This window comes from Castor canadensis, chromosome 12 (assembly GCF_047511655.1).
Source record: "Castor canadensis chromosome 12, mCasCan1.hap1v2, whole genome shotgun sequence".
NCBI lineage: Eukaryota > Metazoa > Chordata > Mammalia > Rodentia > Castoridae > Castor > Castor canadensis.
The window spans coordinates 15,504,429-15,576,517 of record NC_133397.1 but is presented as its reverse complement, the minus strand read 5'-3'; the positions used below and the strand labels follow the sequence as shown (position 1 = coordinate 15,576,517).

Here is a 72,089-nt window from a genome sequence, read left to right as displayed (position 1 = left end):
ATGAAATACCTAAGGCAGACTAACTTTATAATGAAAAAATGTTTATTTAGATCACCACTTAGGAGCTTCAAAGTCCAACAACATTGGAGAGGCTTTGGTGAGAGCTGCACCCTGCTATGCTGAATCATCTCATGATGGACAGCAATGATGAGAGCCCATGAAAGAGGGAGAGATCACATGATCAAACAGGAAGCCAGAGAATGACTTGAGTTCACAGTCCTTTCCAAGCGTATGTCCTCAGTTGTCCTAAGGATCACCCACTAGGCTCCACCTTTTAAAGATTCTATACCACCTTCATATTGCCAAACTGAAGATCAAGCTTCCAACACATGAACCTTTTGGGAACACACTTAAACTTTATCTAAACCATAACCAACATGAAGACAATAGACATAAAATGTCCGCGTGGAAATAAACTATCTTTATACCAGTAAGTGAACAAGAAAGATGGGGAAGGCCTTTCTACTGTAAGATGGAGACCTTTTAATGGGGCTTATATTTTGGCATAGGTCAGAATAAAAAAGAAGGAACTATATTGAAAAAATATGGAGGAGATCATTTTAGGCAAGATAAACAAGTGATATGAGAATTACCTTGGTGGGTTAAAGAACAGAAAGAGAAGAATGCTGCAAGATGAGATCAAACTAGGGGAGGGTGAAGAAAGCAGGTCATAAAGACTTCGCTAGACATGGCAACATGACAGGATTTTATTCAAACAATCTGGGTTGAAGGGTTTTGAATAGGACATATAAAGTATGTCCAAACTACTGTTAATCAAAGTAATGTGTATTAGAGCCAGATACCATTTTATAACAATCATAATGACAAATGTTGAGAAGTTGGATGACACAAAAAAGAATGAATATAAATTGTTAACAGTACTTGGAAGAGTATTTTGGCAATATGTAGCAAAGTTAAAGACACATACCTGTAGCAACAGGGGTAGCCCTGGTACATGAAAACAGAAAGAACAATGTTTCCCAAATTAGGGGCATTGACCATTAATGAAACAGAAAAGTTGTAGATGAGGAATAATATTTTTATAAAATAGAACTGCAAACTATATATGACACAGCACAATAGCAAAATCAGAACATATTCAAAGTAGGTAAGTATTTTTTCATGGCATTTTCAGCCCAATCACACGAATGCATATCTTATAAACACAAAACACAATCGTTGCTATGTAAAATGCAGTTTTTACTGGAGTCACTTTCAAAGATGTGTGGAAGCCACTGCTATGGAGAAATTGCTACCCATGTGCACAAGAGACACAAAAGGCAGTAATGATTTTTGTTAGTATCTATAAATTTGGAATTAGCCTCAGTGTTCATCATCATGGGAAAGAATAAATAAAACTGTGCTATGACTATACTGTGGAATACCATATAGAATTTAAACTTAACTAGAGCTCAATGAGAAAATGTCAAAAACATAAACTTGAGAGCATGAAATAATTTATATAGTTAATAACATGCAAAACAACATAAACATATCTTGTTTAGAAATATATACATATAGCAAACTTGTAAATATATTCATGGGAATGACATTCGCTACAATGAAAATAGTGGCTGCCTTTGAGGACAGAGGGTAAAGGGATCATGGCAAGGATATTCAAGAGATTTTAGGTATTTTCATTGTTTATTTCAAAACTTAGATCATTGAGACATAAATATCCATGAAAGTATTCTCCATAATTTTCATATACTTAAAATATTTTATAACACAAATATTGTTCTGCGTGCCATGTGGATGGGGATGTGAATGCAGGAAGCCAAGGCAGCAGTCCAGAGGAGCCACAAAGAGCTCTAGGGCTAAGCAGAAGTATGTACAATAGGGAGAAGATGAGATATTAGCTATAATTTAGAGTAAAATGACTTGCTCATGAATTAAATGGGGGAGGGAGTGCTAAGAGAAATAAAAACATCAGAAGAGACTCCTTGCTTTAACTTTAAGTAACTATTAGGATGGTGTTATTGAGAGAGAGACAATTTAAGAAGTAGGTCTGGTGAGAAAAATTTTAAAATTCAGTTTTGTACTTGTTCACTTTGAATTATCTATTGAACATCTACATGGAGTTGTCATACAACAACTGGACAAATTAGTTGAGAAATGGTGACTAAAAAATATAGTTTGGGAAGTTACAAGTGCATAAAGAAGACACTGCTATTCACCAGGTATCAGCATTGGTGATACCCTGGGTTCTCTAGGCCAGTGCAGGAATGCATTTCATCTATTTCACACTTTTACCTTTGCCTGGAGCCAGAAGATTAAAAATTGCTTGTTATCTTCAGACTTTCATCTCAAAACATCCAAGCAGACTGTAAGAACTTATCCACTGATGAACATCCTACTTCCAAAGGGGTTCAGCAGTCGGTAGCAACATCATGCCGAACAGAAACTACTGGGCACTCAGTTCACTGACAAAAACATTTATGGAGCATGAGCATAGCACATCTTATTCATAAAACACTTTGCATGATAAGAATACAGGTCTCTCCCATGAAACCACTGCCTAAAGAATCCGAAATAAAATGGGAAAGAAAACATACACATCACAGCCATATTCGATTTCCATTAAATATTTTGGAGTGCCTAGTGTGTATCAGGCACCACCTACCAAACATGAGCATCCAACAGTGACCTTAAAGCTTATGCTGTTTAGAGTCATAAAACAAATGAAAGTAAAGTTACAACTCTAACAGCAAATGGAAAAGAAGTTAAACTAATGGATCTGATAATGAAGTACATTATCCTCTAGATCAAAAGTCAGCAAACATTTTTATGTGAGGTTCAGAGAGTAAATATCTTAGGCTTTACAGGCCATATAGTCGCTGCTGCAATTATACCATAGTACTGTGAACACAGCCACAAATAACACAGAAACAAAGAGTGTGGTTTTATACCAACAACATATTTTATGGACATAAAGATGAATTTCACATAATTTTCATGTCATGAAATAATACTTTTTTATTTGTCCCTAATATTTAGAATCTAAAAACTATTCCATAGCTCACAGATGAAAAAATAAGCAGGCATCTAAATCTGGCCCTTTGGTTATTGTTTATGTGACCTTGCTAAAGATTAATTTGAGAACCTCACTTTGGATGCAGGAGACACTGCAAAATTAAAATGTAAGACACTTTGTTCAAAAATTAAGAATATTTGGACAGCACAACAGTACATTAAGCTAAGTGGGGAGTTATTCTGAGCACAGGGTTTGGGTCTCATGGTCATGAAGTCAGCCAGTAACTCATTTGTATCTTAATTTCATTTCTAGCTTCCTGGACATAAGTTGATTGACACTGAAAGAATTGTAGTTCTGTACTTTTGGCACTGACTCCTTTTAATTCTGTACCTATAGAACCTGTCATAACATCTGGCACTTATAAATATTCAAATTAAAGTCAGTAGAATGAATGTAGAATGGTTAATTATTGCAGTTGAATGTTGTGTGTGTGTTGGTTCTTGAATCACATAGAAATAGTAGGTACGGTTAGCACAGGTAGGTAAATAGCCAGGTAAGTATGTTATCTGACTTTCCACTGAAAACTCACCTAGAAGCAGAGAGACATGCATTTCTGGAACTTGCTTTTGAAAATCTTATTGTTTTCTTGCAATATTAAGCACTGTCCACATCTCCAGCTTCATTGCTTCCTTCTTCTACCTAGTACTTCATTCTCCCAGCACAATAATCCACTTCATTTTCAAATATGTTAGGTTCTTTTAGCTTTGGACATTTTACTTGGTGTTTCTTCTTCCTGGAAAGACTTCCTCCATCTTCACCTAGATTACCTTTGATTTCTTTCAAAATTGTGTCATCCTATTTGGGAAGCCAGGTTCAACAGCCCTCATGTACACTATTACAGCCTCCTGTTCCTGCTATCAGAGCACTAATTAGCAAAGACTGTGACTTCCCCTTTACTTGACCCAGTAGACCTGAGCCAGTTCCTTGGAAGCAGGACCCTCTAGAACATTCATCTCTGTCCTCTAATTACACACAGTAGGTGTTCAGTAAATGTTTGATAAATCAATGACTCAATGAGTGGGGATTCCAAAGCAGCTTGAAAAATATGATCTGACCAGGCCTTTGGCAGGCTCATTCATGTCAAAGAACCAAGGAAAACAACTGTAGCTCTCCACTCAGAAGAATGGTACCATACAAAGCTCTCTGGCAAAGTGTGGTCAGCAGGAGTGAAACTGTGTGGATGCAGAAGGCAGCTGTGGCCACCCAGTGGTCACTATTACAGTTTCTAGCAGAGACTCTGCAGGTCTGCAAGGAAGCAGTATGCATTTGAATTCTTCCCTTTTCATCTTTGATTCATTCATTCAACAAATATTTAATAGATCCCCATGCACTTCTCTAGTGCAGAGGATACATCACTGACTAAACTACATCCCCATTATAATTAAGCACATTCTCTAGTGGCAGAACTAGACAATAAAAAATAAGCCACAAATAGGTCAAATGAAAATAAAGGCTATGAATTGAGGTACTTGGGGTTGAGAGCACATGAAGGTGGACAGGGAAGGCTGTTCTGATTAGTGATAGCTGAGCAGAGACCTGAAAAAGTGAGTGAGTCATGTGGACTGGGAGCAGGGACAACACAGAGCAGAAGGGAGGATGTCAAAACCCAGGGCAGAATAACAATAGTAAGGGGCTCTTGTGGAGATGGGACCCAAGGAATATGACAAATGAGGGTCTAAAATCTAGTCAGAGCAAGATCAGGGGGACCTTAATGGCCATGGTGAGATGTTGGATTTACTCTGAATTCATTCAATTCTATTATTTTTAGTTTTTTATAAAAAATTGTAATAAGTGTATGAATTTAGTCAACATCCCTGTCCAGACATGGTTTACTTGCTTCCTTATCCTCAGTGGTAGGAAACACACTATTTTCCCTGACACTCTTCTAGAGAAACTCTCAGGTAAGAACTCACAGATGAATTCTTTAAATACCTCCAGAAAACATCTATGACACAGCTCATTATCACAAAGATTTAGAGAAGCAGTTAATTTTTCATAGGCTTCAAAACTGATTTCCATGAAGTATAAATTCATATATTAATGGGGCTGTCCTAATTGTGACAAGCATTAAAAGAGCTTACTAGAAAAATCCTTCCAAACATTGTTATTATCTAAAACAGAAAAACACTCACATCGTGAATACAATTTTTTATGCAAGTGTTATTCTTGTTGTGGATCCAATCCCTGACTCTGCATGTTATAAGAACTAAAAGAGAGAAACAGTTCTGTGAATTTTACAGTACTACTCACCATGGAGGCACCATCGCTGGGCTCAAGATTCCAGGTCCATGATTTACTTGCATTCCATTTTCAGGCAATCTTTAATCTCCAGATGCATTATGTATAAAATGGGAACGCCAATATCATCTGTAGGATGATTAGAAGGAGATGGTAGTTGACCTATACATGTCTAAATAATATATGATTGCTTAAATGCTAAAGTTACTATTATTTATGAAAATTAAAATAATCTAGTCACTTAATTTCAAATTGAAAGTAATTCTATTTAGAATACTTCCCAATTTCTAAACCTACAAGCCAATATAGTCATGTACCTCTCTAGGAAACAGCTTCTCCAACAGTAAATAAATAGTTTTAGAATGAATGACACTGAAGCACTCTTAAGTCAACAAGTTTATTAAATTTAGCAGTCCATCAAGGCATCTCTGCCTGCTTTAGTTCACATGATTTGGGGGTGGTGAGAATTGGGGCTATGCCCATGTATTCCCATGTCCTATGTACCTCCTGATGAGGAGGATGACAAGGGAAAGGTTGACTTATGCCCTCTTGAGCAATCCAACACAGTTAGAAAATGAAGCACTTACAAAACCAAAGATCTCATGGTTTCTTTATTCCTATTGTTTTTCAAACAAATAGCTCAAAAGCAGATCCTGCTATAACAATACATTTTGAAAATTAAATTTAATGCATTTGCTCTTCCTTATAGAGTATCCTCTGTGGATCTTGGGACAAAGGCAGGAACAATGCTCTGCCACCCCAATAAGGTTTTCTGGACCTTTGCAAAAGATATCAGGAGCACCTTTAAAAGGCTCAAAACTCCCAACCTTACTTTGTCCCTAGAGTCTCAGAACTGATGCAGAATTGGAGCTCACTTTGAACGCATGAATACCAATTGTCCCCTTCAAAAGTCTGGAAAGTAATAAATGGTCCTAAAGAGTTGAGCATGAGTATGTTTGGCCTTGGAATTTTATTGAGGCATGTAACCTCTTAATTGTAGTCTAAAAACTCATCGACTGTCTTTTGTTGACTACCAACTGTGCATTTAACATTTTAAAAAAACACAGTTGCAGAGACTACAAAACAAGTAGAAATAAGCTCTGTACAGATTCAAGTGTTCACCAAGTACTTCCTCTATGCCATACACTAGAAGGTACAGCAGTCATTTTCATAGTTGGCTAAAGAAAAAATACTCGTAGTTATCTTGCTTTTTGGCTTACTTGCATTTTTCCTATCCTGACCACTGAAGTATTAGAACACAGGAAACCGATTAGCTTATGAATTCTCTATAGCTATTTTAAAAGTATACAGCAGTTTAGTGGTTGCAACAGAGATGATATATGGTCCACAAAGCCTAAATGGCCCTTTGCAGAAAGTTTTCCAAGATCAATTCCAGAACAATGCCTTGCATATAGTAGATATTTAATTACTTCATTAAATGTATGAATAAATTGCTTTACTTGATCTTCATAACAACCCAATTTCAAATAAATTTTAAGTGTGAGAGTTGGGATTTGAACCATGTTCAGTGGCCCCATAACTCATGCCAAGTCTATTACACTACATATCCTCCCTAAAATAACTTCCATGTGTTTAGTGTTTTGCCATTTATGATACATTGTATTCTGTTTTTATCTGACCTTAACAACAACCTTCTCCAAGAAGTATTGTCATTGTAAATCCGTATTTTAGATGCACAAACAGGCTAAGAAAGGGGCAGTTCTTCATCCAGCATCACTTGGCTGATAGAAGAAAGAGTCTGGCCAGGACCTAGGGATGCCTTTTGCCTTTACCATGCAGTAGAGACCTATTTATCTTCACTTATCTTGAAGGTGTGAGTTTATCTTAGATATCTTTAACTCCTCAATGCCTAACCTAGTGTGTGACTCATTGTGAGATCTCCATAAACAGTTCCTAAGTGAATGTAATTCATTTTACCACTTCACAGAAGATCACTAAATCATGCCAGATCTTGTGCAAGATTGAAATAAGGTCAGTCAGAGAATGAGGCTTATTTGCCCTTTTCAGAGCCTGGCTGAGCTGTACCTCACAGAATCCAACATGTAGGGGACAGTCTATTCTCCCAAACTCCAAGCTTATTGCATAAGAGAAAACAGATAACTAAGGAGGTTAGTTTCTAATTTAAGAAATACATAAACCTTATACAGTTCTCACTACTAATGTCAAGTGACTTCCCTTCAGGTTGTACGCATGGTATCTACTTCTTTCTTAAAATCCATGGGCTATATTGTTCTTAAAGTATGGCACATCTCCTCTAAGAAGCATGAGACACTGCAAACATTAAGATGAGATTAAGGGATGAAATGTTTGATATAATTTTCCTTTTTTTGAAAACTGCTACAGAGTTTGCAGGAAGCATGATTAATAACATAAAAATTGCTTCTATCTTTGGCTAACTAGCATCCGGTAATGAATCAACGCATCATAACTGAAGATAACATGCACTCTTCACATGCTCAAATTTCTTAAAAATGACATGATTGCAAGTGGAAATATTCCAAACTCTGAAATATTTACACAGCAATAAAAACAGTTAAGACACAACAGGCAAGTATGGACAGCATTGTACTGGACCTAAAGATGCATAGCTGTGAGAGCCACTTTGAAGGGGTCTGGTATATCTCCGAGGACAGGCATAGCCTCTTTGTGTGACTGATTCAGAGTCCTTTCCTTTACCTGAGATGGGGCAGTCAAATGCTATTTATTTTGCATTTGGGATTATATAATTAAGGCTAAAATGAGAAATAACTTCTCTGGATATTTGCCATGCATCAATTTCTCTCTCTCTCTCTCTTTCTCCAGACTTTTTTTTTTTTTACAGAATATGTAGTTATTTAAACTCAAAGACTTTATAGAGTTTAGCACATACTACAATATTTAGATACTCTAAAAAATTTGTCAAAATAGAAGAAACAACCAACCAAAATATTGGTCAATATCTATGTACATACTATTATATTTCACCAATGGATTTTTACAGGGACAACTGAGACTCTAGAAGCTGATTCCAAAATTCCATATTGAATTAATTTACAAAATTTGCACTGAGCCTACATCTCCTTCAGTGTATCCTTTCTTTCCTTTAGATGCCATTATAACTGAGCTAAGACAATCAAACTATCATTTTATAATAACAAATCCTGTTTGCACCAATATAAGCAAGCAGAAAGAGATTATTTGCAAACAGATAACAGAAGGCTGTTATTTGCATAAGATTTAGCACAGAATAGATTTCTTAGTATAAGAAGGTTGGATTAGTTGCCTTTTTGTCACTGTGACAAAATACCTTAGATAAACAACTTAAGGGAGGAAAGATTTATTTTGACTCATGGTTTCAGAGGTTTCAATTCATGGTTGATTGATGCTAGTACTCTTGGTTCTGTGGCAAGTCAGAAACATTAGGTGGAGAGGCATGATGGAAGAAAGTTGCTCACTTAATGATAACCAAAAAGCACAGAGAGATGGAGGAAGCAGAAAGGAACAAGGACAAGATACACCTTTCAAAGGTAAGCTCCCAGTGACCTACTTCCTCCAACTAAACCCCGCCTCCTAATTTCCACCACCTCCAATAATGCCATCAAAGTTTGAATCCACCAATGGTTAAATCAAAGCCCTAGTGACCCATCACATCTCAATAGTACCACCAGTTGGAGACCAACCCTTCAACAGAGCCTGCGGAGGACATTTCATATTCAAACCATAGCTTGGCATAATTGAATTCAAAGTAAGCTGATTATTTTTAATATCTCAGAATTTTATGATTTAAGAAAGTTTTAATAAGACAATTGCACTACTATATTTAATTATTCAAGTAGATGATTCAGAAAAATAGGACAGTGTTTCTCTTAATGATGTGTACCGTTACAAAAAAAACCTAATTCATTCAGCCAAGTTGGACAGTCTTAAAAATAGTAGTGGACACTCTTGCACATATCTATTGTTAATATTATTAAAGCCTTTTAAATAATTGTCTCTAGTTCTAGGTTTTTTCATAATATTGCTGTTACTTACCATTAATTTCTTTCATAGCTCCTAGAAAACCACAAAATATATTTACTCATATTTACAGACCTGAAAGTAATAGAAAAGAATAGAAATATGTCTTTCTGATGAAAATTGCCACTTCTTCTGTGGTCACATTCAGAAAAATTCCATCACTTTAAGGACCAGTTCACTATTAAGCACCATTTAGGCACCTCCTTAAATCAGTCTAAACCTAATTCAAAAGGTGGTGCATCTATTTTTCTGAAATGTATTGACTTTCACCGGGAATCCGGCATTTCGGATTCACTGGCATGAACTTACCCATGGATGAGTTAGCTGTGATGGATGAAGTTGTTCACATTGACTTTATGCTAATGCTATTACTACTGTAAGTTTGCATTTATCACAGGATGATCCTGTGGTAGGCACTCTACCGAGTACTTTGTATCTCATTTAATCATTCTAACAATTAAAAAGCTATGATTATTATCCTCATTTTACAGATATAGAAATTGAGACAGAGTTTAAATGTTAAGGCCATATAGCCCCAAAATATCTTAAACAAAGGTCTTCTGGTTTCCATAATCTAAGTTTTAGTTTAGGTTTTTCCCTGTTACTTTGCTCCAATAGTATTTCTTGTAGCAAAACTATTTAGGTGAAAACATAAATAAGGTACATATAAAATGTTTTCTTCATAATAACTAAGTTTAGTCCTGACCTCGAGGTTATTAATGTTTCACAGCAAAAATATTGAGCCTGAAATTAGGAGAAAGAAGCCCTAGCCTTAACTTTGCCACAATTTGCTAGGGATATCTTGGGATATCCCTCGTTGGGCTTCAATGCCTGAAAAATAACAAGATTTAAAATGTATTATCTCTAAAGCCATTTACCACTTTGAAATTCTATGAATTGTACATTGCTTAAGAAAGCTTTCTCTTCTGATGTACCTTAACTTTACTATAGTGACCATGAATTTTCAAATTAATGATATCTTGAGAAATGAGCTTTGTCTTAAAAATCAAGTCATGAATTAAAAATTTAGTGAACTAAACAATCTAATTACAAACATGAGAAGCACCAAGGCTGTGTCACAGATATTGTTCTCATTGATTTCACTAATGCTATATCACTTTTGGACTCTGTCCTTGTATTAACATATTACAGAAAAGGAAAGCATGCTCTGAGCAGTAAAATTTCTTGTCCAAGTTTATGTAGCTAATAAGAGACACATCAAGGGCTTGGACATGGATCTGCCTGACACAGTCCATAAAGTGTGTGCTAAAATACCCATTCCTATTGGATCAAGGTTTAGCTTTGTTAATACATTGTAGAACCTTCTGAGACACTAAGACAACTTATACTCTTCAAGCTAGCAGATTTCCCATCTTGTTGGGTTAGAATGCTTCTCTAAAGAGTAAGATCCCCCTCCAGGATCACAGACTGTCAGAAGCAGAAGGAGTTTTAGAGGTCATATCATCTAATATTTTGTCAAAAATTAACAGTGGGTGATTATTCTTTTGAAGTAATTTGGGATTCTCTTAACAGGACATATGTTTGAAATGTACACTAAGTAAGTCTCCCAGGGTATGAGTGAAAATAGAGAAGGGCATAAAACTCATTTTAAAACAAAGTGAACTCCATTAAAATAAAGGAAGATCCACAGAGCCTTAGAGACTGACGGGCAGACCAAAGAGACCTGTTTTCATTCCTTATACTGACACTTAATAGTTGTGACAAGGCTAGGCATTTACTTTAAGCTCAGTAAGCCTGAGTCTCTATATATATGATATAGGAAAACAGTATCTACTTCATAGAATTAAATGTGATAATCCATGTGATCTGTTTAGTAGTGCCTGAAATATCTAAAAGCAGGCTATTATTCTTGCTTCCTCATGAACTAATGGGAAGAATATGAAACTATAGCCATTACTTACTTTCGATCTTAAGATCACCAGTCTTTCTTTCACATCCCCCAATTTAGTGAAATTACATTTCACTAAAGACCAAATCAAAGTTCATTAATTAACATAAATCATGTAGTCAGTTATTCCAGGTCAGAGTGGTAGTTGCATTCGCTGCAAAACTTTTACCAGCAAATAGACTGATACCAACCTCCCATTATATCACTTAAGTACTCAACATGAACTCTGAGCTAACTAACTACGGGTACCATCACAGACATGGAGCAACTTACGCAACACCTAATCAAAAAATATTTGGCAAGAACTGGAAATGTGGAAAATGTGGAGGGAAGGAAAGAACATAGGTAAGAAGAGTGCTTGAGCCTCAAATGTGAATAAGATGGATTGTTAGTGATAGTGCTGTGCCAAAAAATGGTAGCATGGATGATTTGCCCTGGATGAGCTTGTCTAAAACAGTAATTCTTGTTTATATGCATTTTTTACAGTTCTTTCCTTGGAAAACATAAGGTTCTCAGCCTAGTACCTTGAGTTCTTCCAACAAACAATTATAGTAAATAGTTTTAACACTACAAGAAGGTTGGCATGGATAGGAGTAATCAAGGAGCCTCAAGGACATTAGATGGTACAGGAACCATAAATTCAGATAGATGGAGACACAAAAAGAAAGGGAAATCATTCCTGTAGTGCTGTTTCTTGTTTCAGAATACATTCACTTATTTCTACAGTCTTCCCCTCCAACCTCTTCTCTATCACCTCTTTTCATACCTCAAGTTCAAATCAAATGCAGGGCAAGGATCACATCTCTAGCCCTGCCTGCCTCACCATAGGAATTCAGTAGATGCTTGCCAAATGAATTATTAAAATCTGAGTAACCAGTGTGGTGAGGAAGTATCTAACTGCAATGCTACATTTTTCTGTTCCTTAAGCTCTGTCATCATCACCTTCTACAAGTTAATGTGTCTACGTTTCATGTTTCTTTTTCTGGGAATGTAAACCACTAATCAATGTATTCATGAATCATCTCCACTTGTTCAGGGTGAGTGGCTTTAGAAACAAGTTCTGTGCTGTTAATGGTCTTGGTGTATTATTAGTACAAATTAATCTGAAAGGGAAGGCATGATCCATCCAAAGTGTTTGCTAAACTAGCTTTATAAATTATGATATTCATATCATGCCACACATGAGATATTTATTAGGGCACAGGAAGGAAATTTATCCTAAAATCTAAAATGCTATAGGTAAGGTATACTGAAAATGTCACCGTATAGGAGTTATGGCATCAGAGTTGTGGTTATGTCTCAGCTTCAGCTTGCTGTTGTGAACACATTATCCACCCTTTGTGGACTTCCTTTCCCCTCTCTCAACTGAAAAGGTTGGAATGTGTAACTTCCAAAGCTTCTTCACAGTACTAAAATTAAGAGTCTGGTAATAGTTTCATATGGTACCAAGCTTATACCACATATATATAAAATGATCCTGAGTGTGACAGCATAGAATATGTCCTGTTAACAATGAAAAAAAAATTAACTTGTACATCTGGAAAAGGAGGTGTCTTGTGAAAAATTTTTACTAAGGAAGAACAAGGAGAAAACGAAAATACTTTGGATCAGAAGCAGTAAGTGATGAAGGAAAAGATTTTGATGATGTTCCAAAATGAAAGTTAAGCCAAGTTCTTCAATGAGAGTTTAGCAATAGTTATTCAAGATAAAAACCAAAGGATTTGAACAAGTTGTCCTAATTTTAATACCAAATAGAGGCTTAAACTGGAAATGAATACATTTACTCCCATGAGATGGGGAAATTGAAAACTATAATTTCAAGCAAGTGTTAATTACAGAAGTATTTAAGTTATTTATGACTGGGAAACTGGTGTGATTTCATGTAAACCAATCTTAAAAAATAAAACATGCTTGATTTCCTCATAAAAACCAATATAAATATTTCTGTAGTATTTTAGTAAAGGATTCATTAAATTATGTTCTTGAATTATCTTGATGAAAGTTTAGCAAACCTTCACATAGCACTGGATCCATGATAAGATGTTTTAGTTTCTAAATAAAAGTAATAGAAATTAATTATCTGATTTTGTCCCATTTTAGGTGAGAGTATTATCCCATAAATCACCAGAAGAGATGCCCTTAGAGCATGAAGCCTGCCCTGCCTTGTGTAATTCCTTAGATCACTGAACATTACTGTCCCTTCTGCCCACAGGCATACAGGGTGCAAGGTAAAAGTAGGTGCTAGCCTACTGTTATTGTTTACCATGTTAATCACAAGTTGTGTTCTTGAATCCCTTCCTGGTGTCTGACTCCACACTGCCCCTCCAACATCTGTCTACTACATCTGCTGCCCTTTTCCTCATTTTCAACCTTGTCTTACCACCTGAATTTATCACTTTCCTAGCATTCAATCTGGGTTTATCTCAATAGCACTGCCAATCCTGAATTAGCATCCATGAGGACTCCTCTTGGTCCCAAGTCTTCCTATTTCAGTGTGCTACACAGATGGAGCTATCATTCATTGTCATCAGCCCACTCAAGAACACAAGACCAGTACTTTCATTAATACTCTTATAGGTGGTGGTGTGGTGTGAATTTAGTTTATCCCCACCAAAATTTAATCCCCATTGTGAGATATCAGGAAGTGCGACCAGGAAGAAACCTTAAGAACTGGTTAGAGATTTGTCTTCATGAGTGGCTTATCAATGCAATGGGTTATCTCAAGAGCAGGTCTGCTGTAAAAGTCAGTTAGTCTAAGCCTCTGTCTCTCCTTGCCTCTAGCAACATCAGGCCCAGAGTTACCTTCTCTGTCACGAGGAAGGCCATCACTTCATGGAGCCTCTCAACTTTGGCCAACACCCTGAACAAAAGAAATGTACTTTCTTTAAACTTATTCACTCTGTGTTATTGTATTAGCAACAGAAAAAGTACTAAAACAAATAGAGTTTATTAGCTGGTCAAAGTCACATATCATAAAAAAAAGCCTCATACTTTTCTGATTATTTTAAGTGTTGACTGAGCCTATGAAAATAGTAGTATTTTCATTTGACATGATCATAAATTATTGCTTATTTTGTCAGTAAATAATTGTCAAGCACCTGCTGTATACAAACAAGTACCAGGTGTGAGGATCCAGCAGTGAAAAAAGAAGATATATTCCATATATGTATAAGACATGCAAAAGAAGATATCTTATAACTAGTAGGGATAAATTTTGCCAAGTAATTCTAAGCTAATGAAAGTTCTGAAGTGCTAATATAAATGCTATAGAAATGTAAAAAAAAAAAAAAAGATCTAGCTTATTCTGGGATGCCAAAAACATCTAGGTAAGGAGGAAGTCAAAAAAAGGGCCTAATAAATCATTGCATCTAAACTTTCGAGTTACAAAGGAAGCCATTTGGGGCTGGAAAGAGGAAGTATTAGGCTTTCCCCATGATGATAATTAACTAAATATACTTATCCCTCTGTCTTGCTATTTATGCTCTAAATGGAACTTTTCAAACGAAGTAACAGGTTAAGAAGTTTGCATTGTAAAGATGGTGCACTGTGGGCAAGCATTTAAAAATGTTAAGGCAAGTGATTCAATTCAATGAAAATATTTCAATCAAAATTAAATAGAACAGTATAAAGCAAAATAAATGTTATACATTGACTGAAGAAGTTTTTCTTTTATATTTTTTATTCAGTTCTTCTTCAAAGGTTCAAATGATACTTTCTGTTCTCCAAGAAGCCTTAGTCTGGCCACAGACAGCTTGTCAGAATGTCTACCACCTTGACTACTCCCGTGGCCATAGATTGCTATTGCTGTGCACTGCCATATTTTTATTTGCATACTGTTTTAAGTTTAGTCCAAGAGGAACTACACATCAAAGCTTTGTGCCTTCTGAGATTCTCACCTTTGGTGTACACATATTGTATAATGTCCTTCCCTGAGACTAGTAAAAACTTGCTGTATGCTGGATTCCAAAGGCAAAGAGGTTTTTGTAGATAAAACTAAGAGTAGATAAAACATTAACCAGGCAAACTTGGAAGCAAAATCAGATTCAAATTATATTGTTAGTCAAATTATACTGGATTAATATGTCAGTCATTTTCTTGTTACTATCAACAAATATCTTAGATAATCAAATCTTAGAAGGTTTATTTTGGCTCATGTTTTTAGAGGTTTTAGTCCATGATTAATCGACCCTAATGCTTTGGAGCATGTGGTAGCATATGGTGGAGCTGAGCCATTCATCTCATGACCAGGAAGCAAAAGAGAGGAAGATGAAGGAGCTGCAGTCCTACTATTCTCTTCAAAGAACCATCTCAATGACATAAAGACACCCATCTAGGCTCTACCTCCTAAAGTTTCTACCACCCCACAACAGCACCTTCCTGGGTATCAAACCATCAACACATCGGCCTTTGGGGCCCATTCTAGAGCCACCATAGCAGTGGCCCTGATCTCAGCAGATTAGCTCTTTATGAGAGACTAAAAGCTTCAGATATTCTCCTCTTGAGCTTGAAAGAGACATCATGAGTTCTGCAGCTGCAAGGAAATGAATTCTGCCAACAATCACTTAAGATTGGAAAAGGTCTCTTAGCCTCAGATGTAACTGTATTTCTAGCCAACACCTTGATTGCAGATGACCCAGCTAAGCTGAACTCACACTCTTGAACCATGGAAACTGTGAGATAATCATTGGGTGTTATTTCAAGCTAAAAACATTGTGGTAAATGGATCGATCGCATTAGGAACTAACATCAAATCATGCTGATTGTGAACACTGTGCAGGATTGTCTGAAAAAAGGGAAGCTGCTTCCTTCAAGCATGTGGTGATGTTGTATTAGTTAGTGCAGGCTCCCATAACAAAATACCACAGTATGGGTGGATTAACTGCAGGCTGTGAGTTTCTCACAGTTTTGGAGGAAGGAAGTTCCAGATCCAGGTGCCAACAGGAATGGTTTCTGGTGAGGTCATCCTCCTTGACTTGCAGATGACTGACTACCTTCTTTGTCCTGATATTGTCTTTCCTCTGTGCCCAAATGAAGAGAAAGACACAAAGAGAGAACTGGTGTCCCTTCTTTCTATAAGGACACAAATTTTGTGGAATGCTGGCCCCATCCTTCTAAATTCATCTAGATTAATTGCTTCTGTAAAGGTCATATTTCCAAATATAACTGTATTGGTGGTTAGGGGTTCAATGTATGAATTTGGGAGGATACAATTCAGTTCACAATAAATAAGTAATTCAAATGGATGGTGCAGGTGGGAATCAGTGGTGGTGGGAAAGAAATAGGGACACTGCTGAAAATGTTTAAAACAATAATTGTCAGAGCCTGGGGCTTATCTGGATATTGAGGATGAAGGAGAAATTCAACTGAAGCAAGTTTTTCAGTCTTGGGGAGCATCAAAAGAGATTCAACTGACAGAAAAGGAACCATTATTTCTTAGCGGATTGCTCTGCTTTCTTTTTGTGAAAATTATCTAGGAAAAGAGAGGTAAGAAAAGTCAAGAAATCTCATTGAAAGTAAGGAATTGAGTAGCATACACAAATTATGTTTACTTAAAAATAAGAAATATAGGCTAAACAAGTTAAGAGAATCATATTTCAGCCAAAACATTACTGAAATGTAAATATTCACAGAAAATCTTAATTCAAATTTGTTAGAAGCATACATATTTTTCTACTTTTATTTGTGGTTTATTTATTGTTTTAATTAACAAACAAAAGTTACATACAATTGTTAAACATAATATGTGTTTTTTGAAATATGTCTACATTGTGAAATAGGCAAATTGTGTTGACTGTGGTGAGAACACTTAAAATCTACTCTCAGAAATTTTCCCGAACACTGTACATTGTTGCTATCTACTTTTACTATGTCGTACAATAGATTTTCAAAAAAAATAAATAACTGTGGGACTAATTTTATTTCTCAGCAATGAATCTACTTATTATTATGTTCAGTACATTTAAATGTGGAAAATTATCAAATGTAAGTTTAATGAAACCTGAATAGCATTTCCAAAGTATATGTCATAAAACATAAACCTCAAGAGGCCGTCTGCTATAACAGTTTTATGTTCTTAAAACACACGGTATGAACTACAAGTCTCTACTAGAGATATACAATATCCATTATCGTATGAAAGATCCTAAAGTCTATAATAGTGGTTGTTCAATTTGATGGTATAACAGAATCACTTATTGGCATTTTAAAGGTATAAATTAACAGGACTCACTCTAGTCTCACTGTGGCAAATCTTGGAGTTTAGTCTGGACATCTCTAAATTTAAACTTTTCTGCAGCTGAAAATGGGTTAGCAAGACACTTTTCATATTTCTCTTTTGGTTTGTACTTTTGTCACCACGATTAACTATTAATTAACAGTAATTATTAATTAACAATTAACTATTCCTACTGGAGGCTATTATTAGTCCCATCCTACATGGAGGAACTGGGTATAAAAGAGTTCAGAACTCACCCTACCCCATTTTCTGACAAAGTGACAGATCACAATAAAGTCCAACTGCAAAGCAGCCTCTCTTTTCACTACATTAAGTTATCTTCCAGTGTCTGCAAAATCTCTTATTTCATTCAGGAATATCTGACTGTATTTAATGAAGATTTGTTTAGCATCTACATGTTAAGCTGTACTACATAAAATGCAAGACAGCACTGCCTCTAAGACACGTAGGGCTTAGTTCAGAGAAGAAAATTACGAGCAGTTAAACAGAAAAGGAGGAGGCTGTGTTATTCAGAGGGCCCCAGAGAAATATCACTGATAGGTTATAGAATGGAGACTTGATTTCCAGAACACAGTACATCTTTATCAATTTATTTTTTCATTTTTTTATTTATTGGTGGTACTGGGTTTGAACTCAGGGTCTTGTACTTCCTAGACAGGTTTTTCTATCACATGAGCCACATACCCAGCACTTTTTTTGCTTTGGTTATTTCTGATAAAGGTCTTGTGCTTTTTGCCTGGGGTAGGCCTTGTGTCATAATCCTCCTACCTACACTCTCCATCTGGTTGGCATTATAGATTCTCACCATCATGCCCAGTTTGTTTTGTGAGATGGGGTCTCACTAACTTTTTCCTTGTCTCGCCTCTGTGTCTTAGCACCAAAAAACTTACCTGCTATGGATTCAGTTGTGTCCCCTCAACATTCTTTTTTTCCCTTTTTTTAAAATTGTTGTGCTGGGTGGGAGTACATTGTGGCATTCACAAGGATTCTACAATGTATCAAATATACCATACTTGAATTCACCCTCTCCACCATTCTCCTTTATTTCCCCTCCCCCCATTCCTGGAACAATTTCAACAAGTTTTATTTTTCCATTTACATAAATGTATGCACAGTATTTGAACCATATTCACCCTCCCACACCCTTTCCCAACCTCCTTCCCCTCCCACTGGTATCAACCTCCTCATACCAGGCACAGGCAGTGCCTGTTCTGCCCTCCTCTTCTCCAATTTTGTAAAAGAAAAAAAATGACATTTCTGCTTATTTTAGATGGCTACACAGGGAGGTTCCTTGTGTCACTTCCATATGTATATGTATTATAACCTGATTTTGTTCATCTCCTCTACTTTTCTGCTTTCTACATGAGTCCCTTTCTTATGGTTGTTTCAACTGGTTTAAAAATTCTATACTCATTCTTGTATCAACAACATTTACCTTAACTTCCTTCTTTTACCCTCTCCCTCTTGTATGTGACCTCCCCTTTGTATGACTGGTTTTTCATAATATTGTTGTATTTTTATTAGGTCTATATTCCACACATGAGAGAAAACATGTGGCTTTTGACCTTCTGAATCTGGCTAACTTCACTTAAGGTGATGTTCTCCAGTTCCATCCATTTACCTGCAAACAACAAAAATTCATTCTTTTTTGTGGCTGAATAAAATTCCATTGTATTTAAATAACACATTTTCTTTTCTTTTTTTTGCAGCTGGGGTTTGAACTCAGGGCCTACACTTTGAGCTACTCCACCAGCCTTCTTTTTCGTGATGGGTTTATTTTGAGATAGGGTCTAGAGAACTATTTGCCCAGGCTGGCTTCAAACCACAATCCTCCTGATCTCTGCCTCCTGAGTAGCAGGATTATAGGTATGAACCACTGGCTTCTGGCTAAACACCACATTTTCTTAATCTATTCATCAGTACTGGGGAATCTTTGCTGTTTCCAAAACTTAGCTATTGTGAATAATGCTGCAGTAAACATGGGTGTACAGGTTCCTTTGTTGTAACCTGATGAATGTTCTTTCGGGTATACCCAAAAGGAGTGAAATAGCTGGATCATATGGCAGTTGTACTTTTAGTTTTTTGAGGGGCCTCCATAATATTTTCCATAGTGGATGTACTAAATTACATTCCCACCAGCAGTTTATGACAAGGAATTGATAACCAGAATATACAGGGAGCTCAAAAAACTAAACTTCCTCAAATTCAACGACCCAATGAAGAAATGGGCAAAAAAACTGAACAGGTCTTTCTCAAAGGAAGAAGTCTAAATGGCTAAAAAAACACATGAAGAAATGCTCACCATCCCTGACCATAAAGGAAATCCAAATCAAAACCATGTTAAGATTCTGCCTCACTCCTGTTAGAATGGCTTCCATCAAGAACACAAACAACAACATTCTTATATTCAAGTTCTACTACCTCAGCATATGACCTCCTTTGAAAGTAGGGCAGTTACAGATGTAATTATATATGAAGAAGGTCATATTACAGTAAAGTGAACCCAAATATAACATAATTTTCTCCTTATGAAAAGAGGAATTCACATACCAACATGTGCACACAGAGAGAACACATTCATAAATAAAAGCAGAGGTTGGCTGATGTTTCCACACATCACAGAATGACAAAGATTGCTAGTACGTCACCAGAAGCTGGGTGTCAGTCATGGAACAGATTCTTCCTTACATCCCTGTGAAGAAATCCTGCTGACCACTGATCTCATGCTTCTAGCCCTCCAGGACTATAAGGTAATAAATTTCCATTTTTAAGACACTCAATTGTGGCACTTTGTAATGACATCCCTGCAAACTAATATACTACCCACGCATCCACTCCATTGTACCTTCTCTGGGAAGCCTTTCTCTTACCACCCCTTAAAAACCTTATTTTCACCAAACAAAATGGTACTCCTCTTGGAATGGACATGACACCAACTGTGCTACAGTCATGCATTCATTTATCTTCTCTCTGTTGAAGCCTCCAATGGATGAAGATTGAATAAGAGTCATTATTTTAAATCCTGACCTAGTACTTGGCACATGGTAGAAGTGACCTACAGGAAATACTTACATAGGGCAATGCCTATGAGAGTATGTTCTCAGCCAATGTTATGTGAACATTAATTCTCTTTGGATGAAGAGACTCCTGGAGGCTCATTTTTCAGCACCTTCTCTGTGGCACACACTATGATAAAGATGCAGACATCAATCATACAGAGCCCATGAGTGAAATGAACTTAAAGCCTAGTAAAGGAGCCTTTTGGATAAGAATATACCGGAGAATGTGATTAAGTAGTAAGTTAGAACTGGGCACAGGGTTAATTCTAAGGCAATCCCAAAGAGGAAGAGTCTAACCCAGCCAAAAACTGGGATGGAGGGTGTGGTCAGGTGGATGCTCAGGGATACTTTCAACAGAACCAAGATCAGAAAACTGGGCCTCCATATTCCCTTTTGGAAGTGAATACTAGCATACAGGCCTACGTTGTTGATCTTAGCTCTCCTTGCAATGTTTATTTGAACACTTCAGCATTTCACTGAGTAGCCAGTGATTAAGCATGAATTTAAGAAGGGATCAGTAGGTGGCACAGTTAGAAAACAACCACCGCCTGCAGTCAGTGGTTACCCCTACCAGGAATGAGATCTGAAAAGGCAGCAGGGGGGATTGTTATAATGAGTTTGAAACAGATTGGAATGCAAGTCCACAAAGTGCAAGACCGAGGGCAGGGAGCTGCCACTGTGAGCTGCTTACATGGAATCAGCCCAGTTTTTTAGAAAGGGCTCCCAAGGACACAGCGTTCCTTCATACTTCATGGTGTTCTGTTGTGATTTTGTTTCTCCTGCTTTCATAAATATTTATTTTCATACTTAATTTTCTATTCACAGCTTTGTATCCTTTTCCTTAAGCTTTAGACTCTGCTAAAACTAGATCTGGCCCATAGACGAAGATTAAACACCAGAGGGTTTTTTGTTTTTTACTCATACCTTGGACACCAAAGTGTCTGCTAATCTAGAATGAAGTACCGGAGTTTGGAATGCTCAATAAGGAAGCAGGAAACAGATGAGATTTTAAAAACTCAAGCAAAATGTGCTTTGTCTTTAGAATTCCACAAGATTGAGCTGGTGAAACTCATGTACTTGTGCTGACTACTCTTTATGGAACCTGCTATGTTTAACGTGTTCAGTCCTGGCTTACTGTGCATACTAAAACATATTATTGTTTTAGGGGAAAATAAAAATTCTATCAGCAAACAGTTATAAAGCACATTAACAGACCATTTAAAAGACTATTTTTCAAACACTCTAATTCCCATCTCACCCAAACCATCCTTTTATAAAGCAGATCAAGGTAAAAAATAGAAGAACCACACAACTGATGTTTACCAAACGTGTATAGTGCATACTAACTGGCAATCATGATTGTTTGACTATAATGTTCACCTTACAAACTGGTAAGCTTGAAGTCATGTTCCACTGCATCTATAAAACATAAATTTTAATACCTTAAGACAATGCTGGTTATACCCAAAAGCTAATTTTCCTCCTGTTATTTGATCTCATTCTAACTAGGGCTCAATTATCCCTGATCAATGAGCTTATATTTGGGGGTCTAATTTGTAATAATTAATTTACCTCTGTCACCCATTTGAGTTTGGGACTAGTTAAGAATTAAACATGGATGATTTCAGAAAGATGAAGACCAAACTTTGAATGTATTACTTAAAAGTTCTAGTCGCAGTGACTTCTTAATATTTCCTTCAATTTTCAGTTTCCTCATTAGCACAATGACTGACTGCAGGCATTGTTTCAGGTCAAGAGTCTGCTCTAGTACTCCAACCATGTATCAAAGAACAGACCTAGCAGTGCCTTCTAGGGGGTAGTCAAATCTGAAAGGAAATATAATCTAGAAGCAATAGAACCAAACTTTCTGCTTTCAGATTTATCCATTAGATCTAGTGGGAAAAAAACAAGTAGAGGTAGAGAGGGAAAAAGAGCAGAAGAGTCCTCTCGCTCTCACCAAACCACAGGGACACAAATCAAAGGGGGGTGTGGGCTGCCATGGATAGTCCTGGCAACTAGTACCTGAGGCCATCAAAAGACTCTGATTCTTAGATCAAGTAACTGCACTTTGAGAAACGTATCCAAAGAAAATACTCAGCAATGCAAATGACTATGTACCAATATCCTCATTTTAACATTAGGACACCAAAACAATAGAAAAAAGAACAGAATATTTCTACTAAAGTATGTTTATAAATGTTTTTAATGAAATAAAAAGACATGTTGTAATGGTGAATTTCAGAAAGGCAACGAAATTGTACTATAGCATAAACCCAACATATTTTTACAACTTTTCTATAAAAATATAAAATATATTCTGAAAAATTGCAGTTGATTTTTCTTATGCTATGGTATACTCTCTGTATGTTCTATAAGATCACTAATTTAAAAATGAAAAGTTTTTTTTTCAAATCCCACAGGTTGCTGAGTCCACTGTTTATTCTGAGTAGTAATTTAATAAAATAAAATAAAACTTTATACGTAGGTATCATTCTTTAATCACAAGTTAAAACAAAACAAACCTCATAAACCTTTATAGCATATTACCATACCAGATAAATAAAAATACATCTGTATGGATATCCCCATTATTTTATAATACAAATACAAAATATTATATACTTTACTATATATTATACTATATTATATATTGATCTATTATATTATATATTTTGTTAATATTATATTTGTCCTGTAGTAATTCACCAACAAAAGTAGGTGAATATCTTAAATATCTAAATGCATGAATGAAAATACAATCATAAAATCCATTGAAAATTATAAAAATAAAACAAGGGAGGGTGAGAGAGCATAAGAAAGAGTAACAGAGGGGGTGAATTTGATCAAAGCACATTATATACATATATGACATGTAACAATGAAATTTTTTTGTATAATTAGTATATATCAATAAAATGAGAACCTAACCAATGATTAAATCAACTATTATATTTGAAAAACACAGCAATATTAACTTCTAATTATTCATAATTAAGGATGCCCAATAGAATATAGTTTATCCAATTAAATTTAAATTTCATATAAACAAACTTTCTTTTTTTTAAGAGGGTAATTCAGTATTTGGAACATAACTGTACAAAGAAACTTTTCCTTGTTTATTTGAAATAGCAATCTCAGTAGCCATTCAGTATTTTTATTTGCTCAATCTGGTCACCCTATTCATGATGTCCTTTCAAAAATCCACATTCTCTGCTCTGAATATCCTTTACTCCATTTCCAGCAGGGACAAGAACAATTGAATTAACCAGAAACCAGTTCATCAAGCTAAAACTAGAGCTTTCTAATTCAGAGGGAAAGACTCCCAGGGAGGATACTTAAAGAGACTCCATGCTTGTAAAAATTGCTGTTTTTATCACACTTTAATTGCCTTTGCAAACCTCTCCCTGTCCACATCCCAGTTGCACAGTCCCAGATAAAACAAGAGCAGTGGGGAATCCAAGAGCCCTCATTTCCAGCTAACTCTAAATGAATTATATGGGAGTCCTGCAATCCTCCCCTGCTCAGAAGAACTTCAGCTATACTGCTGCACCAGTGAACAAACAGAAAGAGTCAAAAGCTATTAGGAATATGGCTTTTCAGAAAAAAAAGGAGACAGGTAAAAATGATGTCTTTGGATAGAGACATTCTTGCAGTGAGCAGTAAGGAAAATGAATGGGAGGCAGATGACATTCAGAAAGCAAATCAGATAAAATGTGGCAACCCCATTTTTACACTGACTAGGAGGATTATTCATTGTAGGGCTGAGGAAAGAGGAATGACATGGTATCATTTATGTCTTAGAAGGGTCACTATGGGTGCCACATGAAGAAGACAACCAGTGATGGGGGCAAGAGTAAAATTAAAGAATTAGTGAGACTAGAGGTAACAGTAGGCTAACATAAGGCAATAGCAATAAAGGAAGGTGAGTTTTGAAAGGATTGGGGATATAATCAAAAGGTAGTGCTCACATTAATTGCACATGGATTTGATACTGTGTATGAAAGATATGGACTGGGGAGCTTGGCTTCAAGGTTTTTGACTTGAGAGATTGAATAGAGGAGCCATTTACCGAGATGCGAAAGGTCACCAAAGATGAAGATTTAGGGTAGACATGGGTATTAGGTATCAAATATTCTATTTTCAACTTGTTACATTTGAGATGCCATTTTAACATCTATGCATAAATGTTCAGTCTGGAGTTGAAGATAGAGTTGGGGCCTGAAAATATATAAATGGCATTTAAAACCAGCCCCACATTCACAAAGGGAGTGAATATACAAAGAAATGATACAGATCTTTTTAAAAAATACAAATCAGGATAAGGGTCATGTAAGGAAATGCAGAAGGAACAGTTGGTGCATTAGGAGAGAGCCAAGAGTAAGTGTCCAGGAAGCCAAATGAAGAAAATAAGAGACCCAATGAAGGAGTGAACGTCTTTGTAAATACTGCTGTTAGGTAAAACAAGATGAGGCTGAATATTAGCCAGCATTAGCCCAGGAGAGATACCCCCTGATAAAGTTTGATGGTAACCAAACTTCATTCATTGCTCTAGGAACCAGAGCTAGATCGGTAAGGCATGCCTTATTCCAGAAAGGCTTTATAGCCTAGTGGAGACGGTGACAAGTCAGGAGACAGTGACAAGTCAAGAGACAATGACATGATTACCTCCTGAAAGAGCATAAAAGTCACAGAAAGAGCATAAAAGTCAAGCTGATAAACTGTACATCAAGTTTACCCTGCCATCATCCTCCTCACCTGTGCACAAAAAGTGAGGATAAGTACCACTGTCCAATAATCTGAAGTCTACATTAGCTCAGTGCTGATTGGATGCAAACTAAGAAAAAGCAATCATTCTCTCTGCATTCTACTTTTTACAAAACCATTTGCTGTCAAAGCCCATTTGTGCATGTGTATCTGCAAAACCAATGCTATCCTGGGCCATTTGCATATGGTTTTAGCTCATCCTTTGAAATACTCCTAGCTATAAAGAGTAAGTTTTATTTTCATTTCCTCTAGTCATCTTTTACTGATAACTAACAACAAAGGGCGGGGGGCACATTTTCACAAAGGACACCAAAAAACAACTGGCTTTGAAGAGCTTCAAGAAATTGAAAGATGCTGTTTCTTTTCATAGATTACCTCTGCTAAAAATTTGCAAATCAAATGTGTCCTGAGAAAGGCTGTAAGTCTGGACTCTCCATTGACACAAAAACTCACTGGTTTTCTCCTTTCTCTATGTCAGTAAGAGGCAGAAAAGGAGTTTTTGGTTTTTTTGAGACAAGGTACAGAGGAAAACCCATCTCAGGGGATCCTTTCAAACTATGAGCAAAGATTATCATTTGAAAGTAATTTTTTTTAATACAAGCATTTTGATTATGTATATGGGCACCAGACATGTAACTCTGAAAAAAGATAGGCATATTGGTATTTTCAATTTGTTCATTTTATACTACTTCTAAAGTATAGTAAAGTTCCTCTCTCCATAAAAACCCTTTCAAATCAATAACATATTTAGCCTGAATTTTTAAGGAGGTATTGAAATTAGCACATGATTCTTCAATTCCTTCTTCCCAGAGAAGTTCCACAGAGTAACTTTCTAAATATTGTGTTTGTCTGGGCCAAATCAACTTGCCAGGCCAGAAAGACATAACTGCAAAGTTGCGTTATAAGACAGCACCATCATAACAAAATGGTGAAAACCAGAGCAGTTTTTATTAATAACAGCAGAGCCTAAATTTGTTGGGTTTAATTTACCATTTTCACATTTTACTGTGACATTATCCAGATATAAATTGTTATGATGGGAAGCCATTCACTAGGGACCAAAAACAAAAAAAGTTACCATTTTGCTTTTTTAAAAAAAGACTTTGCGTATATCAGTGAAGGACACACCAATAAAGATTGGTCTGGAACATTTCTCTTTATGACGATTGACTTATCAGCAATAGTCCCCACAGCAGAGCTGGAAATTACATAATTGCCAGAAACTGTAGATATTTGACTTGGCAAGAACCCTAGGTTTATCTGATTTATTTTTGTAAGAATTGGGCCCCGTGGATATTTAGAAATGTTTCATGAAAGAACAGTAGAATATAAATGAAACAAGCAAAAATCCTCTTTCAAAGGCTGCCTTTAACTCCATCGTCACTGTTGTGATAACACAAATAAACCAAAGACAAACGTTTGGTGATGGCATTGGGTGAAAACACTATTCTAAATTAAAACATTATGGGCTACTAACATCTGGACATTTTCTCCCTCTTTATAATCATTCTCATCCATTTTCTGTGCACTATTTATCAGTGGGCACTACAGTGTGACAATGAGCCTCAGAACACACGCAAAGTAACAAGGCACACATAATATGAAGGGCTATATTCATGGGCAGGCATGCCCTGACCTCTGTCTGCACTCTGGGTAGAGGCCGTCCATTGTGTTGGGAAAGAGGGAGACAAGTGCTGTATTAAGATATACTTCTGTGATTTGTATTCTAATAAGGAAGAAGTCCTGCAGTTTAAAATTTTTAAATTCTGTTCTCTAAAACAGTTATTAAGAGCCCATAATGGTACCAACCACTCTGAGAAATTCAGAGAGATTCAGATTCTCAGGTGCCTATAATTTTATTTGAAAAGAGCAAAATCATATAGACATATACTTGTTAAAATATAACTAAGGTAATATATTATAGATATATATATCTATAGATATGGATATATATATACACATATATCCAATAACAAGTACATACTTACATATACAATAACAAGAATTTAAAACACCTGGCTCTGTTCAAACAGCATGATACTAAGATACAGCCTCTATCAGCCAATACTTCCTCTAGTTGGGAGGCAGATGGATGTGTTACAGATCATTAAGTTACATTAAGATAAATAATGCAAGCAGAAGTTACAAAGGGTTGAAGCAATCAGAAGAGGGCAATATTTAATCTTCCTAGAAAACACAGGTAAGATTCACAAAGGAGGTGAGAACAAATGTGATTTGAAGGGTGAGTACAGCATACTAGGTATAGAAGAACAAAGATTGTGTAGGAAGTTGAAAACTGAAGGAAAGGAGAATAATACAGATAAAGGGAAAAATACAAAAATACAGAGATATAAAAAAGTATGTAGATTGTTTGGAAATGGTGGGAAGTCTGGTGTCTTCAAAGAATAGGCAAGAGGATGGAAACAGTAGAAAGACAGATAGTGTCACTAAGTCCCATCCTTAGTGATGTGAGACAAAGAGTATGTTTAAACAGTGGGGTTGAAGTGTTAAGTTTTAAAAATTTGGTCTGGTAGATATATGAAGGTAAGAAACTGGGGCTAGATATATTAGAAGTAGGGAAATAAAGATGAAGGTTTTTAGTTTGCTTCACAAAATTATATTGTGCAGTGTCCTACCTTATGTGTACTCTGAGGTTGAGTAAATATGTTAAGGAAAACCAGACAAAGGGAGTTAGAAATACAGAAAATAAACAGATTAAAAATGAACCCTGCACAGTTGGCCTGCAACTGGAAGTACTAGTAAAAACCCAGGGTTTTTAATATTACAGACTGGAAGCAGAGTTCTATGTAATAAAAGGGTCTAGATAGAACTACATACTAGAAGCAATGAAGTGCATTTACTAATAATTATTGGTTTCTAAATACTATTGTCCACTAAAAGAAAATGCAGCTCTGGAGAAACAGCTAATTTGGGGTATGGAGGAGAAAAAGGACAAGATAAATGCAGAGAATTGTGTTATGTGAGAAAGTAATCAAGTGCTAAAAGCAGCACAGGGGAATTTAAAAAGTTGAGAGAAACCCACTTAAAAGAGCTCCCATTGGCTAAATCTAAGACAAATTGAGCATCAAAATAAATGATAACAATGAATTCTATCCATGAATAAAATAAATATTTACAGAAATAAATGCAACAGAAGAACACACATTTTGTTAAAGTTAACACAGAAGGAATAATACAGCTAGAAAATTATCAATGGAAGCTAAAAGTAGCAATGGAAATTTGACAGGAATTGCATGTGTACAGTTTATCAGGACTCCATACTGCTTAGAAAGGAACACTAGTAACTTTATAATGGAAGACACAAATTCAATCAAGTCATAAAAAATAATACAGGGACAAAATGGCATCATAATCCACCCTAATGAGAAGGATACAAAATTATTTCAGTGACATTTACTGCCCCAAACACATAATCTAAACATAACAATAAGAAACTGGTACACAAACCCAAAATCAAAGATATACTACAAATTATTTGGCTTATAATCTTTGAAAGGTCAAGGTTAAAAAAAACATAAAGACAGAGGCAGAAGAATTATATCAGAGACAGAAGACCAAAGAGACAGGAAAACTAAATGCAATTTACGATCCTGGATTTGATCCTGAGAAAATAACAACTACAAAGGATATTATTTGACACAGTTGCCAATGTGAATATAGACCTGGGATGAGATTATAGCAATGTTAAACTTCCTGTTGTGACAGCCACTCTGTGATTATGTTAGAGAACATCTTAGTTTACTAAATATACATTGAAATATTGAAGTGTAAAGGGGGTTGGAGTCTCTTAATTTATTCTGAAACTAGTAGACAAAATACCTATTTACCTATCATCTACTAATCCGTCATCTATCTACTTATCTATCTACTTAACTACCCATCTATTCATCAATCTATTTATCTACATCCCTATCAGTAGCTACAGAAATTAAGTACATAGTTCATTATGTATAAAACTATAAATTATGAACAAATCCAGTGAATTATTTCAGGCATGTATTGAATGAACATAATTCCCTGCACTCAATAGTTCACAATTGAGAGAGAGAAAGACCTTTAAATAAATACATGACACACCTTGTATCAGTAGAGATTTTTACTCTTACCACAGTGGTGATCACCTGTGCTGGTGAAGTGGGTACACCCAGTGTAGATGTTTGTGTCAGTAGTGATGAGGGCAGGAACTGGACAATGACAGGGAGGAGGAAACAGATTACAGAGATATTGTGAACATTTTACCCATGGTACTCCGTGATCAAATTGAAAGGCAGGATGGTGTAGCTGGGAATGGCTTTGCATGACTTACCTATTCCTGCTCAGAGCTCAATGAGATGAAGAAGGAAGGAGAAGGAGGAGAAGGAGAAGGAAGAAAGAAGGAAGAGGAGAAAAGAAAGAGAAGAAGGAGATGGAGACAAAGCCAGAGAAGAAGGAAGAAGAAGAAAAAGATGAAGGAGGAGAGGGAGGAGAAGAAAGAGGAAGAGGAAAAGAAGAGAAGAGAAGAAGAAGAGGAGGAGGAGAAGAAAAAGGTTTTAGAGAAAAAGGAAACTAAGTCCAGTTTGGGGTTTGTGAACTCGCAGGTTTATACTCGCAGGGCAATACTCATGCCTCTGTCTCCCTAGAAAATTCTCTGTTATGCTGTAGAGTGGGCTTATCAATCACTGAGTATATTTTGGTTGGTGGTTGAAAAAAAAATCAAACAAGCACAATTTCATTGAAACCCAGGGCTGATGAGATTGAGTGGGAGGTCTAATTTCACAGGCCTAGAAACTGCCTCCTCAAACCCTTGTTTTCCCTCTTACATAGAAAGTGTAACTGGAGAAATGATATTTTACACTTTTTCTTTTGTTTTTCCAGAAAACATTTACTTTAAACACTGCACTAGGCACTGGAGATGCAGAAATGAATAATCCGTAGGCCATTTTCTCCAGGGCTTTCACAGACCGGTAGAAAAAATATGATGACAAATGATTAAAATGTGTCATGCTTAGTGCTTAGGATGGAGAATACATAGGGCACCATGGAAAGGATCACAGTATGACACTGGATATGCAATGATGGGCTGTGGCTGGGGGGCATTGAAGGAATCAAGCCTAATGATGCTAATGAATGACAATGACAGCATTTAATGGAAAGAAAGATTCAGGGGTGTAAGGAAAATCATGGGATTGTACCTGAGTTATTGGGAGGATGATGATGCTATCCACAGAAACAGAAACACAAAAGAGGCCAGATTTTTTTATTTTCTGGGAAGAGGAAGTGGGCAGCCAAGAGGACTAACTGGAAAGGAAAGGGAAGTCTATAAATCTCAAACCCGAACTTTCAAAAGCTGAATACCACTAAAGTAAATTTTGTCCATTCACATCACAAAAAAAACCCAGAATCTAAGAGGGGCTAGACTCCATATTCTACTCTGAGATGTGCTGCACTGAGGGACATTCATCAAGGACCTACATTTTTGCAACAGTATCAGAGGACAGAGGAGGGGTATCCAAGAAATAAGCTGCTTTATCCTTAAATAGCAAACACACATATTTTCTCACACCAGTGGGGCTGCTGCCAGGAAATCACACAGACCCAAAATAAAAAACAGGCCAAAGGAAAATAAAGAGACAAGACTCCAGGTCTCCTGTTCTTGGGGACATTGGAGTTCAGGGCAGCACCCTCCCTAGGTGGTCATGGGGTCCAGAGAAAAACCTAGCCCCTGAAATATGTTTATGCAGGTGAGCAGGGAGGCAGGGGACCTGGGAAGAAGACAGTTACTGAGTGTCTCTTCTGTAATAGGCATTATGCTTGGTCCCTCCCCCTTTTGGTGTGTCCTTTCTCAATATGAAGTTGATATTATCATTCCTATTTTACAAATAAGGAAACAGGATGTGAGGGTAAATAACTTGCAGAGACACACAAGACGAAGTAGTACTAAGATAAGAAGCCCAGGCTAAAGTGCTATTTCACTCTTGGGCAACATATTACCTGTAGCAAGGCAGTAAGTGTGTAACCTGGGGAGCTCCTAGTACCTGGAAGGGCTACCACCATGCAGGAAATAACTTAGTGATAGTCCAGGCACTGTCTAATGAACCCTGTGTATGTGTTGATGACTCAAACTATCTCTTTCTTCCTCCCTTCCTTCCTTCCTCCTTTCTTCCTTCCTTTCCTCTGTTCTTTCTTTCTTTTCTTTCCCTCCCTTTCTTCCATCCTTCCTTCCTTCCTTTCTCTTTCTTAGAACTAGCTGGTACAGAAAACTCCTTTAGCTCCCACAGTCCCTCTTAGATCATGGGTCCTTCTAGCAAATGGAAGAAGTCCTGAAAGTCCTTGGTGAGGAGTCATTTTCCTATTTCGTTCTCAGTGCTTGGCTCTGGGAAGCATCATGCAGAACCAGTTAGCTCAGCCAATCTCTGTGGCACATGCCCATCCTCCTAGACACAGTGCACCTCTAGGTACAGCTGTTGCTGTGCAATGCAGGATATGCAAATAAGTCCTACTTAGCACTTGTTCAACTGGCTGGCAAGGAGCAGGAAACCAGGTTTCCCACACACACTTTGGGTGAAGCATAGCAAGTTGATTAATGATGTGAGGCAGAGAGGACCAAGCAGGGGAGTTCTGCACATGTTTCTTCTACGAGAGTCTTAGCTGGCTTTGAGAAAGAAAGGTCTACATTGTGAGGAGGAGGTGGAAGGCAGTATTTGGCTAATTAGGGTTTGGTTGAGGCTGGTGACTGTTGAGCATTCCCGCTAATAGCTGTTACTAATGGGAGAAATGGGATCATTTGTTAATTTTACTTAGGAGAGTGAGTGTTGAAGGCAGAATGGAGGTGAAAAGGTGAACATGGACCATTTTGACTAATGCAAATAAAAATAACTGGAAAAATCCTCATAAGACACTGAGTTCATATTGGCACTAAGATCTCTTGGCTTTATGAGAAAATGGTCACCAATTTGTTCTTAGCTTGCTGATCTTCAAGCCCTTTGGCCATATTCAAACTCAACTTTTCTCTCTGCTGAACATGAAGATATCATTTCATTCTAGTCTTCTTTGGGGGCACATGTTATTAAGAACTGCTGGACTGGAGATGTAGCTCAGCGAGTGTGTTGAAAAAAATATAAGATGGTTCCTTCAAATACCCTTAAGTACAATGGAGCATTCTCTCCTAGGATTATGTCATTATGAATGTCAAAGGAATTTTGTAAATATGATTAAATTTACTCATCACTTGACTTTGATTTAATCAAAAAGGAGACTCTCCAGGAAGACACAACCTAATTATTTAAGCATTTTAAAAGCAAAGAATTTTCTCTAGCTGGTACCAAAAGATAAATTTGGGAAAAATTCATAGCATGAGAGACATTCAACACAAACATTTCTCATTAATGAGATTTGAGGGTAGAGAGGGAGTGAAAGAAAGTCCTGAAACCCTCTTACACTGTTGGTGGGAATGTAGACTAGTACAACCACTCTGGAAAAAAATTTGGAGGCTACTTAAAAAGCTGGACATTTGATCCAGCAATACCACTCTTGGGGATATACCCAAAAGACTGTTACTCCAGAGGCACCTGCACATCCATGTTTATTGCGGCACTATTCACAAGTTATGGAAACAGCCAAGATGCCCCAGCACTGACGAATGGATTAAGAAAATGTGCTATCTATACATAATGGAATTTTATGCAGCCATGAAGAAGAACGAAATGTTATCATTCGCTGGTAAATGGATGGAATTGGAGAACATCATTCTGAGTGAGGTTAGCCTGGCCCAAAAGACCAAAAATCGTATGTTCTCTCTCATATGTGGACATTAGATCAAGGGTAAACACAACAAGGGGATTGGACTATGAGCACATGATAAAAGCGAAAGCACACAAGGAAGGGGTGAGGATAGGTAAGACACCTAAAAAACTAGCTAGCATTTGTTGCCCTTAACGCAGAGAAACTAAAGCAGATACCTTAAAGCAACTGAGGCCAATAGGAAAAGGGGAACAGGTACTAGAGAAAAGGTTAGATCAAAAAGAATTAACCTAGAAGGTAACACACACACACAGGAAATCAATGTGAGTCAATGCCCTGTATAGCTATCCTTATCTCAACCAGGAAAAACCCTTGATCCTTCCTATTATTGCTTATACTCTCTCTACAACAAAATTAGAAATAAGGGCAAAATAGTTTCTGCTGGGTATTGAGGGGTGGAGAGGGAGGGGGTGGAGTGGGTGGTAAGGGAGGGGGTGGGGGCAGGGGGGAGAAATGAACCAAGCCTTGTATGCACATATGAATAATAAAAGAAAAATGAAAAAAAAAAAAAAAAAAGAAAGTAAGTCCTGAGAATGGCCTCTAGGAGTTGAGAGTGATTTCCTGGCTGGCATCTAGGAACTGGGACCAAATGAAACGAATTCTAACAACAGGGACGAGCTTAGGTATAGATCCTCCCACAGAGCCTTTAGGTAAGGGCAAAGTCTGGCTGACCCCTGTAGCCTTAAGTGATTATAAGCAGAGAACCCAGATGAACCTGCCCAGCTTTCTGACCTAACCCCGAACTGTGAGACAATAAAGGGATGTTGCCGTGTACCATAAACTTAGAGGTAATTTGTTTTACAGAAATACAAAATTTATACAGCAAGCCAATCCAAGTCATGGGTGAAGACAATAAGAAAATCTAAATCTTTTCCTTTCTCCACAGCTTGCTCTCTAAGTCTCAGGAAAGTGCAGGTATTATGTCCAATCTTAAACCTTGTGTTCCTTAAAATATTCACTTTAATACATGGACCAATGCTATTACTAACTGTATAACATTTTCTAAGACTGTTTTGATTTAAAATACTACATTGGCCCCCATACTTCCACTTCAACCTCAAAGTATGGTTACTACTACAACAGAAGATCCTGTTGACAAGCTACTGGTTATAGCTTATGCTTTTTTCCAAATTTTATATTCATAATTTACTAAATAAAATTAACACCTATTTATTATTGCTAGTCATCTTATGATACCATTAATATTCCTCACACTCTTTCAGAGACATAGGTATTATGTTCCATTTCTGAGTATAATAAGACAAGTTTGGGTGGAGTGTGGTCTACACATGTTGACTAGCAGAGACAGGATTTGAACCGAGGCTAATCTTACCCAAAGTCGCAAACTCTATTACTTAGTGGTGAGATGGGATGGGCAGGTATAATTTGGTAATTAGTTAGATCTAGTAGGTGGATGGGCAGATAGGGATGGATATCTAAAGGTACTGGGCTTCTTCAGGGGATGATGACAGTTCTACCATTGACTGTGGTTACAATTGCTCACCTATGCAAATATACTAACATTGAGTTGTACACTTCAAATTGGTGAATGATATAGTTTGTTAATTATATCTCAATAAAGCAATTTTTATTAAAAGGAATTGAGGAAACTTTTGTAGGGAACATCTGGGTATATAAGACTTTAGAAGCACGTAAAGCATAGGGGTAAGACTAATTCATGGAGAGCCTTCTATATAAAACTAACATGTTTGGGATTTGTTCCTTGAAAAACATTGGCTCCCTACAGAGTAGTTTCAATAAGGGATTAGAAGATATAATTAGTGTTTTAGAAATATCCCTTTAGTTGCCATGTAAGGTTGGATTTGAGGAGGACACAATAGTATGTACAAGGAAGTTGGTGAGAAGAACCTTGCTTAGCTCACTGGAAAAAATGAAGACTCGTCCTAAGTGTGATGGGAATGGGAGAAAGTTCAGTGTTTGAGAAACACTGCTGAGAGAAAAGACATGCAACCTATGAGATTCTGGGAAGACTGAAAGAATACAGCTTTCAAGTTTGGAAGTTTAACTTGAGGAGAAACTGCCTGACTCTGTGGAATTTGGGGAGCAGTACCTAAGACAATGGCAGTAGAGGAGAAGTTTGGTATCTTAGAGATTTTATCTAGAGCCTGAGACTCAGCTCCCCAGCAAAACAAACGATGGTGATATCAGGGTCCTATACCCAGAGATTCGGCTTGTACCTGCCTGTGACTATGACCTGGCCCTGAGTCTTTTAGAAGCCCTCCTGTGATTGTAATGTGCAGCCAAGCATGTGAACATGCAGCATGGACATTTCCTTCCCAATTTAGGCAGTCAGAAGAGGGCACAGCTGCTGCTGGCCAATGTTTATGGCTCAGCCAGATACAACCTTGTTGAACAAGCCTGAGGCTCCATTACGAGCATCGGAGTAGACTGACTGATTTTGGAGGCAGTTTCCCTAAATCTGGGCTTTGGTATAACAAATGATATTAAGATGGGGAGAGGATGATTTGAAATTGTTCACGTGGAATCAATGGACTAGCTGAAGTTTAACTGTAGATGTGAAGAATTCTTAATTACTCTAGTACAGTGATTATCAAAGGGTGATTCTCAGCAGTATGAGCTTCATCTAGGAACATGTTAGACATTCAGATTTTGGGTCCCATTTTAACCTACTTAATCAGAAGTTTGAGATGTGAGGCCCAACAACGTATAAGTAAAAGTGTATTTTTTTCTAATTAACCAAACTTTCAAATATTTCTGAAATAATTATATATTCACAAGCAATTGAAAGAAACAATTCAGAATAATCCTATTATCCTTTGTCCAATCTTCCCTAATGGCAACATCTTGCAAAACTAGTGGAAAATATCACAGCCAGAATACTGACACTGATAAAATCAAGCTAAAAATACAGAGTATTTCTATCACTTGCAAGGCTTTTCACGTTGTGCTTTTATAGCTACATCTCTTGTGTACTCCTTAATCCCAGCAACCACAAACCTATTCTCCATGTCTACAATTTTATAATTTCAAGAATGTTATACAAATGAAATCATATAGTGTACAAATTTTAGGGATTCACATTTTTTTGCTAAGCATAATTATCTGAAAAGTCATCAAGTTTATTGTGTGTATAAATAGTTTGTTTCTTTGCATTGCTGACTAGGTCTACAGATATGCCATAGTTTAACTAGTAATTAGCCTGTGGCAAGCTCTTTAAGTTCTCCAGGTGTTTCTGATGTGTTTTTAAGTATGATAATCACCAGTCTCAAGAAAAAGAGCCTAAGAAGATAAGTAAAAACTACAGCACTTTTATTATTTCACCTCCCATTTATTGACCTCATGGGCCTTCTCAAAGGCATGGAAATGACTTTTGATTTCACTTCCACCACTATTAACATAATTTTCTGTATCCTGCTTATCAACACTAAGTGATCCATATATCTATTCTACAAATATATTTTGAAGAAGATCCTTGTGACTATTCTAGAAAAACAGAAAAACAAAAATGGAAAAGATATATAGGTCCCTCCTCACAAGTAGCTTCCACTTCAATGGGACGAGGGAATATGATAAACAAATAAAATCTTTTGAAATAAACTCAGGTCAAAATGAAAGCTATGAATAAAAATAAAGCTGGGCTTGGCTAGAGAATGAAGAAAATGGGGGTACTACTATTTTTGATGGCAGTCAGAGAAAGCCTCTGTGAGGAGATGGCATGAGAGCAGAGAGTTAACTGAAGTCAGCAGTTAAGCCAAGCAAATGTACATGGCACTTTAGCCGATGGAGCAGCAAGTTTAAGACTTTAAATGAGAACATTCCTAGTTCATACAGCTGGAGTCTGTGAGTGAAGGAGAGAGTATGGGGCATGAGATCAGTAACATCATAGGAAGGACTCAGGATTCTATGTATTTGTTTATGTATATTTGAAGAAATAGAAGGGTTTTCCATATGGGCTAGTTTACATTTTTGAAGGATGGATTTTCTGACTGAGGGTGAAAGGCTGGAAGAAGATTTACCAAACCAGTGGCCCCCCAAAACAGGCAGGGGTAGCAATACTTATCTCAGACAAAGTAGACTTCAAACTTATATCAATCAAATGTGATAAAGAAGGACACTCCATACTAATAAAAGGGGAAATACACCAAAAGGAAATAACAATTATCAACCTATATGCACCCAACATCAATGCACCCAATTTCATCAAACATACCCTGAAGGACCTAAAAACATATATAAACTCCAACACAGTGGTAGTGGGAGACTTTAATACCCCCTCTCACCAATAGATAGGTCATCCAAACAAAAAATCAAAAAGGAAATTCTAGAACTAAATCACATCATAGGTCAAATGGACCTAACAGATGTCTACAATATTTCATTCAACATTCTTCTCAGCAGCTCATGGAACCTTCTCCAAAAGTGATCATATCTTAGGGCACAAAGCAAGCCTCAGCAAATATAAGAAAACAGAAATAATACCATGCACTCTATCTAATCACAATGCATTAAAACTAGAAATCAACAACAAAAACAACAGTAAAAACATGCAAACAAGTGGAAGCTGAGCAAGACATTGCTCAATGATCAATGGGACATTGATGAAATAAAAAAGGAAATTAAAAGGTTCCTGGAAGTTAATGAAAATGAAAACATGACCTAACCGGAACCTATGGGATACAGCAAAGACAGTTCTAAGAGAAAAGTTTATACCCATGAGTTCATATATTAACAGGTCAAAAAGATCTCAAATCCATGACCTAATGCTACATCTCAAACTCCTAGAAAAACAAGAACAAGCAAATCCCAAAACAAGCAGAAGGAGAGAAATTAAAAAAAAAAAAGGCTGTAATCAATGAAATAGAAACAACAACAACAAAAAATACAAAGAATCAATGAAACAAAAAGCTGGTTCTTTGAAAAAATAAATAAGATTGACAGACTGGCAAACTTGACTAAAATGAGGAGAGAAAAAACCCAAATCAGTAAAATCAGAAATACAAAAGGGGAGATAACAACAAGCACCACAGAAATCCAGGAAATCATCAGAGACTACTTTGAGAACCTATATTCTAATAAATTTGAAAATCCTGAAGAAATGGACAGATTTCTAGATATTTACAATCATCCAAAACTGAACCAAGAGGACATTAATCACGTGACTATATCTATAACAAAAAATGAAATTGAAGCAGCAATAAAGAGTCTCCAAAAAAAGAAAAGTCCAGAACTTTATGGATTCTCTGCTGAATTCTATCAGATGTTTAAAGAAGAACTAATACCAAACCTCCTTAAACTGTTCCATGAAATAGAAAGGGAAGGAACACTGCCTAACTCATTTTATGAAGCCAATACTACTCTCAGCCCAAAACCAGACAAAGATACCTCCAAATGGAGAACTATATACCAATTTCCTTAATGAACATAGATGCAAAAATCCTCAATAAAATAATGGCAAACCAAATCCAACAACACAGCAGAAAGAACATCCACCACAACCAAGTAGGCTTCATCCCAGGAATGCAGGGGTGGTTCAACATATGAAAATCAATAAACATAATAAACCACATTAACAGATGCAAAGACAAAAACCACTCGATCATCTCAATAGATGCAGAAAAAGCCTTTGACAAGATGCAACACCACTTCATGATAAAAGCTCTAAGAAAACTAGGAATAGAAGGAATGTACCTCAACATTATAAAGGCTATATATGACAAACCTATAGCCAACATCATACTTAATGGTGAAAAACTGAAACCATTCTCCCTAAAATCAGGAATGTGACAAGGGTGCCCACTATCCCCACTCCTATTCAACTGGAATTCCTAGCTAGAGCAATTAGGAAGAAGAAGAAATAAAAGGAATACAAATAGGTAAAGAAACTGTCAAAATATCCTTATTTGCAGATGATATGATCCTATACATTAAAGACCCAAAAAACTCTACCCAAAATCTCCTAGACACCATAAACAGCTATAGCAAGATGGCAGAGTACAAAATCAACTTACAAAAATCATTAGCTTTTCTATACACCAACAATGAACAAACTGAGAAGGAATATATGTAAACAATTCCACTTACAATAGTCTCAAAAAAAATCAACTACCTAGGAGTAAACAAAGGATGTGAATGACTTCTACAAGGAGAAGTACAAACCCCTGAAGAAAGAGATTGAGGAAGACTACAGAAAGTGGAAAGATCTCCCGTGCTCATGGATTGGTAGAATCAACATAGTAAAAATGGCTATACTACCAAAGGCAATCTATATGTTTAATGTAATTCCCATCAAAATCCCAATGACACTCATCACAGAGATTGAAAAATCTACCCTAAAGTTCATTTGAAGCACAAGAGACTGTGAATAGCCAAGGCAATACTCAGCAAAAAAGAGCAATGCTGGAGGTATCACAGTACCTGACTTCAAGGTATATTACAAAGCAACAGCAATAAAAACAACATGGTACTGGCATAAAAACAGACATGAAGACCAGTGGAATAGAATAGAGGACCCGGATATGAATCCACACAACTATACCCACATTATTTTTGACAACGGGGCCAAGAATATGCGATGGAGAAAAGACAGCCTCTTCAACAAATGCTGCTGGGAAAAGTGGTTATCCATCTGCAACAAACTGAAACTAGATCCATGTTTATCACCCTGTTCTAGTATCAACTCAAAATGGATCAAGGACCTAAATATCAGACCCAAAACTCTGAAATTAGTACAGGAAGGAGCAGAAAACACTCTGGAACTAATAGGTATAGGCAGGGACTTTCTCAATAGAACCCCAGCAGTCCAGCAACTAAGAGAAAGAATGGACAAATGGGACTTCATAAAATTAAAAAGCTCTGCACCACAAAAGAAATGGTCTCTAAACTGAAGAGACCACCCACACAGTGGGAGAAAATCATTGCTAGCTATACATCAGACAAGGGACTGATAACCAGACTATACAGGGAACTTAAGAAACTAAACTCCCCCAAAATCAATGAACCAATTAAAAAATGGGCAACTGAACTAAACAGAATTTTTTAAAAAGAAAAAATTCAAATGCCCCCAAAACACATGAAAAAATGCTCTCCACCTCTAACCATAAAGGAAATGCAAATCAAAACCACACTAAGATTCCACCTCACCCCTGTTAGAATAGCCATCATCAAAAACACCAACAACAATATGTGTTGGCAAGGATGTGGGGAAAAAGGAACCCTTGTACACTGCTGGTAGGAATGCAAGCTGGTACAAACCCTCTGGAAAAAAATTTGGAGGCTTCTTAAAAGTCTAAACATAGATCTGCCATATGATCCAGCAATCCCACTCCTGGGGATATATTCAAAGGAATGCAACACAGGTTTCTCCAGAGGTACCTGCACACCCATGTTTATTGCAGTGCTATTCACAATAGCCAAGTTATGGAAATGACCAAGATGCGCCACTACTGATGAATGGATCCAGAAAACATGGTATTTATCCACAATGTAATTTTACTCAGCCATGAAGAAAAATGAAATTTTATCCTTCACAAGTAAATGGATGGAACTGGAGAATATCATTCTGAGTGAGGTTAGCCCGGCTCAGAAGACCAAAAATCGTATGCTTTCCCTCATATGCAGACTGTAGCTCTACGGCAAATACAGTAATTCCTTGGGTCACATGACAAGGGGAGAGCATATAAGGGAGGTATAAGGATAAGTATAAAACCAAACCTTGAAAGTATTTGATGTCCCCACTCCAGAGGAAGTAATACAGAAACCTTAAAGAGACAGAGGTCAACACGAGAAGGGGATCAGGAACCAGTGTAAAGATCAGTTAGAGATGAATCAACTTGGGTTTTAACACATTTGTACATGGAAGCAATGCTACAAATCTCTCTGTATAGCTATCCTTAACTCAGCTAGCAAAAATGCTTTGTCTTTCTTATTATGCTTATGTCTTCTCTTTAACAAAATTAGAGATAAGGGCAGAACAGGTTCTGCCTGGAAGTGAGAGGGAAGGTGGGAGGGGAAAGGGAGTGGGTGGGGGCTGGGGGGAGAAATGACCCAAACAATGTATGCACATATGAACAAATGAATAAAATTTAAAATTTAAAATAAAGGATTGCTTTTGTTGTTATCTATAGACCAGGAAACACTGGACATGCATGGGAGACCAGTGAGACTAGGTGAGAGTTGATAATGATTAGCACAAGATTGGTGGTGGTGTTTATGATGATGGGTGAAAGAATTTGGGTATATTTGGAATGTAGAGCAAGCATGATCTGCTGAAGGAATGATGTAGAGGGTGAGAAAAAAAGGGAGTCAAACATGACTGTTAAATTTATGGCCTAAAAATGGGTGAGTGATGCATTGTCTATTGAGATAGCAAACACTGAGTGGAAATCAGGTTGGGAGGGTTGAAATTAAGAGTGCTGAGCTAGTAATTCCAAGTTAAAAATCATCCAATTACATATTTACTAGGTACTGTGGAAATAAAAAATTTATGCTAAGGTAGTTTCACTCTGGATAAAGAAAAGAGACAATAAAATATTATTTATAATTGCACAAACTCGGAGATACTCAAATATTCAATAGTAGAAAAATGAAAACTTATACAAATCATTGTGTACCCACTACTTAATGCTATGGAAAAATTAAAAATTATGATTACTCAAAGAAAGCAGTAACATGGAAAATATGCTTAACATTGTGAAGAAAAATCAAGATACTGAATTGTGTATACTATACAATTCTAACAATACATTACAAAAGAAGGATTCGAGCTTTAGCGAAATGAATGAGAAAATGAAGATTGCAATTCTAATGACTATGTTAGTATAGTGAAATTATAGATGCCTCCTTTTTTTCCAACCTGAATTTTTACTATTTACTTATCTTTGAACCTACCTATTCACACATTTATAAGCACTTGTTGACATTCTGATATTTTAATGGCTTTTACAGCTTTAGATTTAGTAGACTGAGTAAACTCAGGGCAGGAAAGTTATGAATGCTACAGAGCCACCTTCCACAACATTTACTTCTACAGATCAGGATGAAATAGGGTGACTATGGCAAAGAAAAATGATTCTTGGAGTCTTCTCAGGGTACTGACATCTGCATTACTTGATCTATGTCTTACATTTTGAAAAGTTCCAGGCTAAGAAGAGTCAACAGCACTTCCAGAAGTTTCAAATATCACTATTACCTAAGAAAATAGGAAATAGGATAAAGATGGCCAAGTGGAAACCATATCCCAGAAGTCATTCTGCAATGTCCTCTTAGCACTATCAAGAGAATAGCAAAAAAAAAAAAATTGCCAAAAATAGAGAATGCCCATTTAGACCTCAATGTTTTTGTGGTTCTCTAACATATCTTTCAAATTGCTTTATGGAGCTCTCTTTTAAAAATTATTCATAAGTTAAACTGACAATGATAATTCAATTATCAGAAGCAGTTTTTGGTGATCTTGTAAAGCCACACAACAACGTCATCTTGGGTTATTACCAAGGTCAAAGTCACAGAGCGTGGAATCCAAGTCAAATAAGGCATACTTCCCAAATGAATATACAGTTATCCATGCTTAATGTCAAAGTTAAGAGCTAGAATAAAGGAAAACAAATTAAGAAATCTGAAAAAAGCACACAATAACTCTTTAATTGCACCTTAGTACTGAGAACAAAACAACAATTATATATTTAAACCTCAGTTCATAAAATAACTCAAAATGCTCACACAGCTCCTATGCTTTCCAGGGATGTGTGCCATGGGAAAGGACCAATGATAAAGGAACTTACTGAATATATGAATGCTGAATTATTTAGAGGAGTAATAAAGGGGACCAGAAGCAAGAGTTGATCTTGGGTGTTGTCCAGAGTGGCCAGTCAGAAATCTTGGGACTCTTTTAAGCCCTTATCTCTGCAAAATCTTCCTCCATTGTTTTATATACTGTATATCCCAGAGAACTCCAGACTTTTTCTTAACTGCTTCCCCAATATCTGCCCCTTTTCAGCTGATGATATTCCTCCACTTTTTACAACTAAGTCTTAAAATCCAGGAAATTAGAAGAATCAATCATCAAACTGACATCTGATTGTTCATGGATGCATATCAACATCAAATATTTTTAAAGCTTGTGCATTGAATACTTCTTAATATTTCAACCACCATGAAAGCATTTTTTTCAGATTTGAAATTGTTTTATTGTTTGGCATGCCTTGTACTTACATGCATGCATGTCAGCCTCCCCCAGCCAGTGGAATTTTGTATTCCTATCATCACATGATGTCAAGAATATAAAAGGTATTGATTGGATGATGGTAGGTAGATAGAAAAATGATCAACCACTATTCAAACTTTATGGTGTTCATATCATTATTGTGTCCTTTGAGGAAACTGAAATTTAAGAAAATTAAACATCTTGCCCACAATTTCAAAGTGATGTGGTTACAGGACACGAGATGTGAAAAGATTCAAACCCAAGCAATCTATCCTAGAGTCTGCATGGTTTACTAATTATAATAATACACATTGGAAAACTTCCAATATTCAAACCTGATTATCAACAAGACCAGAAATCTTACTCAGTCCTTGATGGTTTCAGTCACTCAGACTGACATGGCATATGTCTCTTATGCAAACTTTGGGTGAAGATAAAATAAAAAAGATAAAATGTAGAATGTTGTGAAACTCTATAAGCCAGATTCAGAGACTGCCCTTGGCATAGTCTACTTTTTGTTCATAAAAGGGATAAACGTGTATTTTGAGGGTTACAGATAGGGAAAACATCAGGAAAGACAGACAGCACAGGTAAAATTCTATTGTGTTCAGCAATAGGAAAGAGCTTTGACAGTGACTTTCTCAATAGGCAAGAAAACTAAACATTAAAGCTAAGCTCAGATCTCAGTTTCCTATCTAGAACAAAATCCCAGTTGTCAAAAATAGTCTCCCAAACCACAGAAAGCACTCCAATGTCTGATGGGATAAACAGTGATAAATGATTGTGTCCACAAATAAGTTTGCCATTCCTTTTGGCAGTATCAGGAAATGTAGAGCCCAAATGGGATTGATATGATGCATGACAGAGCAATACTTTATAAAACTTAAAGAGAAGGAAATAGCAAAATTGACATTGTTACATATTAAACATTTGAACAATGTTTAGGAATCAATTCCTAAAAATGCAGACAATGATAATGAATTGATGTATTCAAATATGAAAAACACTATTGCTCTAGTTTTTTTTAAAAAAAAACATAGCTATGTATACACAGAATCAGTTTGTTACTATGGAATCACATGTGATGTCATAAGTTTGACATTCTAAACGTAGAGCTAGGCTAAGTAAGGAAGGTAGGAAATGGAGCTGGGGAGAGGAAAACCTGCGTAACAACAAAAGAATTTCAATAAGTAAAGAAATGAGTCAAACATCCTTGAAACCAAAAAGGAAGGTGAGTGAGTTGAGTGTCCTAGGGAGTTGGGGAAATGTAAATATTAGTCCATCCTTTCTCTCTGGGAATGTTCTACAAAAATCAAATAATTTCAGATAATGGTTACATGTAGAGAAAAATGGAGGAAAGAGATGAAAAGTTAATGGAGTGGAAAAGAATAGAAAAAGCATATGGTGTATGTGAGTCAAATTAATCAGCACTTACTGAGCATATGCCCGTGCTAATGGTAAGAAGTAAAAACACAATGACTGCCTCTGAAGAATGCCAGTCTAGTAGGATAAAGAATACACAGTGATTCATGCTCAGTAAAACTTGTACAAAAGACATAGATAGGCATGAGAAATGTTTAATGCTAGGAACTGCCTCCAGGTAACAGCTGAGTTTTGAAGACCATTGAAGAGAAGAGACAATTACAAGGAAATGAGGGTGGTATGTAGGAAAATAAAAATCATTTGGCAAAAGTAGGACATAAACGATAAGAGTGGTGAGATTGTAAGCTGCAGGTAGACAAGAGACCATATCTGAAGAATAACTGAAAAAGCAAAAAGGGCTGGCGGTGCAGCTCAAGTGGTAGAGTGCTTGCCTACCAAGCTCAAGGCCCTGAGTTCAAACCCTACTACTGCCAAAAAGAAAAACAAAAAAGATGATCTTAGGCCTAGCTACATGACAATAATAGAGATGAAGAAAGAGGGATTGGATTTAAAATATCTTAGAGTCAGAAATGACAGGATATTATAGGACTGGTATGGGGGAGTTGATGGAAAGATTTTAGAATCAATTCAAGAACCAGTCAGCTCATATTCTCCTTCAATTAACATGGATGAGATATTTCCTGGTGCATGGCACAGTGCATAAATGTATGAATACAGACTGGTCTGGGAGGACTGTGGCCTAACCTTTATGGTGAGCTCCTTAAACAGATAAATAGGACTAAGTTTAATCACATCAGTGCTAATGAATTAGCATGAAACAGTACAAACGGTGCTCCAATAAGTCTCTTCCAATTGATAATGAAAACATAAATATCTGAATAGATTTCTATGTACTGAGTTATCTACTTGTCTTACTCAGTTTTCCCTGTAAGAAATTCCTTTTGTCCTAGAGGCTAAGAGTAATTTGATAAGAACAGAAGATATGTCTGCCAACAAAGTTTTTCAAAATTAAGGTTTTTTTCCTTTTAAAACCAGATTAGTATTGGTGAGGTTCAGATATACAGAAAATTAGAACTATAGTTATTAAGAAAATAGCAGTGGTGGCACAAGCCTGTAAATCCCAGCACTTGGGAGACAGAGACAAGAGAATCTCGAGTTCAAGGCCAGTGTGAGCTACATAGTGAGTTCGAGACTAGCCTGGGATACATAATGAGAGCCTATTTCAAAATGCCACAAAAAAAGAAAGAAAAAAGGAAAAAAGCAAAAGAAGAATTTCAAGTCCAATGACAAAGGAGAAGTTCCATAAGTAGCAATATTCAGAGTAACTGGGAGAAAAAAACTTATACTACATAAATTGGACCCTGGAAAATCTTCACAGATCAGTTCTTATGTTACTATTTCTAAATGATTAATGCTATCTCAAAACTATTAACCAGGAAATTTATATGTAATTATTTTTATATAATTCTTCTTTATGAACTGTGTTATTTTTCTCATATTTGCTGGAACAGGGAAAAACAATGTCTAGCGAGTATATATAAAAGAAAAAAAAATCTGTGTTTTATTTATGCTTTTATTTCCAAACCCAAGGTTTTCTAAGGCCCTGATGTTAAAAATTAATGTTCTTTGTTTCCATATTAAGAATGAGGCCGGAATGAGGTACTCAAAAGACAATCTAGATCCAGAAAAAAGAAAGGAGTCTGATAAAGCTGGAAGTGATAAATCGGGAGCTCATCTGAGTTCTCAGGTGAGCTGACTTCTGCAACACCGGTGAGAAAACTAAAGAGCACAAAGCAAAGGGAAAATACCAAAGGGCAGGGGAGTTCTGGGAGAGAAAACTGAACTGGTCAGATCCGTACTAGGGACAAACTGATGTCCTCATGAGAAGGTTAAGGACACATTCAGGAGAAGCTGGTCCCTGCCCTTCCCTCCAGTCCACAGTCCACATTCGTGCAGAATATGCAGTGTAGAAATGCTGCAGTCTCCTCTACTCAGCCAATGGGAGGAGACTCGTCTTTGTTCACATCAGGGAGGGAAGGGAAATCTGGCCATCACATTGACCATTTTCTGCACAATCTTTCAGATGAGGCGTGCAGTCAATCCGAATCACTGGCTGAGATGTTGCAACATGTGGGGTCACCCGTCGTGTAGACACTGCCATTGTGCAGCTGAGGGAACTAGCCCCTGCCGCACAATCCGTATTTATATTCACATGTGCCTGTTGTGGGATCAGGGCCAGCAGAGCACCATGACCAGGGTGAGCAGAGATCGCATGACTGATTTGGGAGGGGAGCCATAGGGGAAGGATGTGGGAAACAGAAACTCTTCCACTGGCCTATCGATGGTGTCCTTCCGAAAGAAAGGCTGGAAGATTCCAGGTCCTGATCTGTAGCTGCCTTAGAGCCCTTCTGCAGCCTCACCTTTGTGGAATGGTAAAATCAGCACATAGGCCATTTCAGTACCTGTTAATAGGCTTGTCCTTAAGGAAGGAAGTGGGGAAAAGGAAGGAAAGATGACCAACTCCACTAAATTTCATAGATGAGTCGTCACAGGTTAAAAAAATCTATGAGCTACCACATTTGTTTCTTGGTTTTGGATGTTGTTCTGGGTGGTTCTCCACTTTGTTGCTTCACACAGAGGTCAGGATTGGGTTAGAGCTAGAGCAGTACACAGGGTGGTAAAAGCTAGCGTCTTTTCAATGGTTGCTGCTATTTTTAGTCTGACATGGTTTTTCAATAGGCACCTACATGGAAGAAGGGGGTGGTGGGAATCACACCTCCACCTTCCACTCTTGTCTTCTCCCTTTGACAGGGATCTCAAGAATTACCAACAGTGCCAAAGACAGATTCTCGAGGGTATGTTGTGCACAATGAGTGGCCCCGAACATCATGGAGCCCATCCACTGGGGCTCCATCAGTAGATGAGCCCAGAAGCAGGATCACCAATACTAAGGTAGAGCTAGAGAGGGAAGAATGGGTGATAAATAAGAGTGGTACACATCTATTGAGTCATTCTATGTGCCAGGCCTTGTTCTATGCTTGTCTTAGCTAATTTGCCCTCCAGAGAATTCCCTGATAAGCTTTGTTTACTGTTGAGAGAACTGAAGCACCTGGGAACTTGCAGAAGTTTCACAGTAATAAATTGTAGAGTTCAGATTAATACGCAGAGTCTAGAGGCTTCATGCTCTTTTCTTCTGAACTCCATCCACTCAACAATTTGTATTGGGCACCCATGGCTCTCCAAAAACGGGGTGGAAAGGTCAACAAAAGAAAAAAAAAAAACAGCATTAGATTGTTTGTGCTCTGGGCTCTTAACTAGGCCTGACCACATTAGCAAAATTATATAGTAGTTTTGAGATTATTTTCAGAGGTAAAGAAAATAAGACAATATGTATTTATATTCAATCCATCGGTCAAGTTTGGCTCAATAATCTGACTAAGAATACTTCTTTTCAGTCACATGTGAAACAATCATTAAACCTGAAAGTGACATAGGGAAGCCTAATAAAAAAAATTCTTGCACACCATAGTAAAGGGGTCCTTTCTCTAGAACGATTCCTTCCAAATTTAGGAAGATAATTATTGCTATTGATCTGACATGTGCAGCTTTGAAAGCAGTGAGAAGACCAGCTCCTCACTTTCTCAACAGCCCCTGCATTATTCACATGGAAAATGGGGTGAGGGAGGCCCCCAATGTGGTACAGTAGTGTTCTTCTATGAATGTCTGACCCAGTCTGACATGGAGTTAACTGGAGGCACTGGTCAAGCAAAGTCTATTCTTTTACTCAAGCCTTCTGACTGGGCAAGTATATGGCAGGCAAAGGACAGAACTTTGTAACTTCTGTTCCTCTTGCCTAAGAGTAAGGAAAAGAACCTGTGTGCTACTTACTACTCACAGCCCACAAAGGAGGTGTTGCCAGATAGACCAATGAGTTGCGGATGAGGGGAGCTAGAGGACAATGAAAGCAGTTAGTCTGTATCTAACAGCAATACGGAATTCTTGGCACTTAGAAATACCTGAGCCCTTAAAACTGAGGTGAACCAGGACTCATTTAAGATCTAAGAATGGGTGAAAAGGGGAGCCAGGTGGAACTGGAGCCTCGAATTTAGACTTCCACTTTCTTGCTCCAGCAACCCATCAGCTCGGCCACCTCCCGGACTTCGTCCTCTTCTCCCAGCCAGCATGAGTCCTCGCCTCCTGGGCAGCTGTCCGCGCAGCCCTCGCAGTCCCAGCCCCCTCGGCCCGTCACACCTCTGGATTCGCGGCCTCCCACGCCCCCAGAGACGGATCCCACCAGGCGGCCCACCGGGAAGCCGGCTTACGAAAACCCAGAGGCCTGGGCTCACGGCATAGTGCCGGACGTGCGGGACTCCCGTGACCCGCAGACGCGGGACTACGCACACAGTTGCGACTCCCGAGACTCGCATCAGCAGCAACGCGAGTACCCGCACACGCCTCCCACCGAGTGGCGGTCCTATGCCCAGCGCCGCATGCTCTACCCCACCTCCGTCGACCTGGACCGCTCATGCCTGTCGGAACTGCAGCAGCGGCAGCAGTGGGAGGAAGATGACGAGGATGAGGCCTACTGGGCAGCCGTAAGGAAGCAGTATGAGAAGACCCCCAGCAGCTCACGACCACGGCCGGTGAGCACCCCTTCTGCAGCCCCGCAGCCCTACCCTGTCCGACCCCCGCCTGTCCATGGTGGAAAGAAGTCAGACCCAGGTCTTTCCACCCCCAGGCCTTCCTGTCTGACTGTCCTCTTGTGCTTGCCTTTCCCGGCAGCCCAAACCCAAACATGCCATCACCATCGCTGTCTCATCCCGAGCACTCTTCAACATGGTGGACGACAGGAGAATCTACGAGGAAGAGGGACTGGAAAAGTACATGGACTATCAGCTCACCAATGAGAATGTCATCCTGACCCCAGGGCCGGCCTTCCGCTTTGTCAAGGTACTGTGCAAGCCGGCTTGGACCTCACAAAGGCCATGGGTGGCAAGAGAAGGACCCAGGAAAACCCCTGGGAGCTCACTCACCTTCCCTGATCACTCCTTTACAACCCTTGCCATTCTTGTCCCTTTCCAGTAGACCAGATCCCATTTGTTCTTTCACAAACGCTTCTGGCCAGAGAAGGAAAGGACTTGAGCAGTCAGCCCTGGATTGGGATCTTGACTTAGCCCTAAGTGGAGTCCTAGTCATTTGACATAGTAGCTTTGCTGGATCTGTAGGAGAGCTAGCAAACAGTAATGAGGTTATAATCCTGTGTAGTAAAAAACAAAATGCCTTATTAAAATGAGATGGAATTCACTTTTATGCCGGCCCCAGACATAGTATATTAAGAAAATCAAGAGGTCCTGACACTTAGAGACATGGATGTACCCTGAAGCATGTAGCACTTATGACTGTTCCCCTCATCACTTATGCAATTATTACATAATAACATAATCATAAGCATGCCAAAAACAAATGACACCTGTACAAGTTGTGGGCAGAAAGTACCTATCAGACTCAATACAAGCAGGAGAGGAAACCACAAGCCTATTCTAAAAATTCATGGTTAAAATGCAGTCAAAGAACTCCCTTCTGCCATACATATGTAAAAACTGGAGCACTACAGAGATGATTAGTCTGGCCTGTGTGCAAGGATGACATGTAAACTCCCAAAGTGTTCTATATTTTTTGCAATAAAAATAATCATTAGATGATCAATAAAGGCAGATTTTAGAAACCAAATGAACAGAAAATGACAACCATAAAAGGGCTAGCCTGATCCTTCTCTCTACCTATTCCTGAGATAATTCTAGTAAACTAAATATTGTAATAATTTTCAACAAAAACTTCCTATGTGTACTTTGATGGAGGCCCATGGATAGGAGGCAGGAAATATAAAATTAGTGTCATAATGATGCCTTTAAGGAGTCATGATCTCTCAGCGAGGACTCTGCAGAGCTTGACCTTGACTCTGATGACTCTTTTTCTCCAGTCTCCCAATGCCCATCTTGCCTGATCCTCTTTACACACACCCGTGTTTGTAACCTGCAGGCGCTGCAGCATGTCAACTCTAGACTCCGTGATCTGTATCCTAATGAACAGGACTTATTTGATATTGTACTGATGACTAATAACCATGCCCAAGTGGGAGTGCGGCTTATAAACAGCGTCAATCACTATGGTAAGTAAAATAAATACCACGTGGAAAACCAGCTTACAGCTCTGGAAGAGACAAGCCATGTTATTTTGCTAACCGTGGCCTAACCAATGCAGTGTCTTTGATACCAACACCCCCTTCTGCGTGAGGAATGTTTATTTGCCTATGTCAGAACAAGAAAGGCCATGTTCACTTCTAACTTCAGCACAGAGTTAGGCTCAAAGCTCTGGACTTAACTTGTCAAGTGTGAATTTCAAAGTCTTAATCCCAGGTCCTGTAATATATTTCTCTTTTTTATGTTTTTCACTTCTGAACTTGACTTCAAGGAGCCGTAACCCCAAAAGCTTCCTCCGTGTGATCAAACTTCTTGCTCACCACAGATCCATAGTAAGGGTTTAAAGGTTTTCACCTCTCCTCCCCACTCTTAAAAATCTGATTCTCCTGGCTGTTCTTTCTCCATACACAAATCCATACTCATGTCAGCAAAATTGTCTTTACTCCTTTACATGGAAATTTTGATTAGCTCTAGTCTCCACAGCATTTCCGTCAATGTGTCACTTTCTCTTAACGTTTCCATTTTTCCTACCGTGAAATTACCTTCCTTCCTATTTGGGTCACCATTATCCTGTTTTTTAAGTGACAGACCCAGTCTTGTGGGTATGTCAAGTCAAAATTAGGTTTAAATGGTGCACATTTAAATTCTAAAATCAAATTGAGCATATTTATAAATAATCAAGATATATTACCAGTTATTGAATTTTATTTTATATTATCCTAATTATATGGCTGATATCATACTGGGACATACATTTTTAAAACTGCCTTTTTAGATGCAGCCTTCATAGTGTCATGAAGTGAAAAGTGAAAATGTATATAAAAGGTCCAGCATAAATATAATAATAAATGAAAACTATTTTTTGGTTTTTTGAGACAAAGTCTCACTATGTAGCCCAGGCTAGCCTCAAACTCTAAATCCTCCTGCTTTAGTATCCTGAATGCTGAGATTATTGCCAGTGCCATTATATTTCAACCAAAAATTGTTAATTTAAGATACATAGTCTTACTTGGGTTAGTAGATGATATTGATTAGCTGTCCCTCATCAAATTGGATCCTTTTAGGCTGGAAGCACAAAGTATACTGGTTGATTCTGCCGATGAACCATCAGCAGAGGGCTGCCTTCTCAAACAGCCTTATTCATGGAATAACAACCCTTTACCCACAAGAGTTAGTTATTTCCCTTTGTTGGGTGCTAAACACAATCTGTATCTTTCTGTCCTGTGGTCTATGGTATCATTAACTTTTTATATGCCTGGCTCCATAATAAACTGTGGTCTCCTTGAGAAGAGGGACAATGTTCAATCATTTCTGAAGTTGCAGAGTTATCAAATATTTTCTGGATCATTACATTAATATTATTTAAAATTTATAGAATCCACTTTTGTGTCACTTACACCCAACATTGGCTTAAGTGACAATTGAGAGTATTTTGTTAACACCAAAACAGACACGTCCAGCCCCACTGTTGATACATCCTACCTATAAAATTCTAACCCTAGCCATGACCCTGATCTTAACCCCAACCCTAACCCTTACTCTTGGCTCATACAAATGTCAAACAGCTGACTAGACTTGATAGTCTGCTTTATATCACATGCATCTTAAAAAGACTTTGAATAGATACATAATATTTTATTATATGCATGATGCTATGCTTTATCTAATAATTCTTACATTGGTTGTCACATTTTGCTTTTCTAAATAACCCCAAGTTAAGACCTTTCTACATAAATCTTTATCAGAGTTTTACATCATTTCCTTTGGATAAATACCTGAAAAAAAAAAAGGAATCCCTGGATCAAAAGGAATAAATGTAAAAGCTCTTGATTCATATTGTCAGATTACTTTTTGACAATTAGTACCAATTTATACCTTCATCATTGCATAGGTTGGTTGCTATTTTATAATTTTCTCACCAACAGCTGGTATTTTTTAAATTGTTACTTATTTGAAAGGTATTTAATAGTATATTATGTTGAATCTGCTAATAATCGCATTAAAATTTTCAAGTTGGGAAGGAGTAACAATTTTAGGTATTTAAAATAGTTTAAATCCTACTTATTAATATTATTATATTGTTACTGAAGAAAGGATACTGAAAACAGAGTCTCAGGTCATAGTTCATGTAACAGAAGCATTAGCTCAAGTCTGCTCCATGCTTAGCAGCCAGTGGGTTAGACAAGTTCTCTGTGTCAGCCTCCTTCTCTATACTGAGGATATTACTGGCCAGGAAATTCCAAGAGTAACTTGGCATGGTCTATATGAATATAGGTCATAAAGTATAATGAACCAAACATACCCTGGTATGTGAAATACCTGCGAAGTTTCTCAATATTGATGCTATGAAAATAATTTTAAACCTTCAATTATTTCTAAGATAGCTTTCATTTATAAAGATTTTAAAATGAACTGAGATTTACAGATAAACTTGGTTATCCCTAAGGGAACTTTCATTTAGATTTATGGTGTTTTATTTTTAGTCTAGGCCATAACCAAGTCTGTCTTACCTAATAATAGGTTTACTAATTGACCGCTTCTGTTTGACTGGTGGAAAAAGCCCCATTGGCTATTTGAAGGCATATCTCACCAACCTGTACCTTTCTGCAGATTCTGAAAAAGTACAAGAAGCAATACAAGAAGGTATTAGTCTGTTTTCTCTCTCTAGTTAATAAGAGTTGTACTGATGGCCACTTACCTTGGGTTTCACATAGGATTAGGTGGTTTATACTTTTGGGTCTTCTGCTAAGTGTTTCCACATGTGACAGCCTTTATGCTTGTGCTTTAAGTTTTAACTTTCCTGGAGGGGGAGGCATTTTCAGTAATTGCCTTACGACCCATTTGAAGAAATAGAAGCAGTGCACAGATACCTCTTCTGAGATGGGTGTTTGTGAAGAGCAGTGGAGCCATCTGGTAATTGCTAGAGAAAAAACATCAGTGATGGGAAGATTTCATTTTAATGGGGAAAAACTACAACTCATGGCCCTGAGAAGAAAATTAATTAATCCCCATAATCTGCCAGGAATTGCCTCTGCAACGATGTTTGATGGAGCCAAAGACATGGCTTATTGTGACACACAGCTCCGTGTGGCCTTTGATGGCGATGCTGTACTCTTCTCTGACGAGGCTGAGCACATTACCAAGGAGCATGGGCTAGACAAATTCTTTCAGCATGAAACATTGTTTGAGAATAAGCCTCTTGCTCAGGTAAGTTCGGTGAGCTCCAGTTAATTTTCATATCCTCATTTCCTAACATACGAATAGAAATATTTGTTCATGGCAATGGACTTTTAAACTATTTTAGACAAGCTCCTCCTCATTGCAGTTTTCTGTCATTGGTGAATTCCTCATTTTGAAGCACCCACTGCTCACAACTTTTCTTTCAAATGTTGACCTCCTTTTAAATATCCTTTGGGAAATGCTTCTATGATCTTTCTATGATAGTGAGTTGACCCCCTCCAGGATATGAGTAACAGAGGGAACACAGCTTACCAATAAGCTGTTTGCAAGGTAATAGGTTCTTTAAACATTAAATAGGTCATTAAACATTCTTCTGGATCTCTCAGTCCTTGACCCCAAATTTAAGCAAGGCATTGTCTTAATTGGGAAAATCTGCAAAACTGAGGGTCTGAATCCAATCAGATAGCCTCAAAGAAGCACAAACTATGAACGCCGAATCAAACCAAAAGCAAATATTTAGGTTTTTAGGAATTCATCCATGAACTGAAGTGTTAAAACCAAGGTCTGAGAAGAACAAAACTTAATAACTTCTGAACCAAAGTAAATTTGAAACATCAAAATGTTGTGCAAACAATCTGAAGTGATGGATCCTTCAGTTTTAGTCTATGAATCTTCCCAAGAAATAGAATTGTCCTTTGTCAGTTTGTTTTAAACCTTAATGAACTTAAATACTATTATTTTTGCTTGCCTTTATAAAAGTATTAATAGACTTATTGAAAGCTGGCACATTTTACTATCTTGTCACTGAACCTTAAATAAGGGACACTTAAGTTATGTGGTTAGATTTATCAATTTGATCTCGTATGAACTGTGTCTTCAAAGTCATATCTAAGAAATATTTGCCATCCAAGATCAGCAAGATTTTCTCCCATACTATTGCACAGAAATATGTTAGATTTTATTCTTAGAGTTACAGTCAATTTTGAGTTAATATTGTATTTGAATAAAGTGTTAGCTGTGGTTCATTTTTTTGGCTTATGAATATACTACTCGTTCTTTCATTATTTGTTGAAAAGGCTGATTTTCTGTTCTGTTCCTTTAATATAGGTATCCATCTTTTTACCAATATAAATACCATCCTGATTTTATAGATTTAGAGTAGGTCCTAAAATCAGATGGTATTAGTTCTCTGACTTACTTCCCAAAACTGTTTATGATAGCCTCATTTCCTTGCATTTTCATATAGATTTAAGAAGGAGCTTGCCTATTTCTGAGGAAAAAAATCCTACTGGAATTTTTATTGGTATTGAATTTATAGCTAAATACAGGAAGAATAGATACTTTTATAATATTGAGTTTTTCAGGTCATGGTATACTTTCCATTTATTTAGGTCATTTAAAAAACATTTCATCAATGTTTTATAGGTTTCACCATACAGATAATACATGTTTACCAGATTTATACCTAGGCATTTCACAATTTTTGGTACTATTATAGAGATAACTTTTAAAATCCTTAATGGTCAGTTACTTGTTTATTACAAATGTGCAGAGACACAGATGGTATTTGTGTATTGACCATATAACTTGCAGCATGGTTAAACTGACTTTGTATTACTAACAATTTTGTGGATTATTTGAGATTTTCTAAGCAGACATGCTTGACTGTGAGTAAAGGTAGTTTTATTTCTCTTTCCTTGTTGTGTGTCTTTATCTTTCTTGCCTCATTACCTTGCTAGTTATTTAATACAATGCTCAGAAAGTCATGAAAGCGGGCTTCCTTCCCTTATTCCCTGCTCTTCTAAGGCATCATTCAGTGTCTCGCAATATCTACAGGTTCTTCTTGATGTACTTTGTCAAGTTGAAGGGTTATTTTCTATTCTTATTTTTAAGGGTCTTTATAATAACTGCATGTTGGTTTTTGATCTGAGCCTTTTTTGCATTTATTGAGAATATCATGTGTCTTTTCTGATTTGACGCTGATGGATTGAAAATGCTGCATTTTTGGTATAAATTCAAGATGGCCATATGCTGTGATCCTCTCATCTATTGTTGAGTCCAATTTATTAAAATTCAGAAATTTTTGCCTTCATATTCATGAAGGAAATGGACCTGTAATTTTCTTGTAGTATCTTAATCTGATTTTGATAATAAGGTAATACTGATCTCATAAAATGTAAAACTATTTTAAATGCTTGATAAACCTTTCTAGAGAAGCCAAATAGGCCTGGACTTTTCTTTGTTGGAAGGCTTTTAACTAATAAATTCAATTATTTTAAAAGTTACAGAACTAATGTCTAGATTTTCTTTTTGCCCTTTTGTTCATTCCTTTTTTCTCTCTGAATATGAATTTATGTTTTTCAAGGAATTTGTCAATTACATATAAGCAACTTCATAAATGCAAAGTTTTTATTTTTTTATTATGTTTTTAATGTTTATAGACTCTTTAGTGATGTTTCCCCAAGTTCATTTCTGATATTAGTAATTGATGCCTTTGCTATACTTATTTTAGTTTTAGTTAAGATGGTCAGAGATTCACCAATTTTAATTTAGCTTTATAATGAGCTAGCTTTTGTTAAGATTTTAAATGCAAAACCTGAGGTATTGTTTTGAGACTTCTTTTCTAAACTAAGCACTTTGGTGCTTTAAAATTTCCTCTACACATACTGTAGTTGCATCCCCCAAGTTTTGATTTATTTATAAATTACCTGAAATTTTCATACATGCTTATACATTGTCTTCTTCAATGTCCTGCCAAATGAATGCCAGTTCTTACATTCCATTTCTCGTTGGAAAGATGCCTGTCTTCCTATGATTCAATGCTAGTTGGTTGCCCTTTGATCTCAGCTCTCTCTTGGAGTTTAGTTATGATGTTTTTCAGATTGTTTGAGTTTTCTTGTTATTTGGGGTAGAGACAATAATCTCTTTAGCTTTCCATACCTTAGGAAGATTCCAAATGCTTTAAATCTTATATCTCCTCAGAGAAGTATTTTAATAACATTCATTAACATATCTTTGCTTTATTGATAAATTATACAGTTTACTAGTGTATAAATATACAAATTATGAAACATACTCAAGAATAGAAGTAAGAGAGGATGGGAGAGCCTCCTGGTTTTAATATGATAACATAAACTCAGCATTCCTCATTTATTCCTTTTGGAAAATTTGTGAATGCAGCAAAGAGAACTGAGCCTCTCTGTGTTTCAAAAACAAAATGGGACTAGAGTGGCTGCCAACAGTAACTAGACCAGTTTTTCTTTTGTTGCCAAAAAAGAACCATACTATTTTTTGAAAATATGACTTATTATGTGAATATTTGCTTGATTCTGCACTCTCTGCAGCTACATATAACAGAACAGTAAGTAAAATTTACTTCCTGAAGGTGAGAGGCATATATATATATATATACACCACACACACACACACACACACACACACACACACACACACACACATACATAGAGAGAGAGACAGATGCATGTATGGATATATGGATATATGCATATATATTGTGTGTATGTGTGTGTGTATATGAACACTATGTATATACTCATATTGTGCTTGTGTATATAAAGAATCTAACATATGCATTAGCAGCATCCCAGAGAGTATCATTGAAATTATGTCAGGTGTGGTACAGTTAAATGTGAACATGAAAAATTACATAAAAATATAAGTCAAGAAGACATCCTTGAATTCTCTGAAGATATTAATGTATATACTAAACTACTAAAATATTAATGATAAAGGCCCATATTTTCTGATAGAGAAATAAAGCCAGAATAATCATGACCAAGACATGGCCAAGTGAAATTAGTTGACTTCAAACATGAATAATTCTTTGAGCTGCCCACCAACAAAGAGTAAAAACCTTAAATTGTGGTGAGGAAGTGGGCATCAAACTGCCCTCAAACTCCTTAACAGCTTCTCTCAATGGTCAAAACACTACTTATAAAATCTTAAGGACAGAAAATATAAATTGTGGAATCTATTTTCAACCAAAAGTTGATTCAGAGGAAGAAGCTATATAGTTAAGGACATACCAAACTCTCAAAGATTATTTCCTGTAAGAGTTCTCTTGAGAAAACTAGTGTTCTACAACAGAGATTGGCCAATATGAGGATGACTGGATGAACTAATGCACAATTTGGCATACAATATAATTAGTCATGAATTTAAAACTAAAACAATGGGTGGGTCTAGGGTAACATGGAGGGGCAAATATTACATGTCTTAATGTAGGATTTATATAGCTAGTGCCAAAAAATATTTGTAAAAGAAATACTATACAGTATAATGATATCTTTAGTTAGAACAGCCAATCTGAGGATAAAATTAAGTTGATCTAAAAACATATTTTTTAAAAAATAAAGTTGATTTAAAAGCAGGCCTGAATAAAGAGTAAATAAAGTAACTACAATTAGATGATGGAGAAGAAACAGAAAATTAGAGTCAGACTGAAAAAAATTCTTAATGTCATTATTTCTCTTTGCAAACTGGGTGTTATAGAACACATATGTAATCCCAACATTGGGAGGCTCCAGCAGGAGGATGTCAAGCTTAAGACCATCCTGGCCACAAAACTTGTCTCAAAAACTAACAAACAGTAATAGAATCAAGATATTAAAAAAAAATTCAGGACTGAGGATACTGTAAAATGTTATAGGTATTTTAAAGTGAAATAAAGTAAAACTTCTTAAATGTCAGAAGAACCACACATACACACATACTAAGAAGCAAGACACTTGTTAGTGAATGCCTCAAAATTTTCAGACTTGAGAAATGCAACAGAACAATAAAACAGAGCCAATATCAAGTATATTTGTAATATGAATAAATGTAAATGAGCTAAAATTCAACAACTATTCTAAAATACAACACTTTCATATTGGATTACATTGTAAAATCCAATTCTGTGCTTTATAAAAGAGATATAGCTAACATTAAGTGCTCAGAAAGATTGAAAATGAAAGCAAGTATGAAAATATAAAAAGTAACTGTAAAAATAAAATGAGGTTGGATTCAGGGTGCAAAAACACATTGGACCAAACAGAAAAAAGTATACTTTTAAAGTATTTTGATGACCAAAGGAGTTTATTCCAAGTTGCCATCTATCTCATTAATCATGGATGGTTTATGTCTACTGTGCTGGTTTAATTATTTATAAACACTTTTACACTTAAAATATCTTGGTTTAGATGATAAATTATATGATCAACCTAGGTTTTATTTATTTTTCCTGGAATGCAAGGATAGCTGTGTATCAGGAAATACATTTGTACAAATGCAGGGAGCTTTAACATTGTATGGTTGGTCCAGTAACACTGTATGTCATGAATTATGTCTTTTCTAGGTTCATATAAGCCTCTGTTTTTTAAATAATTATTTTGGCTCACTGGTTCATCGCTGTGATATATTTCTTTTCACAGGGTCCCTTGAAAGGCTTTCTGGAAGACTTAGGCAGACTGCAAAAGAAGTTTTATGCCAAAGATGAACGGTTACTTTGTCCCATTAGGACCTACCTGATTACAGCCAGAAGTGCAGCCAGTTCAGGCGCCCGTGTGTTGAAGACCCTTCGCCGCTGGGGTCTAGAGATAGATGAAGCTCTTTTCCTTGCTGGAGCTCCCAAAGGTCCCATCTTGGTGAAGATCCGGCCCCACATCTTCTTTGATGACCAGATGTTCCACATTGACTCAGCACACAAATTTGGCACCATCACAGCAGCTCATGTACCTTATGGCATTGGTCAAAAATACAACACTCAGTGATAGGGAGAAGAAATAATATTTCAAATGACACTTCTGTTGGCTGTCAAGAATAATGAGGTAGAAGATTGGACCTCAAAATTTAGCTCCTTTAGGAAGGTTATCTCTTCATTTTTGGAAACATTTTGAACTGTCAAGTTACCTTCAAGCTACTTCTTTTTAAGCTATCAATGCTATTGAATACCATTGTACCTTTCTCTGTGTAAGTTATAAGTATGACTCTTCAGGGTAAGCTTAGCACTTGAATGCCCTTTAAGGGGCTGTTTCAGAAGCTTAGTTTCATAAAACAGTGCTCTTTTTTGGATGTTGGTTGCTTAAATGAATCATCACCTAGAGTAGTGATTTACAAAGGTAGAATGAGCTCTGAAAACTAGGGAATTTTTTAGTCAGTTGCCTCTATATCCAGCATTTTTGACCAATTTAAAATGAGAATGTCATTCTACTTGCAGGAGTGTACCAATTTTTGAAACTGCTCATTTGGAAATAAATCAGGTGGTTGTTCCAACAGGGTACTTTGTAAGATCAGTTCTAGACAGAAGGTTTTTTTTATGCTTTCTTTGTGTGTGTTCAACATCTGTGGACCACAGCGCTTCATATTTGAAGTCTCTAGCTTTGGGCCTGGCAGGTTGGACCAATATTTTCAACAAAACATGATTGGTTATTAACCATAATATACCATACATTAGCTGGTAATTTTCATGTTACCTTATTTTCTTATCAAATTAAATATCTCTGACATAGTATTATTCGTCCTTCTTTTGATGAGAAACTTAACATTCAAAACTACTAAATAGAATGTCCAAAAATCTGATCTAATATACAGCTAATCAGTGGTAGGGCCAAGATTCAATTTTACTTATTTCAAAAGAAGCATATGTCTCTTTTCTCTGTTATGCAGGCTTCCAAATAGAGTTGTTACTAATTCCATGGCCTTTGGATCCATCTGGAGGGGATTAGTCATTCCATTAAGCTCCGTATGTAAGCTACATAGCAGATCTAAGAAGTCCTTTTCTCTTGTTCTCATATTCTCTCCAGCTCTATTTCTACCTCCATCTGTACCTTAACTATACATATATACTCCATCCCTGGCTCTACTTTAGAGAAGACCACAACTGTCTTCTTCATCTTTTGCTCTCCCTAATTTGATGTGAAACAGTCCAAAATATATCAGTTGTGACACTTACTGAATACCTATTGTTTTCTTATGCATTAGCTTATGTAAAGACCACAAGAGGGACACAGTCAGAATCCCATCCTTTGGGAAATTTAAAACCTTAACATCCTGGCAGAGAAAACTCAAACTCAAATAGCCAACACTAGAGGGCTGTTTGTCCTTACTGCCGATGAGAGTCACACATGAAGTTAAGGAGGCAAAAATCAGTATAGGCTGGAAGTGGTTAGCAAAGACACACCTGAGATGGGCTTTAAAGGGTGGGCAATATGGGAATGGGTGGAATGGAAGAGAAAGAGGAAAAACATGTGCTTGGGGCTCAAGGACTTTATGTGGCCACTTCTTATAGGGGGAAGGATGGAAGAAAGGGTCCCCTCTCCAGAATCCTGTTCCTAGTGCCATGTTCTAAATCCCAGTGGTGTGCTCCTTCCCACCTCTGACCACTTCTTAGTACTCAAAAGAAACTGGATGTCTGGATCTATACCTTTTCTATGTCTACTAGATGCTTGTTACATCCTTGAAGGAAGTGGAAGGTGGTTGATCAAAATCAGCTGGGGAGTTTATTTCAAACTACACAACTAAAGCCTCCCTTTGATTGTTCTGAAGAATCTTCAGTGGAGGGGAATATTCTTTACTATCCGGTAAGCACCCTGAGAACAAAAATGGTATCCTATTTATCCATGCCACTCACACAGCAAGGGGCACAGGCAGAGTTTGGCACATATTGGGTGAGCAGATGAACTCTTTTAAGAGTTCTTCATTTAAAGCTATGAGTTTGAGGCCTTGACATTGATTCTTGTGGCATTAAACCCTGACATTTATAAAGCATTTTGACAGTGTACAAAGTATTTTGCCCTCCATGAGTACGTGTAATAGTCTCATGGAGGTGGTATGGAGGCAATTGTGGGCTTCTCAGAAGTCTGTGTACAATAAGTGCAAGCTTCTCCCATGGTGGCTCTACCAGTGCCAAATAAGATCATTTGAGGACAACTTTTTATATAGGGACTAAGATCATAATACTCATCTTCAGTGATCCTCAAGTGTGGGTCCCAGGGCATCACCTGGGAGACTGTCAGGAAAGCACATTCTCTGACCTCATCCCAAACCTGTAGCACTAGAAAATTCTGAAAATGAGGAACTGAAATTTGTTTTCCTTTTGTTTTACACGCACCCTCCTCCCCCACACTTCCACGTGATTCTGGTACACCTAAAGTCAGAAATCCATTGGCCCATTCTCTCTACAACTGACTCATGTTGTAAATTTTGAAGCCTTGTGCATCAAGGAAAATTAAAAATAACCTCACAATTCAGATGGGTAGAGACCAACAGGTGAAAGTAAACTGAACTGTTTACAGATCTCAGAAGAGTGGCATTGATTACTGGGCTTACCCAGAAATTTCTATAAACTAAAAGCATTCATCCTGCTTTCCCACAGCCAGTAGCCAGGTGCCACAGACGGCGCGTGATAGAGAGCGCCAGCCTCTCCTAACCAATCAGGTGGCCTCAGGGTGTAAACTACAAGTCCCAGCATGCCCGGCGCACACCTTCAGGAGACGGTCGGCCGCGTCCCAGAGCCCTTAGCGCTGTGGTGGCTGCCTCGGCCCCGGAATCCTAGTTCAGGGCCCACTGGGTCCCGGCCCAGAAGGCTATGGCAGTGGCTACCGCTGTAGCACTACTGGCCGCTCTGGGTGGGACGCTGTGGTTGGCGGCCCGGCGCATTGGAGGGACCAGGGCCCAGCGGCTGCACGGAGGCGGGGACTCCGGCCTCATGCGCGGAAAGACCGTGCTGATCACCGGAGCGAACAGCGGTTTGGGCCGCGCCACGGCGGCCGAGCTGCTGCGCTTGGGGGCTCGGGTGATCATGGGCTGCCGGGACCGTGCGCGCGCCGAGGAGGCGGCGGGCCAGCTCCGCCGCGAGCTCCGGCAGGCTGGTGACCCCAGCCCTGGCCCGGACGCCGGTGGGCCAGGCGAGCTCGTCATCAAGGAGCTGGATCTCGCCTCGCTGCGCTCAGTGCGCGCCTTCTGCCAGGAGCTGCTCCAGGTGTGGGTCTTGCGGAGCCCAGCTGCCCAGGAGGGAGGGCGGGGTGGGGAGCGCTGTAGGAGGGGCCCTGGAGCCCGGGGGTGACCTTGGCAATGGCGGAGGCTGAGTAGGAAGACACCACCACTCTGATGGCAAAGAGGTGCAGGCCTGAGAAAGGAGGACCCGGAGGGCCGTCTTCTGACCTCTGAGGATGTTGAGGAAGAAATGGGCCCCGGACGAAAATGATAAATAAGCTAGTGTTTGAACTGTTCTTTGGATTGTGTGGGCCCAGCCAGGAGTCATCACCCGGTCTCTGAACTGTTTTTCCTGTGTCAGAAGTGAACATGTGTCAAATCATGCCTTCTCTCATGGAGTCTGAGGGGCTGCGGGAGAGTAGACAGCTAAGAACCTTGGATCAGCCCCCTTTTCAGTGTTTCTTGTCTGTTTTTCTCTCTTTCTTCCTTTTTCCTTTTTTTTTTTCTTTTTGTTTTCTTTTATGCAGAGGTAGGCAGTGCCACTTACCACCACTTTAGCACTGTCCCTTAACCAGACTCTGTCTGGCCTGATCTCCAAGTAGAATCAGGTTGCAGTCCTTGTGGTCATGGTCCAAACAAGGGTAGGAATAAAAACAATGTAATGCCTAGTGTATTTTGAATATTTACTGTATACAAAGATGTGTGTCAAGCATTTCAGACATTTAAAAAAAAGGAAATTAAAATGCCTTTGGCCGTGTCATTAGGTCCTCACAGTAACCCTGTGAAGTAAGCATCATTATCTGTGTTTCACAATAGGAAATTAAGGCACAGAAAGGCTAAGTAACATACCTGTGGCCTGTCTTCAGAGACCTTTCTTTTAACCCCTATTCTATACTCCTAACTGGTGGTGGAGTGTGAAGATTTCTGTGAGCAAGTGTTAAGTACCCCACTGAAGTGGGAGTCCTTAGTTGAGATTGAGGTAGAGGGCTTCTTGCAGAGAGACATATAAAATTAGTTGACACAGTAAAGGTGCCTGTGAGAAATGAAATCTCTTGAATCAAGAGCAGAAGTTTCCAAACTTTCTCAGTAATTTTTGCATGATATCCTTGGGCCTAAAGAAATATCTACAAGTTCATTTATTAAGGAGTTAGATCTGAACAATCTAAAAAGTACTGAAGTCCTAACAACTCAGTAGCTGTTTGAAAAAAAAAATTCAAAAAAAAAATGATGTCTTTATTCTTAAATAGCCATAATTTATCAGTGGGAAATGTGTGCCTGTTTGTCACTGCACCAGCATCTCCAACCTTGCAGTCAGATTGGACATGACCACCCTGGTTTCCTGTTCTACATAGGTTTTTAGCCTCACACCTACTTTTTATTACAATAGCTACTAATAACTTAAAACCTCAGAAATGATCTTGTCAAAGAAGAATAGAATATAATGCTGAAGTTTTGAACCACTTGAAGCTAGAAATTTTTTGAGCATTGAACAGAGTATCACTGTTTTCCTTGGCAATTTAAAATGTTCCACAGCATCTTAGGAGTTTGTTGCTGCAGTGCTCTGGAATGGAGCATCATGTTGCAGCTTGGCCACTGTTGCAGATCAAGGGAGTTAGGTTTGTGTTATTGGTGGTATTTCATTATCATATAAAAGGTTAAGAAGCAATAGTAATGTATGAAAGATTGTGGGAATATTAGAAGTGTGTCTTCTTATGCTGTATTAAAATATAAATGGGGCTGGATATGCTTCTTATTCCTAAAACCTTTGCCACTTTGGTGACTTGAAGCAGAACCAAAGAAAAAATAAGTAACAATGTAGTTACAAAGAGATAACTAAATTGTCCTTGCTTGTAAGCATTTATATTTCTTCTTGACTTTGAAGTTCAGTGACTATAAATAGAAGGAAAAAAAATGGAAGCACAGACTTCTCACAAGTTGGTATTCTTGGTATTTGTGTCATTTATCTCCTAGAATTTAAGAAATAGTAAATTATAAAGTTTAAAATAACACAAGCCCAGTAAAGAATGATGGTTGAGAAATGATTAATTCAGGAACCCTTCCAAAGGATTAGTGAAAAAGAACACTCCTTTCTTTCCCCTATCAGTGAACTCTTGCCTTCTTTTTGAAGTTGACCATTGGAAAGCCTAAAGGTTTTTACAGAGACCAGAATGAGAAATAATTAATCCTCCAACAGGTAGGCTTTGATAACAGTTGTGAAATTTAACACATTTTTCTTTTCACTCATACTTGGCAAAAAGACCAATGAAAGTTGAAATTTGACCTGGAATTAATTTAATCTTGGGTCGTCACCATGCCTTTACACCTGGACCATGTTGTATATTTCTTTTTCTCTGTCTATCAACAAAGACAGAAAGTGCCAGTAAAGGGCTAGAGAGAACTAGCTTATATGATTTAAGGAATAAAAAGACTTCCCTATGAGCACAGTAAATTTTAGGACATTAATTTGGGAAGATTCCAGGGTACCAATGAACAAAATTCTGACTCTTAAGTGGGGACCTCTTGAAGCTTAAAAAGAGTATTCACTTAGGAAAAAAAGAGACTGCGCTGTAGAGTCAGAGGTTAAAGGTATTTGTTGTCTTTTGCCTCCTTTACTGTTGTGAGACTCATGTATGAGACACTATATTTCTAATTTTTTTTATGTTACCTAATTTTAACAAATCTTTTGATTTATTCGTGATGTTCTCTCCAGTCTCTGATCTCTATTGCTGGCCCCAATTTTAAGGAAATGCCTTGAAGTCATTCTGTTCTCATGGTGCCATTTATACTTAAGAGGACTGTCAAATAAAGCAATCTTAACTTTGCCCTTGGTGTTGATACTAGCAGGTCTTAGAATAAACAATGCTGACCCTTCAATTGTACATGATGTCCCTAGTTTCTAGCATCATTTTAAAAATCCCAGTTAGAAAGCCAATCTAGCTTACTAATCAGGAGGGGTATAGGTGTCTTAGGATTTCATCTTCTGGTCTAATTCTTTGTTTTGCCTCCTAGAAGCTCTGTGACAATGGGCACATCACCTAGCTTATGTGCTTCAGGATGCTTATATGAAGTTATTGGAAGTAGGTTAGGTTACATGAGAAAAGCAGAAGGCTAGACCCCTATTATGGATATCTTTTTATTTCTATTTTTCTCTCAATTGTTGGAAATTCATAGAAGTATTTTGGGGAATTTTAGTATTCTACAGGAAGTTTTAAAAATTTTATCTTAGGGACTTTTTTTGTAATTTTGATATGACCTCAGATTAAAATGATAACTCCCAAATTGATATTTTCCTAGTTAACCTGAAATTAAGGGGAGAAATATGGATTTGCAGGAGTGCCTCATCCCCATAGTTTCTGTTTTAACAAAGACCTTGATACTGACCAGAAGATCAACTTTCTAGGGAAATGCCAGTTACATATTTGTAATCATTAAGTTGTAAAAACATAAGACCAGAAATTGTCTTGAATTTAGTTTCTGCATTTCTTACTTGAAGATTACCATTGAGAAATATGTTATTATTATTTTAATAAATGAGAAGGAGCTGTTGAGTGAGATTGCAAATATCAATGTTTGTCTAAAGAACATCCTTCAAAGTAATCCCTTCCCCCACTAATTAAAAATAAGATTGGCAATGTTTCAAATAATTGACTTATCCATAGGCTAAAAACTGAAATTAAATACTTTTAGTCTCAAATTCTTTTTTTTATTAAAACATTTTTATCATGAACAGGAAGATCAATTGAAGGCCTGTTTTCATAATTCTGCATTCTCTTTTTGGCATTTATAAAGGAGGAACCCAGGCTGGATGTTTTGATCAATAATGCAGGGATCTTCCAGTGCCCTTATATGAAGACTGAAGATGGGTTTGAGATGCAGTTTGGTGTGAACCATCTGGGGCACTTCCTACTCACCAATCTTCTGCTTGGACTCCTGAAAAGTTCAGCTCCTAGCAGGATTGTGGTTGTTTCTTCCAAACTTTATAAATATGGAGACATCAACTTTGAAGATTTGAACAGTGAACAAAACTATAATAAAAGCTTCTGTTATAGTCGGAGCAAATTGGCTAACATTCTTTTCACCAGAGAACTAGCCCGCCGCTTAGAAGGCACAAATGTGACTGTCAATGTGTTACATCCTGGTATTGTACGAACTAATCTTGGGAGGTACGTACACATTCCACTGCTAGCCAAACCACTTTTCAATTTGGTGTCATGGGCTTTTTTCAAAAGTCCACTGGAAGGTGCCCAAACGTCCATCTATTTAGCCTCTTCACCTGAGATAGAAGGTGTGTCAGGAAAGTACTTTGGGGATTGTAAGGAGGAAGAACTATTGCCCAAAGCTATGGATGAGTCTGTAGCGAGAAAACTCTGGGATATCAGTGAAGTGATGGTTGGCATATTGAAATAGGAATAAGATGGAAGAGAGCTATTTATAAAAGTGGATATCAGTTATATCAGTGATGAGGAATGGTGTGGCTTGGGCACTTGCTACGTGATAACACAGTTTTGGTTTTACAAATAATGTTACTAAGAGGTACATGTGGATATTTTGAAGTTATTGAAAAGTTATTTTTTGGATAAAATTTCAGGAAAGATGTGAATGTGTATATCATAAATGTAATGAATAAAATATTTTTTAAATTATAATTGGGCAAGCATAGATTTGTAACGATTAAAGAATCTGTTAAAATAGTTATCTTGAGAGGTTTTTCAAATATCTTGAGTTGCATGGCTAAAATGTTAAGAATTTCTACCATAATGCTGGTTTTTATGTGGAAATAATATACCTGGTGTATGCATACAAATCTTACACAGAATAAATTTACTGATGCAGATTCTTCACCGTGCATTTCTTTAAAAGTTTCACTTAGAACAGTTTTTATCATGTCCTCTTTGGCCTCTTAGTCTTGTTCAGTTCAGTCTCTTGGTACAGCTTGCACACTACTATGAGAGGTAGTATTTCTAAAACCCAAACCCAAATTTATTCCCTACCCTGCTTCAAAACCTATTACAGTTTTTTCAGTTGCCCATAACAGTGGGTTTTGAGCCTTTTGGGTTTTTTGTTTGCTTGTTTGCTTTTTAAAGTAAGGGTCTCGCTGCATAGGCCAGGCTGATGTGGAGCTCTCTACATAGTCTAGGCTGGCTCATGGTCCTCCTGCCTCAGTCTCTGGGCTGGGATTTACAGTTGTGCACTGCCATTCAGCTTAGCCTTTTGTTTTTTCCCCTTATAAAATTCTTTTTGATAATAAATTTTTTACTCAAATATAGAAGTTTGGTGGATAAACAGATTATAGCAATGCTATAGTGCTAGAGTCCGCCAAGACTATTCCTAAAGGGACTTTGTAGAATACAGTAGTTTATAAATCATTCTTACTTAAAGTGTAAGCTGTAATATACATTCAAGACCCCATGAACTGATGATAGTCTTGCCAATTTATGGCTTTTATTCACGGCTGTCTGATGGAACTTTCTGCAATGATAGAATTCTTCACACAGTTTGATGTGGTAGACTTAGACACATGCATACTGAATACTTGAACTATAATTGATAACTGAATTTCTAATCTTAATGTTTGCTTAAATTTAAAACAGGTACAGTCTAAGTGACAGTGTATTGCCAATCATTCCATGAGACAACTCAGTCCTGTATATACAATAGTCACCCGCCTTTCCTTAAATTTTTCTTGTAATTGTTACTTACCCTTTAGATGTCCCCTCATGTGTGTTCCTTTCTCTAGTCTCTATAGGCAGAAAGAATTCTTTGTTAGTTATTTCCATTGATCTTAGTAGCTTTGCTTAAAGTGTACTAATTACTCATTCACAGTTCTGTTTAAGCAATTAGAATAATTTTTCCAAGGAGAGGTGGTTTACTTTATTGTTAATTTTTCGCTCTCAAGAATCAAAGTATAGTACCTGACACAGAGTAAGAAAAATTCAGTAAGAATGATGTGCATAAAAATAATTGGGCCCAAATAGGAGTACTGTGGTCATCTGTGTCACAGTATCACAAGTCTACTTAATAATTTCAATTATTTGTCTTGTCATCACCTGTTGGAAAGAGGAATTAATGACACTAAACGATAGACAGCTCCATTTAATTTAATGACCATTGTGGGAGGGTTAACCCTTGACTTAGTATTTTTAAGACCATTTGTAATAACTGGTTACCAATATCGGTTCTTTTCAAGAATGGCAAGATCTTGGCAGATCACACAGAAAGTCTATTTTCTGTTAAAGCATTGCCTTGTGAATAGAGAAACTTTCTATCATCACAAGTGTGTCCCTGCAGGTGTAGTGTGTATAGCTGCATCATGTATTTTGAAACATTGTATTTTAAAAAAGTAATCCTAGGAACAGACCTGCTGAACTTGGAAATACAGGCAGGAAATATACCGGAATGCAACTTGGGAAATGGAAGCTAATAAATCTGTCCTACACCTCGACTTCATTAACAAGGAGCTCTTTTTTCATTTAATTCCATCTTTTCTGACTGCATTTTGATACCTGATGCTTTTCAGAGGATGTGGACCTTTTGAGCCTTTCAGAGTACTTATTTGTGGCACCAGCATAAAATAGGATGTATTAATTTATCATGATGGAAAACCAGAAACTTACCTGGAAACATGCAATTATTAAGGAGGTAAAATGAGCTGCCATTTGGAAGATGTCCTTTCCACCACTGTGGAATTGAGGACGAATAACTCCAGTCCGACTGTTAGACTTTGTTGATTGTTTCGGCACTTTGCTTCTCTTTTTTCCCTTACATGGACTCACTTTCAACTATTTCACCGGGATAAAGAAAAAGCAATTGTGATACTTTGATACTTATGCTCACACTCAGCAAAATACTGTTAAAGGAGACCTGTACTGCACCACTTAATAGAGTAAGTCAGGTGCAAACTCATTTTCCATGCTAATTCTTGGCTTAATTAAAAAACAAAACAAAAAAACCTGAGTTATATTTCAAGCAACTGTTCCAAGAAGCTGTTCAATTGATGAGTGTTCTGACTCAACTTCACCCAAAATAACAATTTTAAATAGTGGATTTCTAAAGACCATATAATTGGGAAAGGGATTTCACTTCTTAAAGATACTACTACATTGGTTTTAATTAACAGCTCCCCTTAATCTTGGAAAATTACTTAACCTCTCTGAGCTATTGTATTTTTTGGTTCTTTCCTTGATGTACAAATGCATACTTTTAAAAGACTTTTCAATGAATAAAAGTGACAATGTAGGTCAGACATTAAACAAAAGTGCCTGCATATACGGGCACATCATTTCTCCTTCCCCAATGCACCTAGTCATTACTATTAATAATAATAGTAATTAGTAATAGCGATGGTTATGTACGTGCATATGATGAAAACAATCTAAACTAAGGGTTTGAAACTTAAAAGAGCCATATTGTAAATATTTAAGGCTTTGTGGCCAGATACATACAGTCCATGACACATACTCTAACATATTGTCATTTTATACAATATATTAGAAATGTAAAAACTATTCTTAGTAATCCAGGCAATACCATTGCACTCAATCAACTAGTACAGTCATCCATTTGACTGTACTAGCCCAATGCATTCATTTGTTTGTTTGTAGGACACTCTGTATGGCAGTAATTGTGGGGTATGGTGCAACTCCTTTTACTCTCCTAGGCTGCTCTTGTTTTTCCGTATCATTTCTAGCTTTGCAGGAGTGTTTGCTTGCAGACCCAGGGAGTATAAAGTGTGTATTTTTAAATCTATCTCCAGCTATAGATTGTGGTGTGAGAACTAGCAGTTATCTGCCTCCAGCTCCCTCCCCTGACAAACCTGCTGGGCTTGGCCGGAGATCTGAGAAAATGAGTATTTGAATATTTAATTGATTCCAAATGTCCTAAGGAACACTTAGGAGAGAACATGTTACTAATCACCCTTCAGGAGCTTGGCCCCCACAGACAGCTTCAGATGTTTCACAAGAGTTCTCTAGACAATAGGGAGTTAAATTAGTTACAGGTTAGCATGGAAGAAGGTAGTTAATTCCTACAGGAAAGTTAGAAAGCTTGCCCAGTTTTCTGCAGACAATAAGGAAGGGGTTTTGCTAAGCCAGATGTTCAATTCAACCACTATCTAATGGACTTGTAATAACTGATTCTTCATTCTTTCTGAAAATCGTACTGACTGATGCTCATAACTGATGTGATTGTTTTAGGCTGAGGGGCTATCCTCCACCATACTTCAGCCCTTTGCTCTTTCCTGTTCTATTGTGTACTTGGGAATAATGAGCTGCTCATCACTTGTTCATTCATTTAACAAGCATTTACTGAGTGCCTATTATGTCAGTAAACAAAGAAAACCAAGCCAAGTCTATGAGTGCATGTGTTAGCTGTGCTTGCTTCTTATGTGTCTGTTTATTAATGCAAATTAACTATGATTATTAACCTGTATTAATCATATGTGATTAACAACATATGACTAATATATTATTAACACATGACTAATATAATGTAGGTTAATAATCATAATACAAACCTGTGAAGTGTGAGTACAAAAAGAAAGGAAATTCTTATGAAAAATAAGCTGAATGCTTTGCAACAATTAAATGAAGGCAAATTCCTGGAAATTTACTGTCATACTAAAATAAATATTTTAGACTTATAAAAGATATCTGTAAATGGTCCTTGGAAAATGTCTTTAAACTTTGAGTCACAAAAGTAAAAACACAAAAGAAGGAAATCATTTACTATCCTGTTTAAGAAGATACTGTAAGAAGACAGTATTCCAAGTAGATCTGTTCAGAAACAGTGAAGATGATAATTAAACCCTTAGCCTTATCAGAAGACAAGTGTATGAATATGCTATGTATTTTAAGTTCAGGTAACAAATTTTTGGTGTATGTGATTTACACATATGGTTTCATTCTTTAGTCAACTTTTATATATAACCAACAATTTCAAATAAGAGGGATTTGATTAAATAAAATGGAAGTAACACTGGCATTTCAGTTAGTTAGTTTGGAGGAATTTGCAATAAATGTTTTCTATGTAGTGGACATAGATTTCCAAAGACTTTATATTGGAAAATTAATTTTTTTTAAATATACCAATGTGCTGAATTGATTAATATATGTGGTCTCAAAGTGTTTTTGCAGCTGGTCCTTAAGATTAATTTCATTA

At 37.2% G+C, this 72,089-nt stretch overlaps 2 protein-coding genes and 1 non-coding gene across 3 annotated transcripts; all 3 read left to right on the top strand.

Annotated features, from left to right (window-relative positions):
- Positions 1-44,434: 44,434 nt before the first annotated feature.
- Positions 44,435-59,770, top strand: Nt5c1b (5'-nucleotidase, cytosolic IB). The gene is made up of 10 exons (XM_020186543.2): positions 44,435-44,467; positions 46,262-46,366; positions 46,703-46,876; positions 47,431-47,571; positions 48,750-49,262; positions 49,402-49,569; positions 50,659-50,788; positions 53,340-53,462; positions 53,842-54,026; positions 59,432-59,770. Exons 1-10 carry the CDS (start codon positions 44,435-44,437, stop codon positions 59,768-59,770), a joined length of 1,911 nt encoding a protein of 636 aa, XP_020042132.2.
- LOC141415218 (U6 spliceosomal RNA) lies at positions 50,190-50,296 on the top strand. The gene has a single exon (XR_012440225.1). It is a non-coding gene; the product is annotated as a U6 spliceosomal RNA (small nuclear RNA).
- Positions 59,771-62,466: 2,696 nt separating the features above from the next.
- On the top strand, positions 62,467-67,769 carry Rdh14 (retinol dehydrogenase 14). The gene is made up of 2 exons (XM_020186542.2): positions 62,467-62,979; positions 66,723-67,769. Exons 1-2 carry the CDS (start codon positions 62,587-62,589, stop codon positions 67,338-67,340), a joined length of 1,011 nt encoding a protein of 336 aa, XP_020042131.1. The 5' UTR covers positions 62,467-62,586; the 3' UTR covers positions 67,341-67,769.
- The last annotated feature ends 4,320 nt before the right edge of the window (positions 67,770-72,089 follow it).

Coding starts and splice junctions, on each gene's coding strand:
- Nt5c1b (XM_020186543.2), top strand. CDS start 44,435: ATGAGTCAAACATCCTTGAAACCAAAAAGGAAG. Junction 50,789..53,339: donor AAACAGCGTCAATCACTATG/GTAAGTAAAATA, acceptor ACCTAATAATAG/GTTTACTAATTGACCGCTTC. Junction 54,027..59,431: donor AGAATAAGCCTCTTGCTCAG/GTAAGTTCGGTG, acceptor TTCTTTTCACAG/GGTCCCTTGAAAGGCTTTCT.
- Rdh14 (XM_020186542.2), top strand. CDS start 62,587: ATGGCAGTGGCTACCGCTGTAGCACTACTGGCCGCTCTGGGTGGGACG. Junction 62,980..66,722: donor TCTGCCAGGAGCTGCTCCAG/GTGTGGGTCTTG, acceptor GCATTTATAAAG/GAGGAACCCAGGCTGGATGT.